At 44.7% G+C, this 72089-nt stretch overlaps 2 protein-coding genes and 1 pseudogene across 2 annotated transcripts; 1 reads left to right on the top strand and 2 right to left on the bottom strand.

Annotated features, from left to right (window-relative positions):
• Window positions 1–18382: 18382 nt before the first annotated feature.
• Window positions 18383–23783, bottom strand: LOC123104976 (E3 ubiquitin protein ligase DRIP2). Its single transcript, XM_044526931.1, has 7 exons — window positions 23404–23783; window positions 21758–21857; window positions 20120–20435; window positions 19776–20020; window positions 19627–19677; window positions 19135–19207; window positions 18383–18698 (listed from the first exon to the last, which is right to left on the bottom strand). The coding sequence occupies exons 1-7, from the start codon at window positions 23522–23524 to the stop codon at window positions 18477–18479; spliced, it is 1128 nt and encodes a 375-aa protein (XP_044382866.1). The 5' UTR covers window positions 23525–23783; the 3' UTR covers window positions 18383–18476.
• A 25298-nt stretch (window positions 23784–49081) lies between these two features.
• LOC123104975 (two-component response regulator ORR41) lies at window positions 49082–50071 on the top strand. Its single transcript, XM_044526930.1, has 4 exons — window positions 49082–49246; window positions 49363–49521; window positions 49627–49746; window positions 49867–50071. Exons 1-4 carry the CDS (start codon window positions 49193–49195, stop codon window positions 49918–49920), a joined length of 387 nt encoding a protein of 128 aa, XP_044382865.1. The 5' UTR covers window positions 49082–49192; the 3' UTR covers window positions 49921–50071.
• Window positions 50072–57956: 7885 nt separating this feature from the next.
• Window positions 57957–59268, bottom strand: LOC123104973 (BTB/POZ and MATH domain-containing protein 1-like; annotated as a pseudogene).
• Between the last annotated feature and the right edge of the window lie 12821 nt (window positions 59269–72089).

Genomic DNA, 72089 nt, shown 5'->3' with positions numbered 1-72089 from the left:
CAATGGGAAGAGGTTCTTTGTAGTAGGTTCGATCTTACGGTGCTTGATCCCAGTGACAGAAAGGGAAACGACAATTATGTATCGTTGCTACTAAGGATAAAACGATGGGGTCTATCTCTACATAGATAGATCTTGTCTACATCATGTCATCATTCTTATTGCATTACTCCGTTTCTCCATGAACTTAATACACTAGATGCATGCTGGATAGTGGTCTATATGTGGAGTAATAGTACTAGATGCAGACAGGAGTCGGTCTACAAATCTTGGATGTGATGCCTATATAATGATCATTGCCTTGATATCGTCATAATTATTTGGAGTTCTATCAATTGCCCAACAGTAATTTGTTCACCTACCGCTTTGCTATTTTTCTCGAGAGAAGCCACTAGTGAAACCTACGGCCCCCGGGTCTTCTTTCTCATATATTTTCCTTTGCGATCTACTTTTATTTGCTTTTATTTTCAGATCTATTAATCCAAAAACCCAAAAATACTTTGTTGCACTTTATTTTATTTGTGATCTATTTATTCAATCTATTATAACTTTCTCCCGTCCATGCACCGTTTCTGGCGTTGTTACCCGAAAGGGATTGACAACCCCTTTAACACGTCGGGTTGCGAGTGGTTGTTATTTGTGTGCAGGGGTTTTTTATGTTGTGTTGCCTGGTTCTCCTACTGGTTCGATAATCTTGGTTTCATATATGAGAGAAATACCTACCGCCGCTGTGCTGCATCATCCCTTCCTCTTTGGGGAAATACTGACATAGCTTCAAGCGACATTAGTGCCCAGTGCCAATTGCTGTTTTTGCTTGTTTTTTACTTCGCAGAAAATCAATACCAAACGGACTCAAAATGCAGTGAAACTTTTTGGAGATTTTTTTTGAATTAGAAAACACAATTTGGGCTAAGGAAGTACCAGAGGGGGCTCCGAGGGGAGCACAACTCACCTGGGTGCGCCGGGGGGCCTAGGCGCGCCCTGGTGGGTTGTGCCCACCTTGGCCGCCTCCCACACCGCCTCTTTGCTCTGTAAGTACCCCAATATTCCAAAAACCTTAGGGGACTCGACGAAACACAATTCCAGTCGCCGCAAGTTCCAGAAACCACAGATCCAATCTAGACACCATCACGGAAGGGTTTATCATCCTCATTGGTGCCTCTCCAATGATGCATGAGTAGTTCATTGCAGAACTACGGGTCCGTAGTTAGTAGCTAGATGGCTTCCTATCTCTCTTTTGATTCTCAATACAATGGTCTCTTGGAGATCTATTTGATGTAACTCTTTTTGCGGTGTGTTTGTTAGGATCCGATGAACGTTGAGTTTATGATAAGATTTATTTTATCCATGAAAGTTATTTGAGTTTTGATCTCTTATATGCATGATTGCTTATAGCCTCATATTTCTTCTTCGGATCTTTGGTTTAGTAAGGCCGACTAGATAGATTTTCTTGCCATGGGAAGAGGTGCTTTGTGATGGGTTCGATCTTATGATGCTCAATCCCAGTGACAGAAGGGGAAATGTGAAGGAAATATGCCCTAGAGGTAATAATAAACTTGTTATTTATATTTCATTATATCATGATAAATGTTTATTATTCATGCTAGAATTGTATTAACCGGAAACTTAGTACATGTGTGAATACATAGACAAACAGAGTGTCACTAGTTTGCCTCCACTTGACTAGCTCGTTGAATCAATGATGGTTATGTTTCCTAACCATAGACATCAGTTGTCATTTGATTAACGGGATCACATCATTAGAGAATGATGTGATTGAATTGACCCATCCGTTAGTTTAACACGATGATCGTTTAGTTTGTTGCTATTGCTTTCTCCATAACTATACATGTTCTTAAGACTATGAGATCATGCAACTCCCGAATACCGGAGGAACACTTTGTGTGCTACCAAACGTCACAACGTAACTAGGTGATTATAAAGGTGCTCTAGAGGTGTCTCGGATGGTGTTTGTTGAGTTGGCATGGATCGAGATTAGGATTTGTCACTCCGATTGTCGGAGAGGTATCTCTGGGCCCTCTCAGTAATGTACATCACTATAAGCCTTGCAAGAAATGTAGCTAATGAGTTAGTTACAGGATGTAACATTATGGTACGAGTAAAGAGACTTGCCGGTAACGAGATTGAACTAGGTATTGAGATACCAACGATCGAATCTCGAGAAAGTAACATATCGATGACAAAGGGAACAACGTATGTAGTTATGCGGTTTGACCGAGAAAGATCTTCGTAGAATATGTAGGAGCCAATATGAGCATCTAGGTTCCTCTATTGGTTATTGACCGGAGACGTGTCTCGGTCATGTCTACATAGTTCTCGAACCCTTACGGTCCGCACGCTTAACGTTCGGTGACGATCGGTAATATGAGTTTATGTGCTTTGATGTACCGAAGGTAGTTTGGAGTCCCAGATATGATCACGGACATGACAAGGAGTCTTGAAATGGTCGAGACATAAAGATCGTTGTATTGGATGACTATGTTTGGACTTCGGAAGGGTTCCGGGCAAGTTCAGACAAATACCGGGGTACCGGGGGGTTACCGGAACCCCTCGGGGAGTGTAATAGGCCTATTGGGCCTTAGTGGAGAAGAGGAGGGGCGGCCAGGGCAGGCCGCACGCCCCCTCTCCCTCTAGTCCGAATTGGACAAGGAGGGGGGCGGCGCCCCCCTTTCCTTCTTCTCTCCTCCTTCCCTCTCTCCCACTCCTACTCTTGGAAGGGTTGGAGTCCTACTCCCGGTGGGAGTAGGACTCCCCTTGGGGCGCGCCTAGGAGGGCCGGCCTCTCCTCCTCCTCCACTCCATTATATACGGGGGAAGGGGGCACCCCATAGACACACAAGTTGATCAGTTCATCTTTTAGCCGTGTGCGGTGCCCCCCTCCACCATAATCCACCTCGGTTATATTGTAGCGGTGCTTAGGCGAAGCCCTGCGTCAGTAGCTTCATCAACACCGTCATCATGCCATCATGCTGACGGAACTCTCCCTCGAAGCTCTACTAGATCGTGAGTTCATGGGACGTCACCGAGCTGAACATGTGCAGATCGCAGAGGTGTCGTACGTTCGGTACTAGGATCGGTCGATCGTGAAGACGTACGACTACATCAACCGCGTTGTCATAACGCTTCTGCTTACGGTCTACGAGGGTACATGGACGACACTATCCCCTCTCGTTGCTATGCATCACCATGATCTTGCGTGTGCGTAGGAATTTTTTTTTAAATTACTGCTTTCCCCAACAGTGGCATCTGAGCCAGGTTTATGCGTAGATGTTATATGCACGAGTAGAACACAAAGGAGTTGTGGGCGTGGGTATATACATATTGCTTGCCGTCACTGGTTGATTCTTGATTCAGCGGCATTGTTGGATGAAGCGGCCCAGACCGACATTACGCGTACGCTTACGCGAGACTGGTTCTACCGACTTGCTTCGCACACAGATGGCAAGTGGGTGTCTATTTCTCCAGCTTTAATTGAATCGGATTCAATGAACATGGTTCTTTCTGAAGATCAAAAAACAATCACTATACTGCGTTGTGGTTTTTGATGCGTAGGTAAGAATGGTTCTTGCTCAGCCCATAGCAGCCACGTCAAACTTGCAACAACAAAGTAGAGGATGTCTAACTTGTTTTTGCAGGGCATGTTGTGATGTGATATGGTCAAGACATGATGCTAAATTTTATTGTATGAGATGATCATTTTTGTAACACAGTTATCGGCAATTGGCAGGAGCCATATGGTTGTCGCTTTATTGTATGAAATCCAATCGACATGTAATTGCTTTACTTTATCACTAAGCGGTAGCGATAGTCATGGAGGCAATAGTTGGCGTGACGACAACTATGCTTCGATGGAGATCAAGGTGTCAAGCCGGTGATGATGGTGATCATGACGGTGCTTTGGAGATGGAGATCATAGGCACAAGAGGATGATGGCCATATCATATCACTTATATTGATTGCATGTGATGTTTATCCTTTATGCATCTTATTTTGCTTAGTTCTACGGTAGCATTATAAGATGATGTCTCACTAAATTTCAAGGTATAAGTGTTGTCCCTGAGTATGCACCATTGCTATAGTTCGCCGTGCCGAGACACCACGTGATGATCGGGTGTGATAAGCTCTACGTTCACATACAACGGGTGCAAGCCGGTTTTGCACACGCAGAATACTCGGGTTAAACTTGACGAGCCTAGCATATGCAGATATGGCCTCAGAACACTGGAGACCGAAAGGTCGAGCGTGAATCATATAGTAGATATGATCAACATAGTGATGCTCACCATTGAAAACTACTCCATCTCACGTGATGATCAAACATGGTTTAGTTGATATGGATCACATGATCACTTAGATGATTAGAGGGATGTCTATCTAAGTGGGAGTTATTAAGTAATTTGATTAATTGAACTTTAATTTATCATGAACTTAGTACCTGATAGTATTTTGCATGTCTATGTTGTTATAGATATATGGCCCGTGCTGTTGTTCCATTGAATTTTAATGTGTTCCTTGAGAAAGCAAAGTTGAAAGATGATGGTAGCAATTATATGGACTGGGTCTGTAACTTGAGGATTATCCTCATTGCTTCACAGAAGAATTACGTCCTGGAAGCAACGCTAGGTGCCAAACCCGCTGCAGGAGCAACGCCAGATGTTATGAATGTCTGGCAGAGCAAAGTTGATGACTACTCGATAGTTCAGTGTGCCATGCTTTATGGCTTAGAACCGGGACTTGAACGACGTTTTGAACGTCATGGAGCATATGAGATGTTCCAGGAGTTGAAGTTGATATTTCAAGCAAATGCCCGGATTGAGAGATATGAAGTCTCCAATAAGTTCTACAGCTGCAAGATGGAGGAGAATAGTTCTGTCAGTGAACATATACTCAAAATGTCTGGGTATAATAATCACTTGATTCAACTGGGAGTTAATCTTCCAGATGATAGTGTCATTGACAGAATTCTTCAATCACTGCCACCAAGCTACAAGAGCTTCGTGATGAACTATAATATGCAAGGGATGGATAATACTATTCCTGAGCTCTTCGCGATGCTAAAGGCTGCGGAGGTAGAAATCAAGAAGGAGCATCAAGTGTTGATGGTTAACAAGACCGCCAGTTTCAAGAAAAAGGGTAAAGGGAAGAAGGGAAACTTCAAGAAGAATGGCAAGCAAGTTGCTGCTCAAGTGAAGAAGCCCAAGTCTGGACCTAAGCCTGAGACTGAGTGCTTCTACTCCAAAGGGACTGGTCACTGGAAGCGGAACTGCCCCAAGTATTTGGCGGATAAGAAGGATGGCAAGGTGAACAAAGGTATACGTGATATACATGTTATTGATGTGTACCTTACTAATGCTCGAAGTAGTACCTGGGTATTTGATATTGGTTCTGTTGCTAATATTTGCAACTCGAAACAGGTACTACGGATTAAGCGAAGATTGGCTAAGGACGAGGTGACGATGCGCGTGGGAAATGGTTCCAAAGTTGATGTGATCGCGGTCGGCACGCTACCTCTACATCTACCCTCGGGATTAGTTTTAGACCTAAATAATTGTTATTTGGTGCCAGCGTTAAGCATGAAAATTATATCTGGATCTTGTTTGATGTGAGACGGTTATTCATTTAAATCTGAGAATAATGGTTGTTCTATTTATATGAGTAATATCTTTTATGGTCATGCAGCCTTGAAGAGTTGTCTATTCTTGATGAATCTCGATAGTAGTGATACACATATTCATAATATTGAAGCCAAAAGATGCAGAGTTGATAATGATAGTGCAACTTATTTGTGGCACTGCCGTTTAGGTCATATTGGTGTAAAGCGCATGAAGAAACTCCATTCTGATGGACTTTTGGAATCACTTGATTATGAATCACTTGGTACTTGCGAACCATGCCTCATGAGCAAGATGACTAAAACGCTGTTCTCCGGAACAATGGAGCAATCAACAGATCTATTGGAAATCATGCATACTGATGTATGTGGTCCAATGAATATAGAAGCTCACGGTGGGTATCGTTATTTTCTCACCTTCACAGATGATTTGAGCGGATATGGGTATATCTACTTGATGAAACATAAGTCTGAAACATTTGAAAAGTTCAAAGAATTTCAGAGTGAAGTGGAAAATCATCGTAACAAGAAAATAAAGTTTCTACGATTTGATCGTGGAGGATAATATTTGAGTTATGAGTTTGGTCTTCATTTGAAACAATGCGGAATAGTTTCACAACTCACGCCACCCGGAACACCACAACGTAATGGTGTGTCCGAACGTCGTAATCGTACTTTACTAGATATGGTGCGATCTATGATGTCTCTTACTGATTTACCGCTATCGTTTGGGGGTTATGCTTTAGAGACGGCTGCATTCACGTTAAATAGGGAACCATCTAAATCCGTTGAGACGATGCCTTATGAATTGTGGTTTGGCAAGAAACCAAAGTTGTCGTTTCTTAAAGTTTGGGGCTGCGATGCTTATGCGAAAAAGCTTCAACATGATAAGCTCGAACCCAAATTGGAGAAATGTGTCTTCATAGGATACCCAAAGGAGACTGTTGGGTACACCTTCTATCATAGATCCGAAGGCAAGACATTTGTTGCTAAGAATGGATCCTTTCTAGAGAAGGAGTTTCTCTCGAAAGAAGTGAGTGGGAGGAAAGTAGAACTTGATGAGGTAACTGTACCTTCTCCCTTATTGGAAAGCAGTTCATCACATAAGTCTGTTCCTGTGACTCCTACACCAATTAGTGAGGAAGCTAATGATGATGATCATCAAACTTCAGATCAAGTTACTACCGAACCTCGTAGGTCAACCAGAGTAAGATCCGCACCAGAGTGGTACGGTAATCCTGTTCTGGAAGTCATGTTACTTGACCATGACGAACCTACGAACTATGAGGAAGCGATGATGAGCCCGGATTCCACAAAATGGCTTGAGGCCATGAAATCTGAGATGGGATCCATGTATGAGAACAAAGTATGGACTTTGGTTGACTTGCCCGATGATCGGCAAGCCATCTAGAGTAAATGGATCTTCAAGAAGAAGACTGACGCTGACGGTAATGTTACTATCTACAAAGCTCGACTTGTTGCGAAAGGTTTTCGACAAGTTAAAGGAGTTGACTATGATGAGACCTTCTCACCTGTAGCAATGCTTAAGTCCGTCCGAATCATGTTAGCAATTGCCGCATTTTATGATTATGAAATTTGGCAAATGGATGTAAAGACTGCATTCCTGAATGGATTTCTGGAAGAAGAGTTGTATATGATGCAACCTGGAGGTTTTATCGATCCAAATGGTGCTAACAAAGTGTGCAAGCTCCAACGATCCATCTATGGACTAGTGCAAGCATCTCGGAGTTGGAATAAACGTTTTGATAGTGTGATCAAAGCATATGGTTTTATACAGACTTTTGGAGAAGCATGTATTTACAAGAAAGTGAGTGGGAGCTCTATAGCATTTCTAATATTATATGTGGATGACATATTGTTGATTGGAAATTATATAGAATTTCTGGATAGCATAAAAGGATATTCGAATAAGAGTTTTTCAATGAAAGACCTCGGTGAAGCTGCTTATATATTGGGAATCAAGATCTATAGAGATAGATCAAGATGCTTAATTGGACTTTCACAAAGCACATACCTTGATAAAGTTTTGAAGAAGTTCAAAATGGATCAAGCAAAGAAAGGGTTCTTGCTTGTGTTACAAGGTGTGAAGTTGAGTCAGACTCAATGCCCGACCACTGCAGAAGATAGAGAGAAAATGAAATGTGTTCCCTATGCTTCAGCCATAGGCTCTATCATGTATGCAATGTTGTGTACCAGACCTGATGTGTGCCTTGCTATAAATTTAGCATGGAGGTACCAAAGTAATCCAGGAGTGGATCACTGGACAGCAGTCAAGGACATCCTGAAATACCTGAAAGGGACTAAGGATATGTTTCTCGTATATGGAGGTGACAAAGAGCTCGGCGTAAATGGTTACATCGATGCAAGCTTTGAACTGATTCGGATGACTCTAAGTCACAAACCGGATACGTGTTTTTTATAAATGGTGGAGTTGTCAGTTGGTGCGGTTCCAAGAAGAGCGTCATGGCGGGATCTACGTGTGAATTGGAATACATAGCTGCTCCGGAAGCAGCAAATGAAGGAGTCTGGATGAAGGAGTTCATATCCGATCTAGGTGTCATACCTAGTGCATCGGGTCCAATGAAAATCTTTTGTGAAAATACTGGTGTAATTGCCTTTGCAAAGGAATCCAGATTTCTTAAGAAAACCAAACACATCAAGAGATGCTTCAATTCCATCCGCGATCAAGTCAAGGAGGGAGACATAGAGATTTGCAAGATACATACGGATCTGAATGTTGTAGACCTGTTGACTAAGCCTCTCTCACGAGCAAAACATGATCAGCACCAAGACTCCATGGGTGTTAGAATCATTACAATGTAATCTAGATTATTGACTCTGCAAGTGGGAGACTGAAGGAAATATGCCCTAGAGGTAATAATAAAGTTGTTATTTATATTTCCTTATATCATGATAAATGTTTATTATTCATGCTAGAATTGTATTAACCGGGAACTTAGTACATGTGTGAATACATAGACAAACAGAGTGTCACTAGTTTGCCTCTACTTGACTAGCTCGTTGAATCAATGATGGTTATGTTTCCTAACCATAGACATGAGTTGTCATTTGATTAACGGGATCACATCATTAGAGAATGATGTGATTGAATTGACCCATCCATTAGCTTAGAACGATGATCATTTAGTTTGTTGCTATTGCTTTCTCCATAACTATACATGTTCCTATGACTATGAGATCATGCAACTCCCAAATACCGGAGGAACACTTTGTGTGCTACCAAATGTCACAACGTAACTGGGTGATTATAAAGGTGTTCTAGAGGTGTCTCCGATGGTGTTTGTTGAGTTGGCATGGATCAAGATTAGGATTTGTCACTCCGATTGTCAGAGAGGTATCTCTGGGCCCTCTCGGTAATGTACATCACTATAAGCCTTGCAAGCAATGTAGCTAATGAGTTAGTTACAGGATGTAACATTACGGAACGAGTAAAGAGACTTTCCAGTAATGATATTGAACTAGGTATTGTGATACCGACGATCGAATCTCGGGCAAGTAACATACCGATGACAAGGGCACAACGTATGTTGTTATGCGGTTTGACCGATAAAGATCTTCATAGAATATGTAGGAGCCAATATGAGCATCCAGGTTCCGCTATTGGTTATTGACCGGAGACGTGTCGCGGTCATGTCTACATAGTTCTCGAACCCGTAGGGTCCGCACGCTTAACGTTCGGTGACGATCGGTAATATGAGTTTATGTGTTTTGATGTACCGAAGGTAGTTCGGAGTCCCGGATATGATCATGGACATGACGAGGAGTCTTGAAATGGTCGAGACATAATGATCAATATATTGGATGACTATGTTTGGACTTTGGAAGGGTTCTGGGCAAGTTCGGACAAATACCGGAGTACCGGGGGGTTACCGGAACCCCCCGGGGAGTGTAATGGGCCTATTGGGCCTTAGTGGAGAAGAGGAGGGGCGGCCAGGGCAGGCTGTGCGCCCCCTCCCCCTCTAGTCTGAATTGGACAAGGAGGGGGCGGCGCCCACCTTTCCTTTCCCTTCTCTCCTCCTTCCCTATCTCCTACTCCTACTCTTGGAAGGGTGGGAGTCCTACTCCCGGTGGGAGTAGGACTCCCCTTGGGGCGCGCCTAGGAGGGACGGCCTCTCCCCCTCATCCACTCGGGGAAGGGGGCACCCCATAGAAACACAAGTTGATCAGTTGATCTTTTAGCCGTGTGCGGTGCCCCCCTCCACCATAATCCACCTCGATTATATCGTAGCGGTGCTTAGGCGAAGCCCTGCGTCGGTAGCTTCATCAACACCTTCATCACGCCATCGTGCTGACGAAACTCTCCCTCTATGCTCTACTGGATCATGAGTTCGTGGGACGTCACCGAGCTGAACGTGTGTAGATCGCGGAGGTGTCGTACGTTCAGTACTAGGATCGGTTGATCGTGAAGATGTATGACTACATCAACCGCGTTGTCATAATGCTTCCGCTTACGGTCTACGAGGGTACGTGGATGACACCCTCCCCTCTCGTTGCTATGCATCACCATGATCTTGCGTGTGCATAGGAAATTTTTTGAAATTACTACGTTCCCCAACAAAATGACACGTATGTATCATTGCTATTAAGGATAACAAGATGGGGTCTATATATTCCCACATGAATAGATCTTGTCTACATCATGTCTTCATTATTATTACATTACTCCGTTTTTCCATGAACTTAATACACTAGATGCATGCTGGATAGCATTCAATACGTGGAGTAATAGTAGTAGATGCAGGCAGGAGTCGATCTACTAATCTTGGACGTGATGCCTATATAATGATCATTGCCTCGATATCGTCATAATTATTTGAAGTTCTATCAATTGCCCAACAATAATTTGTTTAGCCACCGTATGCTATTTTTCTCGAGAAAAGGCACTAGTGACATCTACGACCCCCGGGTCTCTTCTTTATCATATTTGCCTTCGAGATCTATTTTTTCGCTATTATTTTCGGATCTATTTATCCAAAATAAAATACCTTTCTGCAATTTATTGTTATTTATTTTATCTCGTGTTCCCGCGAGATCTATTTATCCAATCTATTACAGTTTTATCTATCTTTTTACCTGGGAGGGATTGACAACCCCTCTTTTACGTCAGGTTGCAAGTATTTGTTATTTGTGTGCGGGTATCGTTTACGTAGTGTTGCTTGGTTCTCCTACTTGTTTGATAACCTTGGTCTAATCACTGAGGGAAATACCTACCGTAGTTGTGTTGCATCATCCCTTCCTCTTTGGGGAAATACCGACGTAGTTCAAGCCGCAATCAAAAGGAATTTCTGGCGCCATTGCTGGGGAGACATCATCAACATCTACCAGGTTCCTAATCACAAATCTCATCTCCTTGAAATTTATATTATTATCCATTTTCCTCTCATTTTCATCTGCCCCACTTCACAAAAATTTGTCGTTTTATTCGCTCTCTTTTTCATGCGTGTTTCTCGTTGGAATTTTGTTTGCTCGGATTTGTCACCATGAGTGACTTTGGTATGGCAGAAACAGATGATGGCCTAACTCCTAAAATTGGATGATCTGGCAATCTGGATGCTAAAACTTTTCTTTTGGGGCAAGGGAATGTTATATGAAAAGGACGTAGCCAAGAATTTTTCAATTGTGTTGGAAATTTAAGTCTTGACGATGTTCCTATACTCAAAAGGACTAAATCTTATGTGGAAGCTATTTCAGCACTAGTCCTGAAACTTGAAAATAAATTTATCCGTACCCATCCTACCTTGCAAAGGTTGTTTTTTGAGTTACCCGTTATAAAGAATCCCAAGGCTAAAAAGTTGGCCACCCTTGTTCTTATGAATGAATTTGATTACATAATATGGGAAGCTAGGGAATTTTTTGATTTCTATGGTATGAATCATGAAAAACTGGTGATAGATGAGATTCTTTATAATAGTGATTATGTGATAAGGCATTTGCTTGGGGATAATCGAATCTTTGATGAGAATACTAAAAAGGAAGTCCCTATTTTAGATATAATCCAACAAGTTTTCAATGATGTCAATCAACACTATTCTTGGATTGTTGCCGGAAATCAAAGAGGATATGATGATAAGCAACTTGATGGTGCTAAAGTCTATGGGTAAGGTGTTTTATGTTGTTTTTGCAAAACCTCATGACAAAAACACCTCTAAGGAAAATGAAACTAAATATGACAACACTTAGATCTATGCATTATGCCTAGCTAGGGGCATAAAACGATAGCGCTTGTTGGGAGGCAACCCAATGAATAAATTTTATTTTTATCTTTTTCTTTCCGTTCTTGAGTGTTTGCACAATTATGCTACTGTCATTATTGTATTTTTATGTTTTAATTAGTATTTGTGCCAAGCAAAGCCTTTGGGATCATGTCGGTTGATAGTTGATTTGATCTTGTTGAAAGATAGAATCTTTTACGTCTAGTAAAACAATTTTGAAAATTCACAGAAGCGCGATAAATTCCTTATTTTTGTACACAAGATTGATATAAAAATTTCCCACATTATCCTAATTTTTTGGAATTTTTGGAGTTACGGAAGTACTCGAAGTTTTCAGATTGCTATAGACTATTCTGTTGTTAACAGATTCTGTTTTCCTTGCGTTGTGTGCTTATTTTGATGAATCTATGGCTTGTATTGGAGGATATAAGCTATAGTAAAGTTGGAATACAGTAGATATAATGCAAAAATAAAATATTAATGGGTTTGCAACAGTACTTTGATTAGTGTTTTTCTTTGTTATACTAACGGATCTCACGAAGGTTTTGTTGAGTTTTGTGTGATTAAAGTTTTCAAGTTTTGGGTGAGATCACGATGGATGAAGGAATAAGGAGTAATAAGAGCCTAAGCTTTGGGATTCCCATGGCATCCCAAGCTATTATCTAAAAGAGAAGCAAGCAACTAAGCTTGGGGATGCCCGAGTGGCATCCCCTCTTTCTTCTAACGACCATCGGTATTTTACTTGGAGCTATATTTTTATTCGTCACATATCATGAGTTTTTCTTGGAGCATAATGTATGATATGAGCCTTTGCTTGTTTTGATTTTTAGTTTAAGTCAAGTATCCTTGCTGGACACACCTATTTGAGGGAGCCAAAATTATGCTATGACTTGTTAGAATTGCTCTATGTGCTTCACATTTGAGCTATGGAATTGCTCTAGTGCTTCACTTATATCTTTTTTAGCACGGTGTTCTTTATTACTTTTCAAAAAAATGCTCTCATTATTCACTTAGATTTATTTGAGAGTTAGTAAAATTTTTTGAAGAAATTCTCTCATGCTTCACTTAAATTATTTTGAGAGAAGAAATTTTTTATGCTCATGTTCTTCACTTAGATTTGTTTTAGCTATCAAAAGCAACATATTAAAATAGTCCTAAAGTGATAGATATTCAAGAGGGATATAATAAAAACTTTCATGAAGATCATTGGACAAAATAGACTTGATTCTTTGTAATAGTTTTGCGGTATGATGATATAATATGTGAGTCATGTTGATGAGTAATTATGCTTTAGTAAGAATATTAGTGTTAAGGTTTGTGATTCCCTATGCAAGCACGAAAGTCAATAGTTATGCAATGAAGTTACATCCTACTTATGTTGCATTATTCGGTGTTAGTTATGCTTAATACTCGCGTATGAGATTTTACCTTTCTTGGTTGGATGCTTCTCAATCTTTTGCTAGCATTCAGTTGTACTAAGTAGGATTACTACTTGTGCATCCAAAATCCTTAAACCAGTTTTGACATATGAGTCAACTATACCTACCTATATGCAGTATTCTTTTGCCGTTCTAAGAAAATTTGTATGTGCCATCTCTAAACTTCAAAATAAATTTCCTTTTTGTGTGCTCGTACCGCTCATGAAATGGTAGGGGTGGCTGATATTTTTCCATGCTAGATGTGTTATTCTCAAGATGAGTATTTATTCACTTGTCATTGCACGAGAGTACGGCAAAGGTATTAGGGATGCCAAGTCCCGAAATGAAAAATGAATTTACTTTACGTTGTCAAATAATAAATTCCTTGGAAAGTGTTGGTATGGACGACACCCGTGGATTCGGTTAGCCGCGGAATGTGAAAGTATGGTGGAAAAAATAATAAACTTTATTTTCTGTTTGGGAACCTCCTATGATATATCTAGCATGGAAAGTATTGGGAACTACTCGATCATTTTCGTTGACAAGAAAAGCATGCCACCCAAAATGTTTTTATCTCTATCTTTTTTGCTTTGAGCTCTATCACCTCTACAAATCCCTACTTCCCTTTGCGAAGGGCTTTTCTATTTACTTTATGCAATTTTTATTTGAGTCTCCATCTTCTCTCATAAAGCACCAACTAAGGGGCACTATGATCGTACTTGAGCATTGGGTGTAGCTAATATGCGAGTGTGTTTCATGAATGGATCAATGATTGAGCATAATGGGCTAGGGATAACTTGCTTTAATGTTGATATTTGAAAGACATGGTTGCTTGTTGATATGCTTGGGTATTGAAATCTTCATGTCAAAACAAGACTATTGCTTTGAATCATATAAAAGTCCAAATGTCCATGCTACAAAAGAAAGAATATGTGATGAACATGTTAGGCGGCATTCCACATCAAAAATTCTGTTTTTTATCATTTACCTACTCGAGGATGAGCGGGAATTAAGCTTGGGGATGCTGATACGTCTCCAACGTATCTATAATTTTTCAATGTTCCATGCTGTTATATTATCATTCTTGGATGTTTTACAGTCATTTTATAGCAACCTTATATCATTTTTGGGGACTAACCTATTGACATAGTGCCTGGAGCCAGTTGTTGTTTTTGCTTGTTTTTTACTTCGCAGAAAATCAATACCAAACAGAGTCCAAATGCAGCGAAACTTTATGGAGTTTTTTTGGACCAGAAGACACAAGTTGGGCCAAGGAAGTACTAGAGGGGGGCTCCGAGGGGAGCACAACCCACCTGGGCGCGCCTGGGGGCCCAAACGCGCCCTGGTGGGTTGTGCCCACCTCGGCCGCCTCGCGCACCGCCTCTTTGCTCTATATTCCAAAAACCTTAGGGGAGTTGACGAAACACAATTCCAGCCACCGCAAGTTCCAGAAACCACAGATCCAATCTAGACACCATCACGAAGGGGTTCATCATCCTCATTGGTGCCTCTCTGATGATGCGTGAGTAGTTCATTGTAGACCTACGGGTCCGTAGTTAGTAGCTAGATGGCTTCCTCTCTCTCTCTCTTTTGATTCTCAATATAATGGTCTCTTGAAGATCTATTTGATGTAACTCTTTTTGCGTGTGTTTGTTGGGATTCGATGAACTTTGAGTTTATGATCAGATTTATTTTATCCATGAAAGTTATTTGAGTTTTGATATCTTATATGCATGATTGCTTATAGCCTCATATTTCTTCTTCGAATCTTTGGTTTAGTTAGGCCGACTTGATCGATTTTTCTTGCCATGGGAAGAGGTGCTTTGTGATGGGTTCGATCTTATGGTGCTCAATCTCAGTGACAGAAGGGGAAATGACACGTATGTATCGTTGCTATTAAGAATAACAAGATGGGGTCTACTCCTACATGAATAGATCTTGTCTACATCATGTCATCGTTCTTATTGCATTACTCCATTTTCCCATGAACTTAATACACTAGATGCATGCTGGATAGCGGTCGATATGTGGAGTAATGATAGTAGATGCAAGCAGGAGTCGGTCTACTAATCTTGGACGTGATGCCTATATAAAGATCATTGCCTGGCCATTGTCATAATTATTTGAAGTTCTATCAATTGCCCAACAGTAATTTGTTTACCCACTGTATGCTATTTTTCTCGAGAGAAGCCACTAGTGAAATCTACGGCCCCGGGGTCTCTTCTTGATCATATTTGCCTTCGAGATCTATTTTTATTCGCTTTTATTTTTAGATCTATTAATCCAAAATCCCAAAAATACCTTGTTGTAATTTATTGTTATTTATTTTATCTCGCGTTCCTGCGAGATCTATTTATCCAATCTACTACAATTTTATCTATCTTTTTACCTTGTTGTGATTGACGGCCCCTCTTTTACGTCGGGTTGCAAGTATTTGTTCTTTGTATGCAGGTACCGTTTTCGTAGTGTTGCGTGGTTCTCCTACTAGTTCGATAACCTTGGTCTCATCACTGAGGGAAATACCTACCGTAGATGTGCTGCATCATCCCTTCCTCTTTGGGGAAATACCGACGTAGTTCAAGCCACAATCGGCCTCCCCTTGGCCCATTAGGCCCATAGACCTCCCGGGGCCTACCGGAACCCCTTCTGGTGATCCGATGGTTACCCGGTACAACCCGAAACCTTTCCGGTGTCCAAATAGCATCGTCCTATCAATATTTACCTCCGGAGCTCCTCATCATGTACGTGATCTCATCTGGGACTCTGAACAACATTTGGTCACCAAATCATATAACACTATATTGTCAACGAATGTTAAGCGTGCAGACCCTATGGCTTCGAGAACTATGTAGACATGTCCGAGTCACTTCTTCGGTCAATAACCAATAGTGAAACCTGGATGACCATATTGGTTCCTACATATTCTACGAAGATCTTTATCAGTCGAACCTTATGACAACATACGTAATTCCCTTTGTCTATCTTATGTTACTTGCCCGAGATTCGATCGTCGGTATCTTCATACCTAGTTCAATCTTGTTACCGACAAGTCTCTTTACTCGTTCTGTAATACATCATCTCGTAACTAACTCCTTACTCACTTTGCTTGCAAGCTTCTTGTGATGTGTACTACCGAGAGGGCCCAGAGATACCTCTCCGATACACGGAGTGACAAATCCTAATCTCGATCCATGCCAACTCAACAAACACCTTCGGAGATACCTGTAGAGCATCTTTATAATCACACAGTTACGTTGTGACGTTTGATAGCACACAAGGTATTCCTCTAGTATCCGGGAGTTGCATGATCTCATAGTCGAAGGAATATGTATTTGACATTAAGAAAGCAATAGCAATAAACTGAATGATCATATGCTAAGCTAACGGATGGGTCTTGTCCATCACATAATTTTCCTAATGATGTGATACCGTTATCAAGTGACAACACATGTCTATGGTTAGGAAACCTTAACCATCTTTGATCAACGAGTTAGTCTAGTAGAGGCTTACTAGGGACATGGTACTTCGTTTATGTATCCACACATGTATTTAAGTTTCCGATCAATACAATTCTAGCATGAATAATAAATCTTTATCATGAGTAAGGAAATATAATAATAATAACTTTATTATTGCCTCTAGGGCATATTTCCATCACAAATAAAATAAAATAAAACCTTTGAGCATAAGGAAAACTAACACCATTTTCCTATTTGAAATGGGGGTCAACCATCTCCATATTGTTACCGAGAGACCAATGTCTTAAGATAAACTTGATAACCAACATTAATCCCACTAATCATGCTGTAATCAATACCAAAATACATTTAGGGTTTATATATGCAATTTCAACTTCTTGCACGACAACGCCTTTAAGAAGGAATAAAAAAAGCCTTGCGCCTCCGTCACCCCTTTCAGATGAAAATGGTCTAAGACAAAAATATTCATCCTGACTTTCGAGACCAACCATCGAAGGGAGCACATCAACAAGGAGACAAAACATTTAATGAGGTAACAACGCAAGTTTGCCGCTACTAAACTGAAATATTCAAGGTGGGGACAAGAATTTTTAGCCGCGACATGAGGCAGTGTTCCAGTTATCATCTTGAAAACGGATCTTCAGGTAGTCACGCCAGCTTGTATTCCATGATAGGACGCAACGGTATGATGATAGCTGATGTATGGGTCATCTTCCCACCATAGACCGCTGCCCTAGTCGTTAGGGGGTCGCTCTCATGTCGTTGCGTGATCTAGCCGCTACCATTCCTCACCTGCGCAGCATCCACCATGACCCAAGCGCCACTACCCTAACACCCTTTGCATGAGCAGAGACGTCCGCCGGCATGTTTGATGCCGACTGGAAGCCGTTAGGGCGCCCGTGCCCCATCAACGATAAACGTTGCTATTGCCGACAAGGGCCTCCACGTGCAACCTCTCCGTGTGCCCTAGACAACAAACATCCACCGTCATGTTTTGTTGTTGATTCAAAATAGATTGAGTTTTTCTTAAGCTACAATGGATTTAGACAAATCAACTTTAGTTTACTGCAATATTTTTTTATTTCAGAACTTTAGTTTAGTAAAGAAGTGCAACGTTCGCTTTTCTGAATAAAAAGGTGTAAGTGGCACTTTCACTGCACTGTTTCACTTGTCTGAATTGAACAAGACTTAAAATGTGTCAACGGCTTAGACATAGACATAGACGGGCCCATCAGAATGACCTGTGGAGGCAGCTGTTCAGCTCGCTCGATGTGCAGCTTTGCAGGCCACGCCCTGGCATAGACCGTTACCAGCCAAAACCACTAGACCACCACAGGACAAACCGAAGGAATCTCACCTAGAACGAGATCTTTTGACCAAATCAGGGCTACCGCGCAGCCTTGCACAGTGGGTAAGAAGCAAAATTACCACAAGAAAGAGGGGGGAGAGGAACAACTGAGGAATTCATAACTGTAAACCAAAAATGTAGCCTGCATAAACTTTTCGGATTCTTTGTCTAGCAAATCTACGGGTATGCTAACCTCTTCCTTTCGCCCCTTCTCTCTTTACACGGTCCAACAAAATTGAGAAAGATATGCAGGTATAGAGTGAGAATACTATATGTATAATATATCCTAGGTAGGCAGACTGATGGACCATTGAACGACGAGCATGAGCGGATGACGGAGACGGAGGAGCTAGGTGCTGCAATGGCAGGGGAGGGACGCTATCTTCATCGTGCAGCAAAGGGGCCTGGACCCTGGGCACCGGCGATAGCGCAGCTCCATCACAAACTCATTCGCCGGAGCACCCACCGGCCTCAGGACCTCTTCCTTCGGCTTGCAGCTCAGCCACCGCTCGAGTAGGCCGTGCAGCGTTGTCGAGGGGCACACCGACTCATCATGGCATAAGATCTCCACCTGCATTTCGCACAAGTGTATACACAAGGGGTCAAACAAAAGAGCAGGTTCACATACTCTCGGTTTGTGGGCACACAGACTCGCGCACACTCACTAACAGGAAGAGATATGATAGGATGGATCATTGAGCTGCAAAATGTTTTAGTGCCGTATTCTTTGGGAGCTTTGAACAGAAAAATGGTGCAATTAAATCCTACTATGTCACCATCCAAATCTACAAATGCAGCAGGGTGGTTCCTTTTAATGGAAATCCATGGGGACAGTGGCCCCTTCACAATTTCTGAAAAACAAAATCTAGAAATGTAGCAAAGTCCAGATTTATCGGTAAATGTAGTACATGGAAGCAAGCACCTTGATAGCAGGGCACAGACTTGAGTAGGGTTTGTGGAGTGGCAGCAATAAAAAATGGAAGTACAATGACATCTAAAAGGCCCACCTTATCGTCACTTGCTAGCTCAAGTTTTTTCATAATCAGCCTCAGGATGGAGGATACCCGCATAGTTCCATCTCTGAAACAAGAAGAAAAAATCATATTGAAGAACAGAATGTATTAAATTCTTGGAATCTACTAACATGTTATTACATCAGCGAAAACTGAATTGCTGGTAGGAATGAATGAAAAAAAGCATGCAGGATTTTCGGATGAAATATCTTCTCCACCTGTCATAAAAATTCACAAGACCACTGTTTTTCTAGGTTCTTCACCTTCATATTTTGAGATGAAGAGAAGAACTCTTGCTAATACCAGAGCAATCTATGCATCTAGTAAAAAACAATCAAAGATAACAGGAAAAGGGGCATCAGCACACTGAGCCATCTAAGCTGGGAAAATATCTCCACCAACATATGCTATGATTAAGAGGATGCTAAGTATGAGAGGCCTATATCATTGTTGACAAGGAAACTTGAAGCCTAAAGGGGAACTCACTTAATTCTGTAGAAATTCTTTTCTAGCTGAGGCAACAGTTTAGCTTCTATCCTGCAAAACAATTTTCATTTTGATGTGACAACACAAAACACATGGTCCATCAGAATCTGTATATATATATTGAATAGAGATGCTGCAAGAGGTCTTACTGGTTCGGTGAAGTGACTAGTGAAAACCAGACTTGGGTAGTTATTCCATCATGCGAGTCTGCTTCTGGGCTTTCCCTCGGAGTATGCTCTGTGGTTGTTTTATTTTTGTGACTTTCCTTGAGACAAGGACTTGGATTCTGCGATTTCTTCGCGCTTGCCACGACTAAACTCCGTAAGGGCTTCTCAAGCTCTTCCTTGTCAATCGTCCCATGATTCTTTCCATCTTCAGAAATATCTACACTGTTCTGTTTGGGATGGAAGTGTAGTTAGAATAAGAAAATGTTACAAGACAACTGGCATAAAACTTGCATATGAATTATGTGTTGATAACACTTCAATACTACCTGTTTTTTATTTGCAGATGTTGTCATCTTGGTAGATTTTAGTGCCGAGGCCTTCTCAGCCATCTGATAGCGGTCTTCAGATTTATTTGGCAATTTACCGAGAGAAAACGTCTGGGATGTGATAGTCCTTCTTGCAGCTTTGGTTCTCCGTCCTGTCAGAGTAGACTGTGTTGACATCTTTGGGGTTTCAACCAAGGAAGAAATGGACCTCTCTTTTCTCTTCGCTGGCAATGTAATAGTTGGAGCCTCAAAAGCATCTACATCTGCCTTAGGTGGAAACAAATAATTTCTGATAGCCTGAATACTTATATCAGCCCTTCAAACAAGGAACCAATCAATCATGTTAGGTAGCAGCATATAGTTGAGTACCTGAGTCGAGATTGCAGGAAAAAAAAAAGAATGATGGTGGCTGGAATTCTAAGATTTTGCTTCACCAAACAAAAATGCATATACACTGTTTAGCAAGCGTGTGTATTTCAGCCAGTGTTATTAGACAAGATAACAATGTAGCAGGCAGTCGGCACGAAGAGCTGTGATAGCTGTTACAACTTACGCAAGATTTATACAGTAGAATCCACAGGAGTGTAATTATAAGCTAGTATACTCTCACTAATAACCAGAAGGAACTATTTTTAATTCAAATGTGTATAGAGATATTAACAGTACATATACTCTTATTCCTCACAAAAATATTAAGTGCACTTTTCTGCGGTACAAGGGTCGTACATATACTCTTATTCTTCAGAAAAATGTTAAGTGCACTTTTCTACTGTTTTATATAAGGGTCCAAATGAGCTAATTGTTTCTGCAGCTATTAATAAATGGTGTGTGTGAACACCATATTTTACTGAAAGGTACGAATTTTAAAATGGAAAACACAATGGAAATGTATTTGAACTCCTATCACTTTAAGGATCAAGTTACAAGTGTCGACATGTTTGCTTGTTGGAATCGCAGATATCCTTCATGATAGTTTTATATGGATTCTAACATGAATTTTATTAGTCTGTTTTCTCCATTCTGGCCATCTGTTGCTCTATAGTCTATACATCCTTATACTGCCAAGTTCTTAAGGCTGCGTTGGGCGTCGTCGGCGAAGGGAAAACTTACAGAGACAAGGACAGGAGTGTCGGACTGTGGGGTCTGGTCAGTCGGCTGCAGTACGAAAACTGTTGGCCGCTGATGCGGGGCTTTAGTACGTGGACCCTGAGGCAAACTGCCGACTTATCCAATGATGCTCTGACACGTGCAATAGGAGGGAGAGGAGCCACAAAATTTTGTGTTGGCCCAATTATTACTGAGATGAAACAAGCTGGAGGACTTGCAGCATGAGCCATTTTGAGGCAGACGGAGAACTATAGAATTTGTTCTATTGTTACAGATGAACAGAAGATTTTGGATCATGTATTCTTACTTGATTTAGTATCCATAGAACCTCCAAATGGCTCATTTTGACATGCACTGTATGTACTATTAGTGTAAGAAGGCCTAAAAAAGTGGTAGCACCACTTCTTAAGGCTCACATGTTATTAACGCTATGCAGGTGTACTTACAGGAATTTAAAGAAAAAAGAGAACTGACAAGTTGGAAAAACAATGTTGTACAGCAGATAACCTTGGTATTTTAACAATTACTTACCTGAGTTTCTCTTCAGGAGTGATCCCAAGAGCAACGTCGCATACTGGGCAGGCTTCGATCTCCTCCTCATCTATTTTCTTCATAATACATTCCCGGCAAACTGCTTACAAAAATATGGTCACAAGAGGAACTCTACAGACAAGCATGCGAGTATCATACAGAGATTTGAAAGAACCGAATTTTATGTGCTCGACAAAGGAAAGCTACATTATGAGTAAAATACAAAGTAGCAACAATGCAATAAGAGTAGATACTTGACTTGCATCCAGATTGATAGCTTGAACAAGACTGACAACTGCGCTGTACTTGCGGTGCAGCAGTAGCTGTCAGGCTTATCAATCAAGAACGTTTGTTTAGATAATCAGAGTGATCATCCTCCTGGCATCTACATCATGTGGTGCAGCCACTTTGTCAAAAAAAAAAGTGGTGTGGCCATTTTTTTTTTTACAATGTGAAGCGCGGCTATACCAAAAACATAGATCTGAGATACTTCCCCAATACAAATAACTATATAAGACAGCACGCCACTGAATACCCGTTCTACTAACCAGAAGCATCGATAACATAACCAAACGGACAGGAGTCAAGCATTTGCTAAAGAGGTATGGTTGCTTGCTGGCTCTCACCATCCATGAGTAGCGAGCAATGCTCTCTCTGTAAGCTCGATCCCTGGATGATGGTGGAAGAAGATCAACAATTCTGACAAGACAAGTGCAAAGAGGAGCAGTGGAGGTGGCTTGTGCGACTGTAGCTGCATGGCATATTTGCTTGGAATGAGAGAAACAAGAGGATTTTTTCAGAGAACAGAATACTACGGCTGCTAATGTTTGGGAGCTAGTGAGTGTAGGATTTAGCCTCCTGATGGATGCTTTTCAAGAGTAGTTCTGCTCCTTTTTTTTGTACAGCCGAAGTGTTGTTGACACCTGCTAATGTTCGGATTTTTATTGTTTCCCTTCTGCTCTGTTTGAGCCACCCTGCACTTAATGCAACAGCAAAACACCTGCTACTTACAGTCACACGCGCACATACACACACAAAAGATTCAGCTTGGCTGCATTGTCGACTCCAGAGAACAGGGATGGCATGGCGGCTCCGGTGGGACTGGTGCGCGAGAGCACGGGCGAAGAAACCATGGCTTCGATCGGCCGCACAGTGTTTCTCCGGAGTAGCTCCGGCGCATGCGGCTACCGGAGAGGAAACGCCTGCCTCTTGGTCCAGGATGACGAAGCAGACCCAGCTCCAACGAGAACGCCGGCCAAGCAGAGCGAACGCGGCGGAAGGTGGCCGCCCGGGCCAGACCGCAGCGGCACGCAATCAGAAGCCTCGGCAATTCGCACGAGACCGGTGGCGGCTCCGGCGCTCATCTGGGATCAGGAAGTCGCGTCGAACGCCAACCTGATTACCACGCCACCACTGACAGAGAGACAGACGGAACAGGGACAGAGAAAGCAGAACATCCGACACCAAAACCAAGGAGGGCAGCGCGACGCGACGGGGGGGCATGGGGGCGTCCGCGCGCAGCGGCGCGGGACGCCGGCGCGTGCAGCGCAGACACGACGGAGAAGAGAGAGGGAGGGCGGACGGAAGAGAAAAGAAATCGTAGAGGCGGCGGGGGAGCGGGGTAGAGAGAGGGAGAGAGAACTCACAGGTATGGCCGCACTCGGTGAAGGCGCTGGCCTCCCGGAAGTAGCCGTCGCAGAGAGGGCACGTCACGCACGGGGCGAGCAGCGCCCGCCGCACGCGAGCTACCCCCGGCGCGTGCCCCATCTCCCCGCCGCCGGCAACCACCTTCGCCACCTCCTCCTCCTCGTCGTCGGCCTCCTCGTCAGAAGAGCCCGGGGCCCGGGGGAGGAGGAGAATCAGGAATACGCGGCGCGGGGCGATGGAATCGAGGGCATTGACCGGCCGGGACAACAGAGGCGCGGCGGCTGCGGCGGCGGAGCTCCGGCGAGGCACGGGGGTTTGGGGGGCCGGGGAGTACGAAGTCTTTTCCTATTGCGCCGTATAAATAGAGGAAATTGGAGTGGCAGAGGCGATTGCGTGTTGGCGGCGCCGGGTGCGCGTAGCCTATAAGGACCTATGTGCGATTTGTATTCGGAACTGTCTTCCTATTGTTTTTCCAAATTTATCTGCTCTTTTTCCTGTTCCGAACCAGGCCGTTCCAATTTTCGTTGTTCCATAATTAGTGTAGATAAGATTCATTTTGTGTGTGGGTAGGTGGCGAATTTCTTGTACAAAGCAAAGAGACCATAAAGAGGGGTAACTTGTTGTGTGTGTTTGGTTGCTCGGCTTGTTTTCGGCCTTCCTGCACGAGTCACCCTATGAAGTCTGCACAAGCTGAAACGCCGCGGTTGGGACCGAGTTCTGCAGTTCGTTTGGTAGCTCGCATGGCATCAGTGCTTATTTTCTACATGGGAGCTATGTCTCTCATATTGCGAGATGTAGCTTGGCCTCGCCTTACCTCTGGCACTGGTTGCGCGGTGGCTTTAGTGGGCCAGCCGATTAAGACGGTTTTGGGAAGATTCTTTACATGTGCTTTCTACATTGTATAAACATATTAAAAACAACTTGAACATCTTTCTACATTGTAGAAACATTTTTCTAATATTTCCTGAACATGTTTTTGAAATCCGTGAAATTTTTAAAAAAGTTCAAGAACATTTTTTCAATGTTATGAAACAAAAAAAAGCAATTACATTAACTATTTTGAGCAAATGTGCTCAACATATTTCTGAACGTGTGAACATATTTTGAATGATATAAATTAAAAAAATTGTGAACATTTTATTAAATGATAGGGACATTTTTTAAAAAACACACGAATATTTTTCAAATGTTAAGGACATTTTTTTGAATGCTATCAACATTTTTAAAATTTACATGTACATTATTTCTACATTACATGAACATTTTAAATGTGTGGTGAACACTTTTAAAAATTTGAGTAAATTAATTTCTGAAACATATATATTCGAAATATTTCAAGTTACGGGTCCCTATCTGAATGGTAGTCATGCCAGCTCTTGGTTTGTTCACATAGATAGCCGACCTCCATGGTAATTTCCCCTGTGAAGCCGGCCTCAGAAGTCGGTCTCCTGGGAAACACTTGTAAAAATTTTGAACATGAGGTCTCGGTCCCGAGAGCCGGGAAGGGGGTATACCAAGATCCGACCCAACTGCCGTCATAGGGCATTTTATTTGCCTGATGGTGCATCGAAGGGTAGATACAAGGAGGTTCTAAAGTTAAAACATTCTTCTAAAAGGTCAAGCGGTTGGATAGAAATTTTGTTGTCTATCTCCCGCTGTTGAATGGGCTTTAGAGTTTCGGCCTTTAGCGCACTTCTTGTTTTTTTAGCTAGCGTCGCCTCTGGGCTTGGATTGAGTGGGCCAGCAGAGCATTCGTTTGCATGATGAGCCAGGTGAAGTTCTCCCATGGGTCGCCAAATGTTAGAGATTATTGGATTGCAGGCCTGGAATAAAGGTCCAAAATAATTTCAATCTCAAAAGGCAGGAGACTGGAATTTCTGTTGCAACTGATCAAACGTGAAACCGTTAGGGAGGTTATATGAGAGTTTGGAAATAGCTCATCCCAATTGGTCTACCCTAATGTATAGAAATACAGGACCAGAAAAAAAATAGTAGCAGTTACCGCCTAAAATTCATCGGGACATCAGGTTGAGCCAGCAATGGTGCATCTAGGAGGGATGTGAGGTCCAATCTTCTATCTCTCAAGGGTCACCTAGGCCCATACTTGAAGCTCTCTCAAGTAGCAAGCGATCAGCCTTTTCCTTGATGGATCTAGTCCTGTGTTGGCTCCTCCTCCATGTACCTTGTACGATCCATCGATCGATCGATCAAGTTGTTTCCTATTTGGCGCTTATACCGTTGTTTACGCCAAATCCTCGATAGATTCTTTATGGGCTACCCCGTATATGGCACCAATGCGAAGCGTCCCTTTCCTAGTTTTGTGAAGCCCCGACAAGCTTCCAGCCCAAGTTTTGGCAAGTTTGTGGAAGCTTTTGTCTGGGTTTTTTTTCGAATGGTTTTCTTTGGTTTATTCTTTTTTTTCTTCTTTTTTTTCAAATGCGCGACTTCATCCAAATTCAAACACCATTATAAAAATTACAAACTTTTAAAATTTCCTGAAGTTTTTAAAAGTACATGAACATTTTCAAATTCGTAAACCGTTTTTCAAAACTTGCAAACTTCATCATATCTATGAACTTTTTTTTGAATATATCAACTTTTCTTCAAACAGATGAATGTTCTCAAATCTACAAACTTTTTTATTTATAAACTTTTAAAAAAATACATTAACTTTTTCAAAATTGATGAATTATTTCAACTTCATTTTTTTCAAAAACCATGAAATTATTTGAGTCACGAACTTTTTTCAAAGGACAACATTCCTAGAGGTTTTTTGATTTTTGTTGAACTTTTTCTGAATTTATGACTTTTTTTGCATTCGTGAACATTTCTCAACTTCATGGATTTTTTTTGAATTCATAAACATTTCTTGAGTACATGCGCTTTTCTCAAATTCATATTTTTTTCAATTTTTCATGGAAATTTTCCTGAATTCTTGGTGTTCTATTGAATTCATGACAATTTCTCGGGTTTGCAAAATTTTTACAAATTTGTGAACTTTTTTACGAATTCATGAACTTTCCTTAATTTCCTGATTTTTTTTGGAGTTTTTGCATTTTTTAGAAGTCAACGATGTGCTGTTCATCAGTCAACATTCCACCTGTCACCTGATGGAATGAACAGGCGAACGAGCGAGCGAACTATTGTTGTTGGCCAGGTCCACTCAAGAGTGCGGGCCGAACGGTTTAAGAATAAGCGTAACTGCGCTATTTATAGCACACAGATTTAGAAAAACATGATATTTCCGAAAGGAAAATGTAAAGAAAATTTGAAAGTTCACACATTTCAAAACCAATCACGAATTCAACGAACTTCACAAATTATAAAAAAGTTCACATATTTGAAAAAGTTCATCAAATTTGAAAAAAGGTTCATAAAAAAAGAAAACAGTTCATCAAAATTGAAAAATGTTTGTCGATTTTGAAAAAAATATTTATCAAATTTGAAAATGTTGGTCGATTCTGAAAAAAGTTTCCAAAATTCAAAAAAAGTTCATGGATTTTCAAAAAGGTGCAAAAATTTGAAAAAAAAGTGCATCAAATTACCAAAAAAGTGCGTCCAATTTTTTTTTAAGAAAATCATTAATTCGGAGAAAAAGTTCGCGTGTTTGCAAAGAATTTCTCAAACCAGGGAAAAGAAAAAAGAAAAAGAAAAAAGGAAAATGATTCTTTTATGGGCCGGCCCGTGTAAGGCACACGTGGAAAGCTGATTTCCTTGCTTTGGGAAGCTTCCAGAACCTTCCTTGGCCGGGTTTACGAAACTTCTGGAAGCTTCCTTTCGGGGTTTTTTTGGTGGGGGGGGGGTCTGGGAAGATTTTTGTTTCGTTTTTCTTTTGGAGTTTTTTTTGGGAAGGTTTTTGTTCGTTTGTCCTTTTTTCCCTTTTTTCCTAATGTGTGAACTCTTTCCAATTTCTAAAACTATTTCGAATTTCACAAAAAAATTGCTTTTTCAAATTCCTGGTTTTTTAAAAAATTCGTGGAACTTTCTCAAATTTGTGAACTCTTTTTTGAATACGTGAACTTTGTCAAATTTCGTGCCGGTTGCGCCCGTTAAGGTGTTATAACCACAACTAGGCACATGTACGCGCAAGGTGATCGAACCCAGAATCTCCTTGTACTTGAGAAACTGCAGTAACCACCCCGGCCACAATGCATGTTGTGATAATTTCTCCATTTTTCTTATTTTTATTTTTTTTCCTTTTATTTTATTTTCTTTTTCTTAAATTCATGAACTTTTCTCAAAATCCAAAATCGGTGAACTGCATGTTGCACTATAAATACATTTTCTCTGCACTGCATGTTCGTGGGTTGGCGAACCAGATGCGGCAATGAGGGCCAGTTGCTTGAACCGAAGCATAAAGCGTCGTATAGGAGCTCCTAGTCGCAACATAGGAGCTATATCAACTCACATCTAAGAACTGTCGTCATTCTGCCTCATTGCTTCATGTTACGTATCGAGACATGGCCACGTGCGGACGCACCAACTCCCACTGCAAACTGGCCATGGCGTGATCTTGACATACACGGCCGCAAGATCATGTGCACGTGCACAACCAGAAGCCGATCAATACCTAGCCTAGCGTGGTTAAAAAAATTAACAAGGGTAATTTTTATAAAAGGTGTTCATTTCAAACTCTTACCATGATCTATCAAAATTTGTGTCAACTTAAACAACTAGTGAAACAAGGTGCATTAGCTAGGATTTTAACTCATAATTAGGGCACACTTTGTTCAACTAGGAAATTGTTCATGTTGTGTAATTTGTGTTTATCAGTTGCATGTGTAATATGGATAAATTTCTTTTCGAAAGAAAATCACAATTGCAAGATGCTCCAAAAGACCTCATTTGGGAAGAGGAGATTTAGTATGATCTTGGCACGAGAAAATTGATATAACACTACCATCAGAATTTCATGGCTTGGAGGAATATCCTAAAGGCAATTCTCAAAGTTTTAGTTGTTGAAGGACCTTCATTCAGGCATTTATTATGTTCTACTTGAATGTGTCATTATATTATTTATCCTATAGGTTACTGAACGATGATGTCGTATAATGTATTTAGGAATTTGGAAATGCAAGACATCATTTTCAAGTAATTTCGTCTTTTGTTTTACTCATTCCATCCCAAAATAAGTGTCTCAATTTTAGTACAACTATTATACTTCCGCCGTCCTAAAATAAGTGTCTAGAAGGAATTATTTGATTTTGGGCATGAAGAGATTCTTGAGTTTCATTTCTTGTAGAAGGAAAAAATTTGTTGATGAATGTGATTTTCAACAGTACTACCGCTCATTTATTGCATCACCAAGGCCTGTTACGTTCCATGGAATAATTGAAAAGAAAATTTTCTTCATCCTAGAGCTACATTGCATTGATTACAGCTAATAGAGCAGTTGAACATCCTAAACAAACTACTAATAGCGACGGAGCGAGCAGGAGGGAGTTGGGAATCATAGTAGGAAACAAAAAAATTGTCGTATGAATAAAAAATCAGAAACACTATGATGATAGATACAAGGTTATCTGGTCGTTACCAACTCGGAGTTGGGGTAGAAGAAGAGTTGGTGAAGATTGTTCTTGAAGTCCTTCAAACTGTCCCATGAACAGCTCCCTCAAATGAAGATTGAACACACGATCTCTCTATGGGTTGCACATGTACCGAAGTAGTGGTTCGGCAGAGCTCCATCGTCCGAATGAAGAACCGCTGAGAAAACTAGAGGGAGAAGTAGTCTAGCGATGTCAACATCTAGATCAACTAGACGCGAGAGAGAAAACTAGGGACAGGGCAGCAACGAGGCAACCTCCAAGGGTTTTGTGTGTTCTAGGGGTTGCCCTGCCCCTATATTTATATAGGGTCACATCTTAAGGAGTTGCTTGGGGCAAGGTCAAGACGCCAGGGCCTTACCTCTTGGCCCAACTAAGGTGTCCTCGTATGAGGGACCCTTTGGATTTATCCGGAAGGTTGCAAAACCTTTTGGACACTAGCAGAAGTTTCCAGGACCATCTCGGAACCTCCTAGAACATTTTCGGGAGCATCCAAAATACTTCTGAAACCACCCGAAACTCTTTTGATGCCCATTCTCTCATTCTCCTTTATCTCCTACCTTTCTAAGAAATCACTAGACATTAAGTGTGTGACCTTATAGGTTTGGTAAAGTATAGACATGATCGGAACTCCTTCCGTCCAATGATCAATAACAGAACCATGGAGATCTATATTGACCGCTATACCCACAAACCAATTAGTCTAGTGAACCTATAGTTATTGTATGCTATTCTCTTTTGCTTCGCAATACTTTACAAAACCCGAGTTGATCAGGGAAACAAACACGAGAATAAGAATCTATTTTTACCGTTTATTATTTTACATGTGCACATTAGTTTTCCACTCAGCCTCGTGGTTATTGCAAACTTGAGAACCATTGTAGTTATAGCATACAAATAGGACATAAAACATTAATTATAAACTTGGAAATAAATAATAACACAACTATTATTGCCTCTAGGGCATATTTCCAACAGAGGGATTGCACACAACATGTCAATTATTACCCTGTATAGGCTTGAACTTGTTAGACATACTAGGGTTTGGAACAATGCTCAATACCCTTGGTGGGTACGGCTGTCATATATTTATAAGAGGAAATCGTACAAATACAGGTTATGTTACAACACGTATATCTACTATATACTTAGTCTAACACCCTCCCTTAATCTTAACTATGTCCTGAAACACTCAGAAGGCTAAGATTGCGTCGACATCCTTCAAAAGAAGGCAAGGGCAAGGGTTTAGTGAAAATATCAGCAAGCTGATCCTTAGAAGAAATAAACTTGATATGAAGGAGCTTTTGAGCAACACGTTCCCTCACAAAGTGATAGTCAACTTTGATGTGCTCCGTTCGGGCATGAAATACTCGATTGGATGAAAGATATGTGGCACCGATGTTATCACACCAAAGGACAGGTGGCTGAGTTGGAGAGACCTTCAACTCTCGAAGCAACGACTGCACCCACATGATCTCAGCTGTGGCATTAGCAATCTCTTTGTACTCAGCTTCAGTACTACTCCGAGACACTGTAGCTTGCTTGCGGCCTTGCCAGGCAATCAAGTTAGATCCAAAGAACACAGCATGTCCCCCCGTGGATCACCGATCATTAGGACTACCAGCCCAATCGGCATCAGAAAATGCTGAGATCGGTCCAGAAGGTGCAGGTTGAAGATGAAGACCATATGAACCCGTGTGACGAACATAGTGCAAGATGCGCTTAACGGCTGACCAGTGAGGATCACGCGGTGCATGAAGGTACTAGCACACACGGTTAACTGCAAATGATATGTCTGGTCGAGTAATGAGCAAGTACTGCAGCCCACCAACAATGTTGCGGTACTCAGTAGCATCCTCGGGAGAGAGCAAATCACAGACAAGAGATGTCAGTTTGTCTGTGGCAGACATAGGAGTCGTAGCAGTCTTGCACTGTAACATACCTACACGACGTAGGAGATCCTAGGAGTACTTCTTCTGAGTAAGAGTCAAGCCACCATCAGAATGAAGAACCTCCAGACCTAGAAAATAATGCAGTTTCCCAAGATCCTTAACATCAAACTCAACACCAAGAGAGGACACAAGCCGATCCGTAGCAGCAACAGACAAACTGACAATGATGATGTCATCAACATAGACCAGGATGTACATAGTCACCTTAGGTCGCTGGAGAATAAACAGAGACGTGTCTGCTGTAGAAGGCACAAACCCATGCGCACGAAGAGCAGCGCTAGGACGTGCATGCCACACCCGAGGGGCCTGCTTCAGACCATAAAGGGCCTTGACAAGACGACACAAATGATGTGGCTGAGCAGGATCAACAAAACCTGGCGACTGACGCATATAAACCTCTTCTTCCAGAACTCCATGGAGAAAAGCATTCTGAACATCAAGCTATCAAATCGTCCATCCTCGAGTAATAGCCAAGGAGAGAAGAACATGAATAGTAGTTGGTTTAATAACAAGACTGAACGTGTCTTCATAATCAATGCCATACCGTTGTTTGAAGCCCTTGGCAACCAGGCGTGCCTTGTACCTCTCAATGGAGCCATTAGCATGTTTATTCACCTTGAATACCCATTTAGAGTCAATGACATTGACACCCAATGGAGGTGGAACCAGACGCCAAGTGTTGTTTCTTGGAAGAGCATGGATCTCCTGCTCGATCGCAGCACGCCACTGTGGAATGCCTAGTGCTGCCTGAAAATGTCGCGGTTCAGCCGTAGGATCGGCCTCCGCATGCGCCACACAGGCTGCAAGCCACGAGACATTGCCGTCAGTGCACTTCTTTGGTTGGAAGATGCCACTCTTGCTACGTGTATGAGGACGCGGGATGACAGGCATAGGTGGAGGTAGAGCTGCCATCGTAGAGGAGCCACTGTACATCAACGCGGAGGAGGACGCGCCTGCGGGCGAGTCAATGATCGCGTCCGGTGGCATGGTCAAGGTCGACGCCAGGCCTGGAGTGGTCAGCGAAGATGGGCCAGGCATGGTCGCCGACGACGGGACGGGCGATGAAGACCCACCTGAAGAACCGGACGGTGAGGCCATCGGCCCAGGTGACAGCGCCGCGGGGTCAGCCGGCCCAGGCGATAGCGAGGCTGCTGGCCCAGGCGACGCGTGCGCCCCATCGGATCCACATGCATGGGACATGCACGCGCTATCCACGTCGGGGACAGTCGGCGTAGCAGCGGAGGCAGCCGGCATAGCGGCAACTGGCGTAGTTGAGGCTGCATCATCATCAACAAGCTCAAGTCGAGCACCTCGTCCAGTCCTTGCACCATGGTTAGGCAACAATAGAGGAGAATATGCAGCATCCACAAATTGATCAGGCAAAACTAGAAAAGAGTGCAACTCGGTAATGGGAGTATCAGTGGGTGATGTGAGCGTGGAAAAAGGGAAGACAGTCTCATCGAACACAACATCACGGGAAATGTAAACACGATTCGCCGGAATGGGGAGACACTTGTAACCTTTGTGGAGAGGACTGTACCCAAGGAACACACATTTTTTTATCGATACTCAAGTTTATGCTTATTGTACAGACGAAGATGCGGCCAACACGCACAACCGAACACTTTGAGGAAGGAGTAATCTGGAGTTTTATGAAGCAACACTTCTAGAGGAGACTTCGTGTGAAGAAGTCGTGTAGGAATTCTGTTTATCAAAAAACAAGCAGTAACAAAAGCATCGCTCTAGAACCGAAATGGGGAAGAGGCATGTGCAAGAAGTGTGAGACCAGTTTCAACTATGTGACGGTGCTTGCGCTCAGCTGCACCGTTCTGCTGATGTGTATGAGGACAAGACACATGGTGTGAGATGCCAAGCTTCTGAAAGAAGGTGTTAAGATTACGGTATTCACCCCCCAATCTGACTGAACATGGATAATTTTGTGCTTAAGCAACCGCTCAACATGTGCTTGAAATTGCATAAAGACATGAAACACATCAGATTTGCGCTTAATAAGATAAATCCAAGTAAAGCGACTGAAAGCATCGATGAAACTGACATAATAGTTGTGACCACTGATAGAAGTTTGGGCATAGCCCCACACATCTGAAAACACAAGTTCAAGAGGAGCCTTGACAACACGACTTGATACAGAAAAAGGTAACTGATGACTCTTGCCTTGTTGGCAGGAATCACACACTAGAAACTCCTTATTACTCGACTCAATGGGAAGATGATGACGATGAAGCACATGGCACACAATGGGAGTGGCAGGATGGCCAAGGCGAGAATGCCACTGCGATGATGACACCCGAACACCACTGAAAACTTGAGATACTCGTGGCACATCAAGCGCATATAAGCCATCGTGACCTCGACCACTAAGTAGAACGTCCCCCGTGTCCCGGTCCTTAAAAAATGGAAAGGGTGAAACTCAACAAACACATTGTTGTCACGAGTTAATTTAGGAACCGAGAGTAAACTACGTGTGACTGAAGGAACACGAAGGACATCAAGAAGACGCAAGGTTTTAGTGGTACGCGAAGGGAGAGATGCCTGACCAACATGTGAGATGGGCATACCTGATCCATTGGCAGTGTGGACCTGATCATGACCGGTGTAGGGCTGGCGAGTGGCCAGCTTGTCAAGCTGGCTCGTCAAGTGGTCCGTGGCACCTGTGTCCATGTACCAAGCAGGATCCACAGAATATGAAGGAGTGAACCCAGGCTCCTGTGTAGCGACAACAGCTTGCTTCTCGTTACCCTTTCCATTATTCCCAATGCCAAGGAAATCACGTTTAAAGCGCCGATGGCATTCAGACGCCAAGTGCCCCACAATACCGCAGAGCTGACACTCAATCCCACCACCACATGCCTCGCAGTGGAGCCGCTTGCGGCCAGTCGGAGGAGGAGCCGGAGCGGGCGGATGATGATCCTCAAGTGTAGGGGGTCTACCGTAGCCTTTTCGATAAGTAAGAGTGTCGAACCCAACGAGGAGCAGAAGGAAATGATAAGCAATTTTCAGTAAGGTATTCTCTGCAAGCACTAAAATTATCGATAACAGATAGTTTTGTGATAAGGTAATTTGTAACGAGTAGCAAGTAATCAAAGTAAATAAGGTCCAGCAAGATGGCCCAATCCTTTTTGTAGCAAGGGACAAGCATGGACAAACTCTTATATGAAGAAAAGCGCTCCCGAGGACACATGGGAATGATCGTCAAGCTAGTTTTCATCACGATCATATGATTCGCGTTCGGTACTTTGATAATTTGATATGTGGGTGGACCGGTACTTGGGTGCTGTCCTTACTTGGACAAGCATCCCACTTATGATTAACCCCCATTGCAAGCATCCGCAACAACAGAAGTATTAAGGTAAACCTAACCATAGCATGAAACATATGGATCCAAATCAGCCCCTTACGAAGCAACACATAAACTAGGGTTTAAGCTTCTATCACTCTAGCAACCCATCATCTACTTATTACTTCCCAATGCCTCCCTCTAGGCCCAAACAATGGTGAAGTGTCATGTAGTCGATGTTCACATGACACCACTAGAGGGATGACAACATACATCTCATCAAAATATCAAACGGATACCAAATTCACATGACTACTAGTAGAAAGACTTCTCCCATGTCCTCAGGAAGAAACGTAACTACTCACAAAGCCTATTCATGTTCATAATCAGAGGGGTATTAATATGCATAATGGATCTGAACATATGATCTTCCACCAAGTAAACCAACTCGCATCAACTACAAGGAGTAATCAACACTACTAGCAACCCACAGGTACCAATCTGAGGTTTGGATACAAAGATTGAATGCAACAGATGAACTAGGGTTTGTGATGAGATGGTGCTGGTGAAGATGCTGATGGAGATTGAGCCCCTCCCAATGAGAGGATCGTTGGTGATGACAATGGTGATGATTTCCCCCTCCCGGAGGGAAGTGTCCCCGGCAGAACAGCTCTGCCGGAGCCCTAGGTTGGTTCCGCCAAGGTTCCGCCTCGTGGCGGCGGAGTCTCGTCCCGAAAGCTTGCTTATGATTTTTTTCCTCGACGAAAGACTCCATATAGCAGAAGATGGGCATCGGAGGGCCACCAAGGGGCCCATTAGGCAGGGGGCGCGCCCAGGGGGTAGGGCGCGCCCCCCACCCTCATGGCTGGTGGGTGGCCCCCCTCCGATACTTCTTGCATTCAGTAATTTTTATATATTCTGGAAATAACTTCCGTGAAGTTTCAGGACTTTTGGAGCTGTGCAGAATAGGTCTCTAATATTTTCTCCTTTTCCAGCCTAGAATTCCAGCTGCAGGCATTCTCCCTCTTTATGTAAACCTTGTAAAATAAGAGAGAATAGGCATAAGTATTGTGACATAATGTGTAATAACAGCCCATAATGCAATAAATATCAATATAAAAGAATGATGCAAAATGTACGTATCAACTCCCCCAAGTTTAGACCTCGCTTGTCCTCAAGCGAAAGCCGAAATCAAAAAATATGTCCACATGTTTAAAGATAGAGGTGTCGATGGAAATAAAATACGGACATGAGGGCATCATGATCATTCTTAGAACAACAACAACAACAACACACACACACACACACACACACACACACACATATATATATATGTATATATATATATATATTGTCATATGATCTCTTATGCTAAAGTAACAATTCAATCACAATTTCAAGTATGAATCATAAACTTCATTGAGAACCAACAAACTCTAATCTCAGCCATTGAGGCAATTGCAATTTATCATAACATAGGAAAGAGTCAATATAAGAGCTTTTCAGCAAGTCCACATACTCAACTATCATTTAGTCTTTCACAATTGCTAACACTCATGCAATATTTATGGGTATGAAGTTTTAATCGGACACAGAGAAAGATAGGGGCTTATAATTTTGCCTCCCAATGTTTTACCTCAAGGGTAATGTCAACAATAATAGTTCATGAAGACTCACATCCAATTAGCTATATATATCAGGATCTTTCCAATATATTGTGCTTGCCCAAGGATAAAATGTAAAAAGGAAAGGTGAAGATCACCATGACTCTTATGTAAGGTAGAAGGTAAAGGTAAAAGCTAGGCCCTTCGTACAGGGAAGCAGAGGTTTTCATGCACTTTTATGGTTGGATGCACAAAATCTTAATGCAAAAGAACGTCACTTTATATTGCCACTTGTGATATGGACCTTTATTATGCAGTCCGTCGCTTTTATTTCTTCCATATCACAAGATCATATAAAGCTCATTTTCTCCGCACTAATAAGTCATACATATTTAGAGAGCAATTTTTATTGCTTGCACCAATGACAACTTACTTGAAGGATCTTACTCAATCCATAGGTAGGTATGGTGGACTCTCATGGCAAAACTAGGTTTAGGGATATTTGGAAGCACAAGTAGTATCTCTACTTGGTGCAAAGAAATTGGCTAGCATGAGAGAGAAAGGCAAGCTCAACATGTTGGATGATCCATGACAATATAATTTATCTCAGATGAAAGAAAACATAACCCATTATGTTGTCTTCCTTGTCCAACGTCACTCTTTAGCATGTCATACTTTAATGAGTGCTCACAATCATAAATGATGTCCAAGATATAGTATATTTATATGTGAACCTCTCTTTCTTTATTACTTCCTATTAATTGCAACAATGACCAAAACTATGTTTGTCGACTCTCAACAACTTTTATTCATCATACTCTTTATATGTGAAGTCATTACTCTCCATAAGATCCATATGATCTCTTTATTTCTTTTTATTTCTTCTCTTTTATTTTATTCCCTCAAGATCATAGCAAAATAATCAAGCCTTGACTCAACACTAATCTTTATTATATATAACTCACGGACTCGATTACATAGGAAGATCATAAAGCAAAAAATCACAACTAGATCATACTAAAACTTTATTCTACTAGATCAAGATATTATCAAAAGGATTGAACTAAGAAAAACAGTAAAGATAAAAGTTGTGATGGTGATACGATACCGGGGCACTCCCCCAAGCTTGGCAGTTGCCAAGGGGAGTGCCCATACCCATGTGTTTATATCTCCTTCTTTGTTGGTGAAGAAGATGATGGTTTTGTTGGTGGCATAGGCTTCTTCCTTAATTTGCGCTTGATGACATAATTTTGATCCCTCAGGTCATCAATCTCCTGCTCCAGGCTTAATATCTTTTTGCATAATTCCTGCTTGCTTTCCTGCAAGAGGCGAAAAGGGATAAACTCGATCTTAAGTTTCTTTGATCTATCAAGGGGGCTTGACTTTTTGAACTCCACATGCATGTCCCCAGGTTGAGGTAATTGGACTTCATCTTCATCTGAGCTCGTCTCCTCCTTTCCCTTAGGTTCATAGTCCTCTTCTTCTTCCGTAGTCCAACCACAATGCTCCACATCCCCATAGACCTTAGGATCTGCAAGGTAATCAGCCACATAGCTTTCTCCTTCCGAATCCTGGGACGACATGTTGCTCTAATCTGCAGCAAGACAGCTCGAAACAAAGACAAGAGATATTTGTGTGATACGGTGGTCAAAACCTTCGGGATATTATATAATGAGTTTTTACCGACCAATAGGAGTATCGTGCAAGAAAACTGAGTCCGGAGAGCACACGAGGTGCCCACGAGGCAGGGGGCGCGCCTCCCACCCTCGTGGGAGCCTCGTGTCCTTCCCGGACCGCTTCTTATTTTCCTATTTTTCTAAATATTCCAAAACGGAGAAAAATTGCCATTAGAACTGTTTTGGAGTCGGTTTACTTACCGTGCCACATACCTATTCCTTTCGGGGTCTAAAACATTCTGGAAAGTGTCCCTTATGTATTCCTCCGGGGTTATGGTTTCGATAGTATTAGTTTCAACATTTATAGGATTACTTGAGATATAATGTTTAATTCTTTGACCGTTCACCACCTTCGGATTTGTGCCTTTGAAGTTGTTGATTTTTATGGCACCGGAACGATAGACCTCCTCGATAACGTAAGGACCTTCCCATTTAGAGAGAAGTTTGCCTGCAAAAAATCTTAAACGAGAGTTGTATAGCAATACATAATCACCTACATTGAACTCACGCTTTTGTATCCTTTTATCATGCCATCTTTTAACTTTTTCTTTAAACGGCTTGGCATTTTCATAAGCCTGGGTTCTCCATTCATCAAGTGAGCTAATGTCAAATAACCTCTTCTCATCGGCAAGTTTGAAATCATAATTGAGCTATTTAATTACACAATATGCCTTATGTTCTAGTTCGAGAGGTAAGTGACATGCTTTTCCATAAACCATTTTATACGGAGACATACCCATAGGATTTTTATATGCAGTTCTATAGGCCCATAATGCATCATCAAGTTTCTTGGACCAATTCTTTCTAGATCTATTAACAGTCTTTTGCAAAATTAATTTGAGCTCTCTATTACTCAATTCTACTTGACCACTAGACTGTGGGTGATATGGAGATGCAATTGTATGATTAACATCATACTTAGCAAGCATTTTACGAAAGGCACCATGAATAAAATGTGAACCACCATCAGTCATTAAATATCTAGGGACTCCAAACCTCGGGAAAATAACTTCTTTAAGAATCTTAATAGAGGTGTTATGATCAGCACTACTAGTTGGAATAGCTTCTACCCACTTAGTAACGTAATCAACAGCAACTAAAATATGCGTATACCCATTAGAGGAAGGAAAATGTCCCATATAATCAAAGCCCCAAACATCAAATGGTTCAATAACAAGTGAATAATTCATAGGCATTTCTTGACGTCTACTAATATTACCAATTCTTTGGCATTCGTCACAAGACAAGACAAACTTACGAGCATCCTTGAAGAGAGTAGGCCAATAAAAATCGGATTGCAATATCTTATGTGCAGTTCTATCTCTAGAATGGTGTCCTCCATAAGCATCGGAGTGACACTTGCATAGGATCTGTTCCTATTCATGCTCAGGTACACAATGTCTAATAATACCATCTACTCCTTTATAAAGATGTGGGTCATCCCAAAAGTAATGTCTCAAATCATAGAAGAACCTTTTCTTTTGCTGGTATGTGAAACTATGTGGTATAAATTTAGCAACAATATAATTAGCATAATCAGCATACCATGGAGCAGTTCGAGAAGCATTTATGACATTTAATTGTTCATCAGGAAAGCTATCGTCAATAGGTAGTGGGTCATCAAGAACATTTTCTAACCTAGACAAGTTGTCTGCAACGGGGTTCTCAGCTCCCTTTCTATCGATAATATGCAAATCAAATTCTTGTAGCAGGAGAACCCATCTAATAAGTCTAGGTTTAGCATCTTTCTTTTCCACAAGGTATTTAATAGCAGCATGATCAGTGTGAATAGTTACTTTAGAATCAACAATATAAGGTCTGAACTTATCACCAGCAAATACAACTGCTAAAAATTCTTTTTCAGTAGTAGCATAATTTCTCTGGGCATTGTCTAGAGTTTTATTAGCATATTGAATAACATTTAATTTCTTATCAACTCTTTGCCCTAGAACAGCACCTACAACATAATCACTAGTATCACACATAATTTCAAAGGGTAAATTCCAATCAGGTGGCCGAACAATAGGTGCAGAAATCAATGCTTTCTTAAGTATTTCAAATGCTTCTACACAATCATCATCAAAGACAAAAGGAATATCTTTTTGTAACAGATTAGTCAGAGGCCGAGAAATTTTTGAGAAGTCCTTAATGAACCTCCTATAAAATCCGGCATTACCAAGGAAACTTCTTATACCTTTGATGTCCTTGGGACACGTCATCTTTTCGATAGCATCAATTTTAGCTTTGTCAACTTCAATACCTATTTCAGAAATTTTATGCCCCAAGGCAATACCTTCATTAACCTTAAAGTGGCATTTCTCCCAATTCAGAACAAGATTAGTTTCTTCACATCTCTGCAAAACTCGATCAAGGTTGCTCAAGCAATCATCAAAAGAGGATCCATAAACGTAGAAATCGTCCATGAAAACCTCACATATCTTTTCACAAAAGTCAGAAAATATAGCCATCATGCATCTTTGAAAGGTAGCAGGTGCATTACATAAACCAAAAGGCATACATCTATAAGCAAAAGTACCGAAAGGGCAAGTAAAAGTGGTCTTTGCTTGATCATCAGCTGACACAGGTATTTGAAAGAAGCCAGAGTAACCATCTAGAAAGCAAAATTGTGTATGTTTGGATAATCTTTCTAGCATTTGATCAATAAAAGGTAAGGGGTAATGATCATTTTTAGTAGCCTTATTTAATTTGCGGAAATCAATTACCATCCTATAACCTGTAATAATTCATTGCGGAATCAATTCATCTTTATCATTAGGAACAACAATAATACCTCCCTTCTTAGGGACACAATGGACAGGACTTACCCACTGACTATCAGCAATGGGATAAATTATACCTGCCTCAAGGAGCTTTAATATTTCCTTTCTTACCACTTCTTTCATCTTAGGATTCAGCTGTCGTTGGTGATCAATAACTGGTTTGGCGTCTTTCTCCAAATTTATGTTGTGTTGACATAAAGTGGGACTAATGCCCTTAAGATCATCAAGAGTATATCCAATAGCAGCACGGTGCTTCTTCAGAGTTTTCAATAATCTCTCTTCTTCATGCTCTGAAAGATTAGCACTAATAATAACAGGATATATCTTCTTTTCATAAACATAAGCATATTTAAGAGTATCAGGCAATGGTTTAAGCTCAAACACGGGGTCACCCTTGGGTGGAGGAGGATCCCCTAGTATTTCAACAGGCAAGTTGTTTTTCAGAATAGGTCCCTGTTTAAAGAACACTTCATCTATTTCCCTTCTTTCATTCATAAATATATCATTTTTATGGTCTAGAAAATATTGTTCTAAAGGATCATTAGGAGGCACAACAATAGAAGAAAGACCAATAATTTCATCTTTACTAGGCAATTCCTCATCACGGGGTTGTCTACGAAATTTAGAAAAATTAAACTCATGATACATATCATCCAAACCAATAGTAACAACATCCTTCTTGAAATCTATCTTAGAATTAACAGTATTCAAGAAGGGTCTACCAAATATAATGGGACAAAAGCTATCTTGAGGGGAACCAAGAACAAGGAAATCAACGGGATATTTAGCCTTCCCACACAAGACTTCAATGTCTCTAACAATCCCAATTGGTGAAATAGTATCTCTATTAGCAAGCTTAATTGTAACATCAATACCTTCTATCTCAGTTGGTGCAATATCATGCATAATTTCTTTGTATAAGGAAATAGATATTGCACTAGCACTAGAACCCATATCACACAAGCCATGATAACAATGATCTCCTATTTTAACAGAAATAACAGGCATGCCTACCACAGGTCTATGTTTATCTTTAGCACCAGGTTTAGCAATTCTAGCAGTCTCATCACAGAAAGAAATAACATGCCCATCAATATTATCAGCCAAGAGATCTTTAACAATAGCAATATTAGGTTCAACTTTAACTTGCTCAGGAGGTGTATAAGTTCTAATATTACTTTTACGAACCACAGTTGAAGCTTTAGCATGATCCTTTATTCTAACAGGGAAAGGTGGTTTCTCAACGTAAGAAGTAGAAACAATAGGATCATTATAAGTGATAGTCTTTTCTTCAACTTTAATAGGTTCAACTACTTTTACTTCAATGGGAGGATTATATGTAAACACTTCTCCTTAGGGAGATCAACATGAGTAGCAAAGGATTCACAAAAAGAAGCTACTATCTCAGAGTCAAGTCCATATTTAGTGCTAAATTTAAGGAAAACATTGGTATCCATAAAAGATTTAACACAATCAAACTTAGGTGTTATACCTGACTCCTTACCTTCATCGAGATCCCAATCTTCAGAGTTGCGTTTAATTCTCTCCAATAAATTCCATTTGAATTCAATAGTCTTCATCATAAAGGAACTAGTACAATAAGTATCAAGCATGGAGCGATTGTTGTCAGAAAGCCGAGCATAATTTTTTTGAATAATCATTTATCTTGAGAGCTCATGATTGGGGCATGAATATAACATTGACTTAAGCCTCCACCAAGCTTGAGCGATGCTTTCTCCTTCGCGAGGCCAAAAATTATATATATAATCACGATCACGATGAACAAGATGCATATGATAAAACTTCCGGTGAAATTCCAATTTCAATTGCTTATAGTCCCATGATCCCATATCATCACATAGCCTATACCATGTCAATGCATCTCCCTTCAAAGATAAAGGGAAGACCTTCTTCTTGATAACATGATCGGGCATACCTGCAAGCTTAAATAATCCACAAACTTCATCCACATAGATTAAGTGTAAGCCGGGATGCAATGTTCCATCTCCTGCAAAAGGATTAGCTAGCAGTTTCTCTATCATACCCGAAGGAATTTCAAAGTAAACATTTTCAGTAGGTTCAATAGGTTGAGGGGTAACTAATTGTGGTTCCGGACGAGGTGAAGATACCCCGAACAAACCCCTCAAAGGATTACTTTCCATAGTAACAAGTGACAGTAAATTTTAGCACACTATATAAATTTTTCCTTACCAAATTCCACCTACCAAAGGCGCTTCACTTCCCGGCAACGGCGCCAGAAAAGAATCTTGATGACCCTCAAGTGTAGGGGATCTATCGTAGCCTTTTCGATAAGTAAGAGTGTCGAACCCAACGAGGAGCAGAAGGAAATCATAAGCAGTTTTCAGTAAGGTATTATCTGCAAGCACTGAAATTATCGGTAACAGATAGTTTTGTGATAAGGTAATTTATAACGAATAGAAAGTAATAAAAGTAAATAAGGAGCAGCAAGATGGCCCAATCCTTTTTGTATCAAAGGACAAGCCCGAACAAACTCTTATATGAAGAAAAGCGCTCCCGAGGACACATGAGAATTATCTTCAAGCTAGTTTTCATCACGATCATATGATTCACGTTCGGTACTTTGATAATTTGATATGTGGGTGGACCGATGCTTGGGTGCTGTCCTTACTTGGACAAGCATCCCACTTATGATTAACCCCCATTGCAAGCATCCGCAACTACAACAGAAGTATTAAGGTAAACCTAACCATAACATGAAACATATGGATCCAAATCAGCCCCTTACGAAGCAACGCATAAACTAGGGTTTAAGCTTTTGTCACTCTAGCAACCCATTATCTACTTATTACTTCCCAATGCCTCCCACTAGGCCCAAACAATGGTGATGTGTCATGTAGTCGACGTTCACATGACACCACTAGAGGGATGACAACATACATCTCATCAAATTATCGAACGAGTACCAAATTCACATGACTACTAATAGCAAGACTTCTCCCATGTCCTCAGGAACAAACGTAACTACTCACAAAGCATATTCATGTTCATAATCAGAGGGGTATTAATATGCATAATGGATCTGAACATATGATCTTCCACCAAGTAAACCAACTAGCATCAACTACAAGGAGTAATCAACACTACTAGCAACCCACAGGTACCAATCTGAGGTTTGGATACAAAGATTGGATACAAGAGATAAACTAGGGTTTGAGATGAGATGGTGCTGGTGAAGATGTTGATGGAGATTGACCCCCTCCCGATGAGAGGATCGTTGGTGATGACGATGGTGATGATTTCCCCCTCCCGGAGGGAAGTGTCCCTGGCAGAACAGCTCTGCCGGAACCCTAGATTGGTTCCGCCTCGTGGCGGCGGAGTCTCGTCCCGAAAGCTTACTTATGATTTTTTTCCTCGACGAAAGACTCCGTATAGCAGAAGATGGGCATCGGAGGGCCACCAGGGGGCCCACTAGGCAGGGGGCGCGCCCAGGGGGGTAGGGCGCGCCCCCACCCTCGTGGCTGGTGGGTGGCCCCCCTCTGGTACTTCTTTCGTTCAGTATTTTTTATATATTCTGAAAGTAACTTCCGTGAAGTTTCAGGACTTTTGGAGCTGTGCAGAATAGGTCTCTAATATTTGCTCCTTTTCCAGCCCAGAATTCCAGCTGCCGGCATTCTCCCTCTTTATGTAAACCTTGTAAAATAAGAGAGAATAGGCATAAGTATTGTGACATAATGTGTAATAACATCCCATAATGCAATAAATATCGATATAAAAGCATGATGCAAAATGGACGTATCAGCGGACGGGGCTGGTTGCCCGTGGATGGCGGCGATTTCTGCTTGGCCCCACGGGCACCCCCGCGGTGAGCAACGTTCACAGACGGGACCTCCGTGTAGACTCCGACAGAGCGGCGAGTAGCGAGCCGCTATTCCGTGTTGAGGAGGCACGCGTAGAGGTCACGAGGCGGCATCGGCGTGTCACGTCCATTGACGTTTTCAACAAGAGTCATAGTCCTCATCAAGCCCATTGAGAATGAACGAAGTAAACTCCTCATCACGAAGAGGCTGCCCAATGGAGGACATTGTATCAGCCAAAATTTTGACCTTGTTGAAGAAGGCCGTGACGGAGAGGTCATTCTTCTTGACCTCACCCAGCTGATTACGAATGGCAGAAGAACATGCCAGCTACTGCGAGGAGAAGCTGGAGTCGAGTATGGTCCATGCATCCCTCGACGCCGCGGCAAAGACTACCATGCCGGCCACAGACGGAGTGAGCGAAGACTGAATAGCCCCCAGGATGGCTTGATTCTGAGCGATCCACCGACGATGAGCAGGGTTGGGTACCATGACGGAGCCACCATGGGACGAGGGTACTGGAACCATGGCCGGAGGGCCCGGCAACGAGCCATCAACATATCGCTCAAGGTAGTGGCTACGCATCAGCTGCAACACTTGAGCGCGCCACAGGAGGTAGTTATCAGCAGAGAGCTTCACCGTCACCAGATGAGCGAAGTGGAACGGTCCTGGATCGGCCACCGGCGCGGAGAGCTGCAGTTCAGGCGTCGGGACGACACTGTACGGAACAAGTGCATCGGCCGACGGAGGCACACGGGAGTGTTGGTGATGACTGTAGGGCTGGTGATGACCGTAGAGCACCGGAGGGGCACACCGTAAGGGAGTGCGGGAGGCGCGGCGTACGACACAGGGGCGGCGGCATAGGGCGCACCATACGACACGTACGACGCCGTTGATGGCGCGACGTACGGTGCGGGGTACGGGCCACCGTAGGGCGCCTGTACGGGAGCGCCATAGGGCCCCGAGACCAGCGGCGCGTCGGGGGACTGGGCCGGGGCAGGATGACCACCGTAGGACGCCTGCACGGAGGCGCCGTAGGAGGCCGGCGGTGGAGGCGCGTAACACGACGTGATCGGGGGGCCGGCCGCGATTGGGTGCATCGCGGGCGATCGAGGCAGCGCGGGAGGCTGTGACCACGACACAACAGATCGGGCCCAGGCGAGCGGAGGCGACGCTAGGAACGGCATTCCGTCGCCAGGGTGGAGAGAGGCGGCGCGGCGGAGACCGACGCGGCGGCAGCAGAGGAGGCGGAAGCGCTGCGCGGATCGAACGCGTCGTCTGATACCATGTTAGACATACTAGGGTTTGGAACAATGCTCAATACCCTTGGTGGGTACGGCTGTCATATATTTATAAGAGGGAACCGTACAAATACAGATTATGTTACAACACGTATATCTACTATATACTTAGTCTAACAGAACTAAGGGGCGGCATGCAAAAGCAACGATTATATGCAGGGGCGAGTACCAAAATGACCCATGGTGGAGCGCCCTCTAGGGACGAACAAAAGATGGTTATGTCTCGAGTCATTAGAGATCATGGAGACCGGGCAACAAGGAGGACACGATGCTAATGATTTCCTCCTTAGCTACTCCGTAGATCAACGCAATGGCCACTAGGGCAGAGTGAGATGCGGGGCCGGGTTCGTCCATGTTGATGATACCATCCTTATCACTGATCTTGGCATCTACGAGAGCATCAGCGAGATCCTTGGATGCAGAGGAGAGATCAAGCTTTTTTGCCTTGGCAATAACCGCATGCGCAGTCACGGATGAGTAGAAAGCCTGCTCATTTTGGAGGAGCGGCTGTTCCGATGAAGCACACACTCGTGGGTTGTTTGGATTGAGCCATTGCTCGCCCTGCCAAACGTTGGCTCGCCAATTAATTGGCGAAGGAATCCGCCACCCACGCCTTGCCAAAACTTTGGCTCAGATTTGAACTGGGGCTGCTGTGTAGGCGTGGGCGCGCCAATAATTTGGCATCCATCCAAAGGAGTGCCCAGGCTGGGTCAACGACCAATTTTTTGGCTTGGCGCATGAGGGCGTCGATCCAAACAGCCTCGTCAGCATGGGTGCCAGTGTATCAATGAAGACGGGAAGAGATGGTGGCTCATTGTCAATAGCAGGAGGTGGAGCCGCGATGAACGTGACAAGCATGTCGTGAGCCACAGGAGTAGGGAGTGCGAGGAGCGACAGTACTACCGAGCAACAGTGACACTAGATGAGAGGCTATGACAACATCGATGACCTCCACCGAGAGGGAACGAGTAGAGAGACAAGTGCACCATTGGCCATGACCGTGATCAGGGGAGAGCCGCCGAGAACGACGCAATCGGAGGAGTGTTTCATCGGGAGGGTGGAGGCCCGGGAGGGAGCTTGGGGACAACATCAAATGCGAACTTGCAAGCGATGGGCGCCGCGAGGGAGCGTGGTGCCGTGCGCCACCATGACGAGCTCTCGCATGCTAGTGTTGTCGCCCTCAAAGCAATATTGGTTAGCTGAGCAGAAATCTCCCAAGTGGGAGAAGAAGCAGTGGGCACCCTTCGGATGCCAGAGCTCGTCGAGGGTTTTTCAAGAACATGCAAAAGCGTTGCATGTCTTTTCCATTAAGAGGGGGGGGGGGGGAGGGGGGATTGTTTCAACAATTACAAGAGACGACGCACAAACGCGCAAGCCATCACCACCATCAGGGAGGTGCCCTAGTGTACTTGAAAAACATGCCTACCATTAAGGCATTAACCATAGCCTGTCCAGGTAGCCAATGGTCTAATCTCTTTCATTGTCCTTAAACAACGTGATGGGGCGGTTGTCGGCGAGCTCCGGCTGCTTTTTTTTTTTTTGAACAAAAGACGGGTCCAGAAGGACCCTGATGCTGCATTAACACTGAACATGAAGTACACAGCATTTTACAGACGGACCCAGAACTAACTGCAAATAACACACTGGTCCCTGTCTTTTACAAAGAGGACCCCAACAACCAGATAAGAAAAGCAATCGGGTCCTTGACATCTTCTGCACGGCCGTAACTTCGCCGTCGCCGGGGACATTGCCACTTGGGACAACTAAGCTTCCATGGCACCACGCCATAGACTCCGTGCAGAAGATGAGCTGCCTCCCTTTAGGCATCTTGGCCGGGAGGAAGAAGTAGAAAGGCCGCCCTTCGGCCAGCATGTACGATGACGTGATGGAGCCGGCCGGCCGCCGAACGCCGTAGCTGGCGCCAAGGCCACTCCCAAACAGCCACCGGATAAGAGCACTGACCCGATCTGGTTCTCCATCTCTTCTACTCTTCGTCTTCACCACCACGGCGACGCCACGAGCTAGAGAAATATCGGAGAGCCTCCAGAACAGGGGACCAGACGAGCTTATTGGTGGATGAGCCAGCAGCACGCCCCTCGGCAGCGACTGGCCGCCAGCCAGCCTTGCCTGAGACGCAGCCACCGTGAGCCACCAGCCGCTGCTCGTACGCGGCGGCGGCGCTCTCCACATCGGCATACAGCCATACGCCACATGGGCACTACTCGACCTCAACCTATACCTAGACTCTATATACATAGGACAACGCCATGCACCTCTCCCGTCTCCGCTCCGGCCGGCGTCGCCGTCTGAGAAGATAAGGGATCGGGCCGGGAGCGGTTGAGCTCCGGCTGCTGAAAGAAGAGCGTATTGCCCTCACGGCAGAATGTGGCCCTGTCCAACAACATGTTGCCGCTTCCGCGGTCAGGGAAGGTGAGAGCATGACGGAGCCCACGACTAGAAGAGGTGAGCTTGTACATTGAGTACAAGATAGACGTGCACAATAAGCATATACACACAACATCACCAACATAGGTCACACACTTGAACAATGTCTACACAAGATAAAAAACACAGAGCTTTGTATTCCTTTTGTTTTTATTTACTCCGCATATTAGAGTTGCTGAAGTCAAACTTTCTATAGTTTTATAGAACAGAATATAAATATTTATCATAAGAAATCTATATGATGCGCAAGTACATTCAATAATGAATCTATTGTTACTGTACATGTTAATATTTTTGTCTATAAACTTTGTCAAAGTTTACGAAGCTTGACTTTGATCAAAGCTAATACGCAGAGTAAATAAAGACGGAGGGAGTAATGACAAAGTCATCGCAGAAGCTCAATACAGCGCGCGTGTTTGTTTCAAATGAAACCAAATCAGAGAACGACACGTGCACTACCGAATCTACACGATCAGTATGCAAGTACGTCCGCGCAGCTGCCCAAGCCAATTAAGATTGAGCATATCCTCCTGCTCGACGAAACAATTCACGCTACACTGGATCGGCCCGGCAGATTAATAATTAAGCTAGCGGCTGCTTCCTTGCACGAGTCCGGGCGAGCAGCCACATAAAATAAGCAATGATCGGCCGGCGAGCCCAATCACCACTCGGTGTTCACAGATACACAGCTCGCGTGGCAACCGTGTCATGCATGTGCGCGCCCTTTGCTTGCGCCCATGGACTGGACTGCTCCTGCCAATTATTGCAGCTAGCGCGCGCCGTTCACTTGCACGTAAAGTACGCACGCACGTACGGCCGGGTCATTGTTGTTTACTTGATCAGGCAATTAGCTACGTACCTTTTATCTACGTACGCAGGCACGCACGCACGTACGGCCGGAGTACGTAGTACGTGTAGTGTTACTGTTACCGGCCAGCCGTGAGGAGGGTAGTAGCATGCGTGGGACTAGTTAACACCGGGTGCGGGCGGTAGTGGTTACGATCGTACAGATTCTTGCCGAAAAGAGGCCAGGCACCGGCAGATGGCGTGTAGATTTACAACCCATGCAACTCCGTGTAATGTAAACGTCCCGGGGATACACCGTGATCTGTCATCTGTGTGCTCTCAGCCTCAGCCCCCATCGATCCGGCCAACCATCGACCTCCCACGGCACTCGGCATATAATCACTACTCCGATCGAGTAGTGTGTTTCTCCAGGGAAGTGGGTTACTGCACACACACACACACACACACACAGAGAGAGAGAGAGAGAGAGAGAGAGAGAGAGAGAGAGAGAGAGAGAGAGAGAGAGAGAGAGAGAGAGAGAGAGAGAGAGAGAGAGAGAGAGAGACGATGGATCGGAGGAGGATCAGGGTGCTCCTGGTGGAGGACGAGGAGATCCACAGGGTACGTGATACATACTATTCTGTTCCTCAATTGATTCATGTCGCAGAGTAGGCGATCGAGTACGAGCAGTGCGTACGTGATGCTTGCTTACGTGATCATACATGTTGGAGCGGCAGGTTCTGGCAAGAGCGGTGCTGAGGGCGGCCGGCGTGGAGGCGGATGAGGCGGAGAACGGCGCCGAGGCGGTGCGGCGCGTGCGGGAGCGCGTCGGGGGCGGCGGCGCGTACGATCTCATCCTCACGGACAAGCAGATGCCGGTCATGGACGGCCACGAGGTATATACATGCACCCATGCGCGATGGCTTGTGTGTGCGTGTGGCCCGGGCCGGCTGACGAATACGTGTGGCGGCACTGCCGACCACGCGCGTGCGTGCATGCAGGCGACGAGGCAGATCCGGGCGATGGGGGTGACCACGCCCATCGTCGCCGTGTCCAGCGACAGCCTCCCGTCGGACGTCCAGGCCTTCACCGCCGCCGGCGCCGACGACTTCACGCCCAAGGTGACGATCCATCCAATCCATCGGATCAATCTTGTCTTACTCCTGATGCGCGTACCGAACGCCCATGACTCTCGCTCTGACCGTTTGCTGGTGCACGCACCCATGCTGCCATGCATGCAGCCCCTGACGAAGGAGAAGGTGGGCCACATTCTCTCCAAGTTCGGGCTTGCGTAGCGGCCATTAACTAGTACGGTACTTAGCTTGGTTCAGGACGCGAACATGCTTGATTCCTGCAGATGACGAGGCACAGGTGCCCTTTCGACGACAGAACATGAGGTGCCACACTACCTCCCCTGCTTCCCGTACGTAGATGGATTAGTGCTAGTATTAATATATTGTTTCCTCCTTGCTTCGCTGATATATATATATATATATATATATATATATATATATATATATATATATATATATATATATATATATATATATATATAAGTTTTTTGGGGCTTATTTACGGATTAATTTTTCTTTTAGCTATAATTGTGGATTAATTTTTCTAGCACAATATAATTATGGATTAGTGAATAATATCGGTTGGACATTTTCTTTTGAGAAACATGTCGTTTGGACTTGTAAAATCGAATCCTTGTATATGAGCAGCTACTGGCATTATTGGTTGGCCTATTCCGTTAACGGGCCTTCTGGCTTAGGGCCTGTTTGGATTCATGCCAATGCACGCCCGACCAAAAAGTTGGCTAACCCACGTATTTTGGCTGCTGTTTGGATCGACGCCAAAAAATTGGCTCGCCCAACTGGCCCGGCTCTCCTCCGTGCTATTTGCGCCAACGCATGGGCGAGACGCAGGCGCCGGAATGCTTCGCCAAAAAATTGGCGTGGTGACTTTGGTTGTTGATTGGTGGGCCCTGCATGCATGCAGTAGGATTTGGCGAATATTTTGGCGGTGGCCTTTGCGTGATTAATTAGCATCAAGTAAAAGAAATCTGCATGCAACGCTGCACAGAATTAGCGACTTCCAAGTGCTGAACTGCAGCACATCTCTCTCTTGTAATTGTACTAGTAAACATGCACGTGCAACGCACGTCTCAATCAAACCACATCAAAATTCATGTGGGTATACAATTTTGAATTCATACTCTGGAAATGGCCCCTTCTCTATAAACAAAAGGACAAAGTACAAACCCATCAATTATCTTTTGAGAATGCCACTGAGGTTCAAGCAGACCACAAAGAAATCATAATTGTACAAAAAAAAGTTACAAATCAATGGGAATCAATTGGATGAACAACTTCTACATAGAGAATATATGGGTGTGGCCTATTTAGTCTATTGTATAGTAAAAATGGAATCAAATTAAATATCCGATGAAGATTTCAGAAATTTTATTTTCTTGGGTGAACTTCAAAGGAACATATAAACATTGTCCAAATGAACATATGGTGTCGTCAATGCAAAGTTGGAACAAAAACCACCCTAAAAATAGCAATCTTGGAAGAACTGAATTAGCTTCCTTCTTGGATTTTGGGCTGCTTGTTATCTTCTGAGTTTGAAGGCTCGGCGGTGAAGGTAATCCCACCCATGGGAGTCATAGCGGGTACCACCTGCTAGCGGTAAGAGTCGGACAATTTTTCCTCCATTTTCAGTTTATCTCAGCATCTCCTGGAGTGGAACTATGGTGCAATGGGGGTATGCATATTGTAGTTAAAACACACACTGCTCTCCAAGTATACATAGAGAAAGCTGTAATGGAAAGTAGTATGATCTGAAGTAATTACTCATCTTTTGAAATTGTCGTAGATCGTATATATGAGAACTCAAACTGGTGGTGACACCTATTACTAAAGCCCGTAGATCTAAGGAGGGCACTTAACCTTATAAGAATATATTGCACTAATCTATGTAAGCTGGTAATCAACAAAAGCAACAGACAGCTTAAGCATAACATATGGTTTGATGAAAAATAACAGTTGATAGCATTATAATAGAGGATCAGATTATTAAATTATGGAATTTCATTTGTGTGGAAATAAACTGACCATCAAAGTTTTATATGAGTAATATGGACAATAGATGCAGATATAAAAGGAAGCCAGAAGTTGATTACATGCACCTTTATAAGAATCTGCATATGTACAACACTCCCAGAACTCAAAAAATCTAGCATGCCATTAGCCTTGAGATAATTGTAACTGCATCCCAATAGAAATACTGTTGCAACCATAGAATATTCTAGCGAGGAACTCCAAAGAATTTGGGGCTTAATTCCCAGAAGTCCATAGAATGCAGTACACCACTCCCAGAAGTCCGAAGAATTTGAGGATTAATTCCTCGGTACTACACTACCACAATCTCCCTTGTGGTGATACAACAGTTCGGAAGAAAGTTAATCGGCATAATGTACATTATATTTTGCTCACATGTCAAGTAAAATGTTCTGTACAATAGCACATTCGGCGGAAAATATAATTCTTGCAGAGAGCTTCTGTTTTACAAATGTTTAGCGGACTTAATTAGGAAGTAATGTAAACAATAACAAAAATGAAATTTGAGTCCTCCAATGCATGTCATGATATGCATGGACTTCAATAGAAGAAAGGAGAATAGTTTCATTATGATGTGTCATGTGTGCTGTAAAAGTGATGATCCTTAGCCAGATTTCCTAGGACAAAGCAAAGTACAAACACAGATAAAAGTGAAACATCAATACTCGTTCCATTCCTTCCTTATAGGAGTCACTGCATGATGTATTCTTCTGAGCACTTTGTGTATGATGCAGAGGTGGTCATGCAAAGACCAAGAAATGAATTTCGCAGAATGTTAAATCAGTTATACTACAGAAAGCCTACTGATATCGATGCACTTGGGTGTGCACTTACATGCACAAATAGTAAAGACTCCATGACTTTTGCCATACCTGGAGAAATAAATACCACAAGGATTCCATGGATTTCTGCAATTATAGAAAGAAAGATTTGTTTTGCTTCTTAAAAATGTCTAAAGGGCATTTTTCTTCTTCTTCAAGTAACTTGTAGGGAATAGCAATGACAATGCTTTTGCTGGATTAAATTTCCCCCACAAAAAACTTGTCATGTGTGTATATAGTATGTAAACTGATGCTAAATTCATGTACTGTAGGCAGATCTCAAGAAATTGTTACAAAGATTAGTCTGAATAGTGATAAACCAAAATCTGAACTTCACAAAATCACCAAAGCAAAAAGTGGCTTCCACTATTACTCCAGTATATTTCCAACCTAAATCTTAAGGGGGAGTCAGACGTTCAGTAGAATATGGTCGGTTAAAAAGCACTGCACATGCAACTGTGTTAAATTTTCCAATTAAGCTGCTATTCAAACATGTCACTCAACAAAAACAAAGCTAGGTATCAATATATTTTGGTTCCTGTCCTGTTGTCATCTATCCTTGTTCAGTTTGCAACAAAAATTTCTACAAGGAACGTAATATGAACAAGGGACATCACCAACAATTATTTCACAAGGAGATGTGTAGGATGAGTGTCAAGGAAGTGATCAGTGCTGGTACATCTAGCTTACCATGATCAAGTTACATGTATAGGCAGACCATAAGATGATCCAAGTCCACTAATATTCAATGTACTCATGTTCACCTGGTTGGCAAAACAATAAATAACTCAGCCACACAGCACAATTTCTAGAGAAAATCGAACAACATAAGTAGCTAAGCCTTGGTCTGGTGGGTTACCTCCAGGTATCTTCTCGAAGCCCTACCATTTGGGCACACAGACCGCCGTGTCGTATCTTGAGTAACTAAGGAGCTTCATGAGTAGATGGCGACTACAGCTGCCAGTACATTGGCCTCTTACAAAAACCTGGAGCCATGTCTCGTGGATCGAGAAGAGGGAGTGAACAATGGAGAGCAGCTTGTTTTCTTTCTCAACTCCTGCTTTCTTGTACATCTAAAATGTAACATGCAGATATGCAGGATGTTAGCTTCAGTATACAACAACACACTAAGTTAAGTTATCCAGTTATTACTTTGGGTAAAAGTTAATGAGCAAAACAGATAGCCCAGTGCATTCTCTGAACCAGGATTGATAAGGGCGCACGCACATGGCACGGTTGATTAGATTACAAATTAGCTAGCTCGTGATTAGATTACAGGAGGGGAACAAATCGTGCCCACGCTGATGTATTTCATGCCTCAGCAATAAGGCTAAAAGCCTGAAAAATGGTCTCTAGAATGAATCATGGTAGATGAGACTAAATTGGACCATTGTGCAATCAAAACCTCATAGAAACTAAATTGTACTACTGTGCAATCAAAACTTGAGAGACAACCAGTTACAGCTGCAAGCCAGCAATGTCAGTAGACTTTTGTTTTGCACTACACTCCTGCAGTCAAATAAGATCAAACATGTCAGACATATCAAAATTGATGTCGATGTTATCTTGGGCGGTGGTTTTAAGGAGTAAATTCAGAGCAGAAGACGCTAGAAACATTAGGAATACTAACGACACTTCACTTGGGAGCAACTGCTACAAAAAAATGTAGTACTAACAACAAATTCATTTGGAAGTGATCGATATACATGTGATTCCAGAAATGTTCCTACAACCTGTAATTATCAGAGGTTGGGAAGCGCTAAGTGGGCAGTTTCATACGGTAGCAGCCAGCCAGCTAACCAACCTGACGAACAAAATTTGGGGCAAGCCATGGTCGCAAACATACAATTCAAATGAACAGAGCTGACGGGGGAACATACCTTGATCTTGTCTGCGAAGTGGCCGAGGTCGGGGAGCCCGGGTCCTCGCCGCCGTTACCCTTGAGGCAGTCGCTGACGAGCATGGCCAAGTCCAACTCGCTCTCGTGGCTCCCGTTGTGGCTCCCGGGCCCCTCACCCCTTCTCGCGTCCGCTGCCATATCCCATAGGTCGCCCACCGGCGACCCCCTGCCCCCGCCGCCCCTAGGCGACACCCTCACCGACAGTGAAGAAAGAACCCAGATTAAGAAGCTTTAGAGAGAAATTTATGCAACAAATCAAACTGGCTGCTACTCACCTGCGAAGCACATCCAACGTGATGTCCGTTCGCCTGCCCCTCCCTCTCCGGATGTGGCGGCGCGACGTGCCTCTCCGCCTCTGCTGCCTCCGATTGGGGTGGAAGGAGACACATGGCGGACGGCGCTGCAGGCGAGGCACGTCGGCGGACGACGATGGAGGTGATCCGAACTCGGGAGGCAGCTGGGGAGGCGTGGAGAACTTGGGAAGAAGAGATTGATTTCGGGAACTGGTAGCGATCAGAATCGCGTGATTGTAGGGGACGCCGGACCAGTAGTTGGAATATTTGTCCGCTAGTGGAGTATGGTCGGTCATTGAAAATTGCTAACTCCACACAATAGACTTATTAGATCAATGATGACTTTTAGATTAAAATTTATGGCCTAATCGTGTGGTGCTGATTGGTTGGTGCGATGTCTTGGGTCTAATTACGGGGTGCACCTAAGAAAATTCTTGTTCGATTGTTTAATAGTAGTGAAGATCCGTTTTTGCTTATAGGAAAGAATAAGAAAATAAAATCTGACTTGGGCAGAATAAAGCCCAACAAACAAAGTAAAAAATTGTCTTTTCCAGCCCACCGTCCAAAGCTTGCCCTGACACACACAAAAAACAGGACAAAAACGCAGCCCACCCAGTTCGTCCCCTACATGGGCTCGTTTACAAGTCAACAGAGATGCACACATCATAAAGGAACACAGAAATCTAACGGTAAAGAGATTCGACTAAGACTTCATAAAAACTCAGTCGACTAAGTTTTAGGGCAACCGTAAAAATATAGATACATGGTTGTACTCAATTCAAAGAGGGGGCAAAAATGCCTCTAATCCATGGTCCATCCGGAAAGGAGAGAGTATCATTACCATTTGGGACTCGGGGATTAGGTGACGACTCATGCGTCCGTGGAGGCTGCATGTCTCCGGCGCATCTCCGACGGCCGAGGCTCATGTGCCTGTGGCGGCGGCAGGTGTCTCACGCGTCTCCGGCGAGGGCGGGTGCGACCGGGTGCCAGCTGGAGCAGCAGAGGCAGGCCGTGAAGGCAGCGGCTGTAAGAATAGTTGGGCACCACGGGAGCAACAGAGGTGCGGCGGCGGTGGGGTGGGCTCATAGTCTTCGTCATGTGCGACAGACTTTCCGCCCTTCTTGGCCGGCGGCTTCTCCGCGGTGGTGCAGCAGCGTAATCCTGCAGCAGGAAGTACTCGTCGTCGTCAATGGACTCCTCATCGCAACAATAAAACTCTTTTTTTCTGCAATTTGTAGAAATGAAGCTCAAAGCAAAAACCACAAAGAAGCCATCACCTGTGCTTGACATTCCATCAAACAAGTGCAGAGTAACCTCATCCAAAACATATGTATTATTTCTTCACTGCGACCACATGAACCAGCTCAATTTATTTGAGTTGTCGCCACATCTTGCGAGGAGCTCCCCACAGGCCGCAGGCCCCATGGATGAAAACGCTATGCTAGCTGCACTCAACCGCAAGATGGTCTCCACCGAGCAACGAATCATGTAGTCACTGAAGCAGGCAAACAAGTCAGAGTAGAAACAACCATAGAGTAATCACGTTATGTGTTTCCAATTCCAAATAACCCTATTTGTAGATTTAAAAAAGCAACTCTGGATTGAATCCAACAGACGAAGACTGAATCAGGCCCGACCTTTGTTTTTTCTTGCGTCTACACAGGGCGCCCGAGTACCTACATTTATGTGACCAAAACTGTTATACAACCCTGTAATCAGTTAACTAATTTAATTACATACAGGCTGCAGCTTCCTGGGTGCAGATCGGTCGTGCGGAGGTGTGGCCAATGGACATAACGCGAGGATCGTGACGGACCCGCGGCCAAAAATACGGGCTATCTGGTTCGATTAGTACCTTTGCGTTGTCTAGGGCTAGGCCATGGCGTGAAGCTCCATCCGCACCTGTACGGGCATGAATGTGAACGGCGTAGAGAGGAAACTTACTGGATTCTCTAGCTCACGGATCAGGTTGGCGGCCACGCGAGCGATGACAGAGGAGTTAGAGGAGGAGCGGCCTGCGGCGGCGGCCTGCGGCGGCGGCCTACTTGTGTCCATCAGAGAAGGAGCGGCGGGCGACGACGGCCTGCTTGTGTCCATCAGAGAAGGAGCGGCGGGCGGCGACGACCTGCTTGTGTCCATCAGAGGAGGAGCGGCGGGCGGCGGCGGCCCATGACACAAAAACGGACTCAACGCTGCTCGCGTGGCAACAATCCGCGATGGCGATGGTGATGGCGCGACCTTAAGGTGCAGTGCCGCGAGGTCGGCGTGCAGGCATGATACGGTGTTGGTGGGCGGCGTTGAGGTTAAGGGCGATGTGAGCCGATTTCAGTTTCCTCCGTTTCCGATGATAACCGTGTGATTATAGGAGATGGACGGGGGCTGGTATTTCTCCGTTGGTGGATGGATCATGGAGTGAAGCACGGCCAGTCATGAGAATTTGCTAAGTCCACACCGCAAAGGCATTAAATTAATGGTAACTGTTAGATTTAGATCTGTGAGACTAATCGTGTGGTGCTGATCGGTTTGCGCGGTGTTGTGGGCCAATTTGCTTGATGCACGTAAAAAAATTCTTGTTTGATTGTTTAATAGTAGTGTAGATTAGCGACTTTTTTCTTCACGCTCTCTCTTAGTATCAATTTTTGTGTTTTCTTAATTTTATATAACATACGCATTTAAATACTTCCAGAACCAGTATCTGAAATTTTGGGGCTATCATGGTCATAAGCCAAACAACAACATGCCAGGAAGTTGTAATGGTCACAATCCAAACACCAATAGCTTGCCAAATTTTTGGTCATACCAGAATTTTGTAGTCGCGTTTACTCCCGTTCAATTCTAGACTAAAAAAAAAATCAGTTCAATTCTGGAACCCTAATTTGTAATTCAGATATACAGAACATACAAGTATCTTTTAGCAAACAGAAACCCTGTGTAATAACATTTGGGTAAAAACTTGAACTGAGCTATATGAAGCCGAAAACAGTAATTCCCAAAACCACAACCGGCTATTTCAGCAAAACCATAGTCTATCCGAACCTGCTAAAGAGTGACAGAGGATGCCTGAACTAAAACTTCCATCTAATTAAAACACCTTGTCTTGGTTAATTAATAGTTCCAGTAACATTCTGGACAGAGTCATGCTGTTTATAATTTTCCATAAAAGACACAGTGCCCAAACAAAAAACAGAAAAAAAGACTGAGGTAGATCGCATCCTTGTGACAAATAGTATTAGATTTTGTATCCAGATTCCAGAGTTCTGAGTAACATTCTGGATAGAATTGCACCTGTCTTGAATGCATGCATCTATACCTCGTCATGTCCATGCCCTTGATTTTCTTCTCCCGAGTCAAAAAGCTACAACCTTGGACAAGAGGAGATCCTTCAGAAGACCGGGGCAGTGCTTGGTTAAAAACTCAAGGCCTTCAGACTCTATGAGTGCATTCAGATTCGCTGACGAGCTGAGGAATACCAAACATGCTTTCTTAAGCCCATGGCAGTGGTGTCGCTCCGCCAATGTCACCATGGCTGCCACGGAGCCCCTATCGATATGATTGCTCAGTTTATCTTCACAAATCACCTTCAGCCTCGCCAAATCATACCTGTCCGCTGCAACAAGCAAATGCTGAGCCATGGCATATTTTCTTCTTGCTTCATATCCGGCAACGCGTCCGTGTACATGAAAGTGAGCAGAGCACTGAACACTTGTGCCTCCATGTCATCTATGCGTATGGCATTTTTGGTGGTGCTCTCTTCCATGGAACCAAAGAACTCTGCTTTGAAAACAGGAAAGCGCGCTGCGAGCACGTACCGGTGCGCGAAGAAAGTCTCACCGCCGACTAGGAACTCGACATCGGCGCCTGCCTTGCTTGACAGGAGATCCCCTAAGTGCCGGTGCAAGTCAGACGGCGGTACCACGATGGATGGAGTCTCCAGCCCGTGGAACAAGCCAGGGACAGCGACGTCGACCTTGATAGTGAAGGAGTCGTCCTTGAGATGCTCTGATTTCTCCAATTCCTCCCTTTTGATGAACTTATCATACCCCCAGGTTTTATTCACAGCGTAGTTGTTCCTGATGGTCCGCTGGGTATAGGACGGCACAGGATTCCCATGTTGGTCGAGTAGGCTGAACTTGGCTTGCGCCTCCACGGCCCCGGCCTCCGGGACGACGGTATCATCGAATTCGAGAAAGACGGATATGTAATCGATGTCTTCCGTCTTGTTCCCGTTGGGATAGTAACGAACATGCCATGTGCGGCCTCCCAGCTGGAACGGGCTAGAGTGGATCGACTTGCCATTGGGGACCTCCTTGGTGCGCGAGTAGCTGACGATCTTGACCAAGTGGTAGCCGCACACGGCGCTAGCGACGATGGAGGAAGCGGATACGGAGGGGAGGCCGTCGCCGGCGACGTGCGCGGAGGTCGGCATGGTGTACGTACGGCGTGATCGATTCGGCCGGTCGGTGGCGACGGTGTGGGGGTGAGGGTTTTAGGGTTTTGGATGGACTCTGCTGCGGACATAGGCCGCGTATATGATGCAGACCCGGCGCCCATGCATGTACGTACGTGCCAGAAAAGGAAAAGAAGAAAATCGTTTTGGACAAGGAAACATGTGATATAGTCCACCACTTGTCGTAAAGTAACCAATGTCTTTACCCATCGCCTCCCTAGCCACGCCTCGCCCCAAATTCTTCATTCCACCCCACAGCGGCTTCATCTTGGCCGAAGAAGACCAAGGCGGCCACGGCAACTGCTGCTACTTCTATGCCGTCGTCGTCCATGGCTGTTGCTGCTGCCGATGGCGCGTCTCCTCCCCCCCCCCCCCCCCCCCCACCTCACACCCCGCCGCCAGCCGTGCAAGAGGAGCCGTCGACGCCCACGGCCACCTTCTCCTACGTGTTGGCCGAGAACTTTGAAGCTTAGTTCTTCAATGTCACTAGAATTAGCACCTTCATTGAGGAGTTTGAGAAATAATTTTTTCTGTCTTTTTCTTCTTTGGTTTTCTCTCGGTTTTTACCGGATATTTTATAGTCTTCGACTTAGTTTCCCTTACCAACTGTGCCACCCTGTATGTTTTTTCTATCTTAATTAATGAATCGGCAGAGTTCCTCCCTTGCACCGTAAAAAAGAACTAAATTTTTGGAATTGCCGCTTCAAAGAACGGTCGTCCGCGCCACTAGTTCAAAATGTGATTGTTTACTTTCTTTCGTGGGAGGTAAGTTGATCTGCAACGGCTATTTCTACGACGGCTGTGACCATTCTTCTGCCAAGTCCACAACGTTCATCCCTCTTCCTGTGCATTCGTGAGCAATCCTGTGCGAGCAAAACCACCTGAGCAGAATAGTGAGTTGTCATTCAGCATCACCAACGAAGATGTTCGTTCCTAGCATTCCAACTTGTTACTCTTGAGAAATTGGCATCATCTACACGGTTAGGTGTCGTTCGGTGAGCTCCAACGCGTGGATTCACCGAAGAACAAGTTTCTACAGGTTTGGAGAATCACCGCAAGATATACCACGGCTGTTGGGCGAGTTTTGAGGTACTCGGATAATCTGATCAAGTATAACAAGATGGTGACTAGACCCCCCTAGCGCGGCGCCGGGAGCAATATGCTCAGCCTTTCCAAACAAGACGTAGAGTTGATGCTAACAACTTGGACTTGGTTAAACAAATCATGTGTCTTCATCAACTTTACGGTTATGATTTCTCAATGCTTATGTTTCTATATTTGTATCGTTCTGAGGAATTTTGTTATGCTTATATAGGCACATAACTAGACGCGCTTATGAGGGCGGGTGCGGGGGCGACCAGAGGGGCAACCTTGGCCGCGCCGTCATCATTGGTCGGGGATCGCAGGCGGGTCAGCGGCTGGTTTTGGGCTTTGGCGGACTCCGATGAGGATGATGCGGCCGAGGATGGGGATGGGAGCGCGGCGGCCTCCCCATCGTCGCCGACCCCATCTGATCTCATCTGCGAGCTTTTCCATTCAGGCTACGACGAAGATGAAGTGACAACGATGGTCGACGCCGTCTTGCCCCCCGACAATCCGGCCAGAATCAGACTTCATGTGGGAGAGAAGAAGGAGATGATCCGCCGTGTCGTTCATCGAAGGACGGCGGCGACAGCGATCAGGCCATGGAAGGGCCCCCTGCCTAAGGTAAGTCTCCCAAACCTAACGCTTTTCGATATGATTCGTCTGGATTCGTGGATTACTGTTACGAGAAGGAAGAAAGCGAGTCGGGCAGGGCCTCGATCGGCGCCGGTGGTGACCGCGGCTTGATATGGCAACAACTAATGCTGGTGTTCATGAATTATTGCCGCATGCCGATGGATTAAAGGAAGAGAATTCCCTAGACGTGCATATTTGCATGCAAGGTGAAAGGGTATTAAATCAAGGCAAGGAGTTTGCTTCCAAAACTGATCAGACTCAGTTTGGCAAGGAGTTCACTAATTTCTGGAAAGAGTGTGGAGCCTACGTTGATGCAAGGGACCTTTGGATTTGTGATTTATTTGGTCCAATCAAAAATATAAGATGCAGAGATTTCTTGCCATTCGCACGTAAAGAAAAGATTGTCAATCGCATCAACAGACCATGCAAGATTAGAGACGTGCTTTGCTTGAGAGGATGTGGATGGGGTCCACCGTACAAGCAGATCACGTACGAGGAGATGGTGCACCTATTTTTAAAGGAATCAAGTTTAAGTCCGTATGTTAGTTTTAGAAGTAATAGACAAAGCTATCTATTGAGATGTAAAAGTCAAATACCTTTACGTTTTAGGAGAGCCCATATTTTATTTGAGTCAGAGATAGGGTCGTGTCCTTATTTTTGCAAGTCTAGACGTGGGCTGTTAATAGCCATGGTGCGGCAATGTAAAGGGGGAGGCTATATTTTGATAATAAACACGATGTGTTTTTAGGGTAAATACCCGTATCGAGTTTTGGGGGAAGCTGTCTAAAAATCTCTAAGTTTTGGAGGAAGCTTTAAAAAACCTCTGTGTTGCGATTTCTCGGTGAGGAAATTGTTTTGCGCGGGAGTACTGTCGTTGAGATTGGTTTTCTCGTGTTGAGCCGCAAGGTTCAAACCCTCTATTTCGTGTACATCGCGTGCGCGGGCGAGAGGTTGCTGCTGCTGGTGGTGGTGTGTCGTGAAAGATCGGTCCGCAACAACAGATTGAATCTCGCCATCGAGGTTCGGTCTACATCAGGTGGTATTCAGAGCAAGGTTGTTCACGACACTATGCAGAAGATGACTGGTCTATCATGGAAGCTAAGCTATGGATTTCAGTTGGAGGAGGAAGGCCGATGGGATGGACTTTTTCATACTCGTGTTGTGGTACAAGAGAGATCATGTTCTATGACAATCGACCACATGAGTTTGATAAACGCGGCAAGCATCGAGATGGTGGAGAAGTTGGAACTACCGATGACACCACGACCACAACCATACTCGTTCCGTTGGGGTCATGAAGAGCTCACTGTAACACATCAAACCAAGGTGCCGTTTTTTTTTGGGAAAATATTATTGCACGGTTTTGTGTGACGTGATTCCGACACTGATGGTTTCATGTCACTTATTGTTGGGTAAGCCATGGTACAAAGAGCACGATGTTGCCTACGATTCTCAAACACACATATATACCGTTAAGAAGGGTAAGAACTACGACCTTGTGCCCATGGGCCAGGATCGTTTTATTTCTTGGAGGAAAGAACATCTTGAGAAGATAAAAGAGCAGGAAAAAGCAAAGAAAAGGGAGGCCAAAGTTGCTGAAATTTTTACGGTCGTTGTTCAGTCTACAAATAAAAATATTGTTGAAAAGATCGACCTGAAACCGAGGCGGTTTTCGTTTCAAGGGAGAGAGGATGATATGGCCACAACTAATGCTAGTGTTCATGAATTATTGCCGCATGCCGATGGATTAAAGGAAGAGAATTCCCTAGACGTGCATATTTGCATGCAAGGTGAAAGGGTATTAAATCAAGGCAAGGAGTTTGCTTCCAAAACTGATCAGACTCAGTTTGGCAAGGAGTTCACTAATTTCTGGAAAGAGTGTGGAGCCTACGTTGATGCAAGGGACCTTTGGATTTGTGATTTATTTGGTCCAATCAAAAATATAAGATGCAGAGATTTCTTGCCACTTGCACGTAAAGAAAAGATTGTCAATCCCATCAACAGACCATGCAAGATTAGAGACGTGCTTTGCTTGACAGGATGTGGATGGGGTCCACCGTACAAGCAGATCACGTACGAGGAGATGGTGCACCTATTTTTAAAGGGATCAAGTTTAAGTCCGTATGTTAGTTTTAGAAGTAATAGACAAAGCTATCTATTGAGATGTAAAAGTCAAATACTTTTACGTTTTAGGAGAGTCCATATTTTATTTGAGTTAGAGATAGGGTCGTGTCCTTATTTTTGCAAGTCTAGACGTGGGCTGTTAATAGCCATGGTGCGGCAATGTAAAGGGGGAGGCTATATTTTGATAATAAACACAATGTGTTTTTAGGGTAAATACCCGTATTGAGTTTTGGGGGAAGCTGTCTAAAAATCCCTAAGTTTTGGAGAAAGCTTTAAAAAACCTCTGTGTTGCGATTTCTCGGTGAGGAAATTGTTTTGCGCGGGAGTACTATCGTTGAGATTGGTTTTCTCGTGTTGAGCCGCAAGGTTCAAACCCTCTATTTCGTGTACATCGCGTGCGCGGGCGAGAGGTTGCTGCTGCTGGTGGTGGTGTGTCGTGAAAGATCGGTCCGCAACAACAGATTGAATCTCGCCATCGAGGTTCGGTCTACATCAGGTGGTATTCAGAGCAAGGTTGTTCACGACACTGTGCAGAAGATGACTGGTCTATCATGGAAGCTAAGCTATGGATTTCAGTTGGAGGAGGAAGGCCGATGGAATGGACTTTTTCATACTCGTGTTGTGGTACAAGAGAGATCATGTTCTATGACAATCGACCACATGAGTTTGATAAACGCGGCAAGCATCGAGATGGTGGAGAAGTTGGAACTACCGATGACACCACGACCACAACCATACTTGTTCCGTTGGGGTCATGAAGAGCTCAGTGTAACACATCAAACCAAGGTGCCGTTTTTTTTGGGAAAATATTATTGCACGGTTTTGTGTGACGTGATTCCGACACTGATGGTTTCATGTCACTTATCGTTGGGTAAGCCATGGTACAAAGAGCACGATGTTGCCTACGATTCTCAAACACACATATATACTGTTAAGAAGGGTAAGAACTACGACCTTGTGCCCATGGGCCAGGATCGTTTTATTTCTTGGAGGAAAGAACATCTTGAGAAGGTAAAAGAGGAGGAAAAAGCAAAGAAAAGGGAGGCCAAAGTTGCTGAAATTTTTACGGTCGTTGTTCAGTCTACAAATAAAAATATTGTTGAAAAGATCGACCCGAAACCGAGGACGGTTTTCGTTTCAAGGGAGAGAGGATGATATGGCCACAACTAATGCTGGTGTTCATGAATTATTGCCGCATGCCAATGGATTAAAGGAAGAGAATTCCCTAGACGTGCATATTTGCATGCAAGGTGAAAGGGTATTAATTCAAGGCAAGGAGTTTGCTTCCAAAACTGATCAGACTCAGTTTGGCAAGGAGTTCACTAATTTCTGGAAAAAGTGTGGAGCCTACGTTGATGCAAGGGACCTTTGGATTTGTGATTTATTTGGTCCAATCAAAAATATAAGATGCAGAGATTTCTTGCCACTCGCACATAAAGAAAAGATTGTCAATCGCATCAACAGACCATGCAAGATTAGAGACGTGCTTTGCTTGAGAGGATGTGGATGGGGTCCACCGTACAAGCAGATCACGTATGAGGAGATGGTGCACCTATTTTTAAAGGGATCAAGTTTAAGTCCGTATGTTAGTTTTAGAAGTAATAGACAAAGCTATCTATTGAGATGTAAAAGTCAAATACCTTTACGTTTTAGGAGAGTCCATATTTTATTTGAGTCAGAGATAGGGTCGTGTCCTTATTTTTGCAAGTCTAGACGTGGGCTATTAATAGCCATGGTGCGGCAATGTAAAGGGGGGGGGGGGCTATATTTTGATAATAAACACGATGTATTTTTAGGGTAAATACCCGTATCGAGTTTTGGGGGAAGCTGTCTAAAAATCCCTAAGATTTGGAGGAAGCTTTAAAAAACCTCTGTGTTGCGATTTCTCGGTGAGGAAATTGTTTTGCGCGGGAGTACTGTCGTTGAGATTGGTTTTCTCGTGTTGAGCCGCAAGGTTCAAACCCTCTATTTCGTGTACATCGCGTGCGCGGGCGAGAGGTTGCTGCTGCTGGTGGTGGTGTGTCGTGAAAGATCGGGCCGCAACAATAGATTGGATCTCGCCATCGAGGTTCGGTCTACATCACGGCTGCCAAGCCGGCGAACACGGCGATACAGATTGCGGCGGCTCGTCAAGCGCGTTTGAATTCGCTCCTAGGCCGTAGTGGGCCGGTTATGTCTGAACCTTCTCTGCAATTCGTTGGGCCGGGGACAGCTGGGTATGAGGCCCAGGCTAGTCTGGGTTCTATCGATAATGAATGTGCAGTCGCATGCAACAGGTCGATCATATCGACTATGCATTCGTTCTCGCGGCGCGCTAGGGTTCTTCGGCGAGGGAAGCCCGGCTTCCGTTCCTGTGGTCTTGGCCGCGCTAAGCGTATTCCTCCCCTCGGGGCCATGACTGGCCGAGGAGCTGGAGGGCCGCCGGGGAAGAAGCCTGCTGTCCCGGCAGGGGCTAGCCGCACCGGGGATGCGCCGCCACTGGCTTCTGGCACTGCTCGTGGAGTAGGGCCGCCACCGGCTTCTGGCTCGGGTCATGGAGCAGCGGTGCTGCCCGACCCTAGACTCCCGGTGGTCATCGGGACAGCGCACACGGCTGCGGGGCGAGGAGGTGGTCACCCTGAGGCTCGGCCGCCGTCACAGGGCCCGGCCGCGGTGCCTGCTTTTGGTCGGGGCGGGACAGCTCAGGGTCCTCGGCCGCCGGCGCAAGGCCCGGCTGTGGTTGCCGTTGCGGGGCGGGGTGGTGCGCCTGGTCCGAGGCCTCCTACGCCCGGGAACCAGGTCGTGACACCAGGTTTTCAGCCTCAGGCGGCTCCGCCGCCTCACTACGTCACGAGGCCACCGCAGAAACGGCCAGGGCCAGTGCAGCCGCATGCACCGCCGCCTCAAAACGCGAGTGCTGGAGGTGCTAATGGACCGCCCCGGGGACATTGGGGTGACGATGGGTACAATGCGTATGGTGATGGTCAACACCGTGGTTCGTCGTCGACGGGTGGTGGCCGCGGATATGCTTGGCAGAGTGATGGTACTGCGGAGAGACCTTTTTTTGGTCCTCCGGGTGGTTTTGTTGAGGGGGCGTCTGGCCCTGACTATCGGCAGCGGAGTGGCTACCGTGGTCATCGTGGTGGTCGAGGTGGTTGTTTCCGTCACCGGCAGCCTCCTCCGCCTGTAGCCGTCGCACAGACGGTCGCAGCCAGGGCTGCCGAGACGCCGGAGCTGTCCGGTCAGGCTATGGATGTGGTGACGGCGCTCGCCAATGCTGAGGTACCTGGGACTGAGATCACGACATCAGCCTCGGTTGAGGCGGCAGACAGGGCTGACTCAGATAGAGCTTCCAAGTGGGCGCGCAAGAAGGAGAAAATATTGTGCTATCGCTGTGGAGAGAAGGGCCACTTTATTGCTGAATGCATGGCTGAACTTTGTGATATTTGTGGCAAGCTGGCACATGATACGGGGGAATGCCCGATTTTGCATGATCAGGTGCCGTCTCTTATGATTTATGAAGTGTACTGTGCTGAGTTGATATTCTTTGAGTCTCCTAGTACGAGGGAGGTACCAGAGGAGGCCCAGAAAAGACCGTGGGAACAGATGAAGTCCTTCTCAAAAATGTACAGCGACACCCTTGGTCATTCAGCAATTCACGGACAAGTACATACCTGTTCCATCCTGTGCGACTCTTTCCTGCTACTGTTTCTCTTTTCTTTGAGAAGGATTGTCCCCCCCCCCCCCCCTCCGCCGAACACATTGAGCATGCCCCAACGCCGCCGCCCACCATGTTGATTTGTGGATTACAAGACAAGTGGAGCACCTTTTATTTTGTGAAGTGCTTTTGTTTCCAGTAATCTTTTGATGATATGAATGTATTCCCCGTACTTGCCTTGTGATCAGATAGTACTCATGATTGTTGTATTAGCTTTGTCTTGCTAAAGTCTTCAGGACAGTGAGCAAGGCAAACAGATGTGAATACATTTTTCTTTGTTTATAATTATTGGGCTCCTTATTCTGGAAAAGGCAAATATATGTGAATACATTCTCTTTTGTTTATAATTATTGAGCACCTTATTTTGGAAAGAGAAAAGTATTTTTTGGTCCTTCAAGTTCCCAAAAAGTAAACGAGAACTTGGTCTTCGCTTTCTTCTCCCAGGAGAAACGGCGACGGTTGCTTATCCTTGGTGAACGCCGGCAAGGCTGCAGTTTCCACCCCTCTCTGTCCGCTGCTCCGGCGGTGAATGGAGAGGGGGGGGGTGCTCTCTTTCCTCTCTTGGTCTGTTCAATTAGGTAGGGCTAGGTTTTCGTCTAGTGGCGTCGGAGCGGTGAGGACGACACCGTGTCGAATAAATTGTCTCCGGTCCTGTCTTCACCACGACGATGCTCTCCAAGGCGACGTCGATGGGCCAGTGGTCTCGTTTTCTTGCCACCCAATCGGGGCGGTGAGCTTTATTTTTTTCCTTGTGGCTGATAGTTGCTCTTTTACCAAACAACGAAGTCAATGGGGAAGAGATGGTGGTTCTGGAGCAAGAATGTTGGTCCGTGTGTGGCGGTTCTAGTGTTCTTCCCCTTCTCCGGCGGTGGGAAGCGGCAGAGCCGGATCTGGGTCATCATGGGGACAATCCCCGGCCGACATGCCACATGGTCAAGTGCCTCATTGCAAGCATCGGGCCTGTTCATCGGCTCGCAAAGCCTCGTTGGAGATGGTGGTGGCCTGGATTTGGGGCTGTTGGAGGCTTGCCACAATTTCCAATGTGAGTCACAGTGACGATGGGAGTTGGCGGCGGCTACATAATCGATTGTTTGCAGGGACTTTCAATGAACCTTTTGTTTTTAATCCTTTTATTGGGGTTCCTTTTGCATAGTTTCCAGGGCTATGGTCTTTTTCTGATCTCTTTTGTAGTTTTCGTGTATGTTTGTATTTGTACCAAGTATATTGTCCAATAATGATAGAAAGTTCTCAAAAAAGTATAGACTTGATTCCTCAAGATTTTTTTGTATACATTTGATCCCTCAAGTCTCAAAAACGGATAAGTTTAATCCTAAACCAGATTTTGAGCACGTTGACCGGGTTTGACTGCCACAAAACCGCCCGATGAATAGTAAATTGAAAAAAAAGAACTTAAAAAAATCAGAAATCTTTTGGGGTCCAGTATGCTTACATGCGCACGGTGCGACCATTTCCGTGGTCTTTTGACACTCGAGGTGCTCGTGACAAAAAATGCACGATGAATAATAATTTCAAAAAATACAAAAAAATAAGAAAAATCTGGAAATTTGTAGCATCCAATATGCTTACATGTGCAAGGTGCGACCAAACATTTGTCATGAAATGACAGCGGACGGGCTAGCAAAGAAACAAATTTTGACTATATTTTTCTGAGCAAAAATTTGTTTGTTTTTTGCCACGAGCTCCTCGAGTGTAGAAAGACCATGAAATTTTGGTCGCACCTTACGCATGTAAGCATATCAGATTGATTTTTTTTTTCAAATTTACTGTTCATTGAACGTAGATATTTTTGCTTTTTTGCCAGGAGCTCCTCAAGTGTTGAAAGACAACAAAAATTTGGTCGCACCTTGCGCATGTAAGCATATTGGACCCCAAAAAATTTCAGATTTTTTGGAGCTATTTTGAAAATATATATATCAAATTTACTGTTCATTATGCGGTTTGGTGGCGGTCAAACCCGGTGAACGTGCTCGAAATCTGGTTTATGACCAAACTTATCCGGTTTTAAGACTTGAGGGACCAAATATATACCAAATAAAGTTATGGAACCAAGTCACTTTTTGGAAACTTGAGGGACGAAATACATATTTTTCTCTCCTGGAAAAGGGATTAGCATGTCAGCACTCAAATCTCTTCTTTGCATTCCAGTGAATGAATGTGTTGCAGAAAACAAATCTGTACATGAACTTGCAGTGCCCCCCTAATAATCTAGTGTAAATTAGCTTAATCTGGCCCTTTAGGATGTTGGCAAGGAGCAAACCGAACCCACCAGGATGCCCAGTTCAGTACATAATTGTCAACCGAAACCCTCTTGACTCTCTCATGTAGGATTGACCAGGGCGTGCTCTACGCACGAACCCCACTAACCTGGCACACGTCGCCCATGTAACCTGCGCTATGCATGCGCCTGTAACACTATATATTGGTAATCAACACGATGGGAGCACACAAGGTGCCATTTACCCAATCCTCTACTTGCTCACATGGTATCAGTCGCCGGTTCCCTCCTCCGGCTGTAACCCTCCATCTTCCGCTGCCCAACCTCTGCCCGCACCTCGTCATGGCGGCTCCTTCCCCGCCGCTTCCTCCTCCTCCCCCTCCCCCTCCCCGTCCCAGCCATGCTGCCCCTGGCACTTCCCCAGTGACGCCGTCTCGCTCTCAGCCGCCGCTGATCACACCCGCTGCCCTCGCGCGCGGCGGGCCTCTCTTCCTGCCCGATCCCGCCGCGGAGGCCCCCTACGGCTCCCCTCTCGTCGGCGTCTACATCAACCAGCATGTGCCGATCGTCCTCAGCCTCAACCCTCCGAACTTCTCGCAGTGGCGGACCCTGTTTGAGGTTATGTTCCAGAAGAGCGGCGTCGTCTCTCACATAACCGGCGCGGCTCATCCCGACGATGCCGCCTGGGTTCAAGACGACGCGCACATCCTCTCCTGGCTGTACACGCGCGTGAGCCCGGAGATATTCCGCCTCGTTCATCAGCGTGGCACTACGGCCGCCGAGGTCTAGGCCGCCATCATCTCGTTGTTCATGGAGAACGCCAAGCACCAGGCGGTTTTCCTCGCCACGGAGTTCCGGCGCATCGAGCAGGGCGGGTCGTCCATCATCGACTACTTCGGCCGCCTGAAGGAGTGCGCGGATCGCCTCGCTGACCTAGGGCAGACGGTGCAGGACCGCGACCAAGTTCTTAACATGTTTCGCGGCCTCCACCCTCGTCTCCGCTACGCCATCCCCATCCTCACGATGCAGACGCCGTTCCCCTCCTTCCTTCGCTGCTGCGCCTTCCTCCTCCTGGAAGAGAGCCGGCAGTCCAGCGATGCTACCACCTCCGAGATCGCGCTCCACGTCACCCGCGCTCCCACTCCTCCGAGCACAGGCGGTGGCGGCAACCGCCGCGCTTCCGGCGCCAACAACTCCGGGCGGGGGCGCCACCATGGCAAGGGGAAGGCTGTGGACCACGGCGGGGCTTCCTCCTCCCGCCCGCCGGCGCCACCACCCACGACCACCACGCCCTGGACCGGCATGGTGCATGCCTGGCCCATGCCCTGGCGGCCGCATGCTCCCAGCGCAGGTGTGCTTGGTCCCCGGCCAGGCGCCTCCGCCCCGTTCGCCGGTGCCACCACGCACTACTACGGCGCGCCACACCCTTCCTCTGCGAGTGCTCCGATGGCGCCGTGGCATGCAGGCGCTGTGAACCACCCGCCGTTTGCCATGTCACCCAGCTCCGGTGCCGGACCCTCTACTCCAGCGTGGGATCAGTCTGCCCTAGTGCAGGCGCTCAACGACATGCATCTCCAGCAGCAGCAGCTCACGCCGCCGCTTGCAGATTGGTACCTGAATACTGGAGCCTCTACGCATATGGCCGGGTCGTCTGGTATGCTATCGTCCTCCCAACCCTACAACTCTTCTGGCATTATTGTTGGCGATGGTAGCTCGCTTGCGGTAACACATTCTGGCCGTGCCTCCATTCCCACTACCTCCACTCCCCTCTCTCTAAACGATGTCCTAGTTTCTCCACATCTTATCCGTAATCTCATCTCAGTTAAGAAACTAGCACGTGATAATCCCGTTACTGTAGAGTTTGATGACTTTAGTTTTTCTGTCAAGGATCGAAAGACGAAGCGGGTGACCCTCCGATGTAACTCTGCCGACGATGAACTCTACCCCGTGTTCGCGCCACCTCCTCACCATGCACTCGCTGCGGTCACCACAGACACCTGGCATCAACGCCTCGGGCACCCTGGCCGCGACACCCTCTCCAGCGTGCTGTGTTCCTCCTCCATCACCACCCGCGACGCACAGTCGCCTATCTGTCAAGCATGTCAACTAGGAAAGCATGTTAGATTTCCTTTCGGTAGTTCGGATCATGTGTCATATTTTCCCTTTCAACTTATGCATTGTGATGTCTGGACATCTCCTGTAATCAGTTTATCAGGCTATCAATATTACCTTGTGCTCTTAGATGATTACAGTCACTTTGCGTGGACATTTCCCCTCCGACACAAATTTGATGTTTTCCCCACACTTAAGCACTTCCATGCGTTCATCCGCTGTCAGTTCAACCTTAACCTACTAACCATACAGAGTGACAACGGGCGTGAGTTCGACAATAGCCCTGCCTGTGCCTTCTTCGCCTCCGAGGGCATCCAACTACGCATGTCCTGCCCCTACACCTCGCCTCAGAACGGGCGGGCCGAACGCGTACTTCGCACCCTCAACGACATCACCCCCGCTCTTCTCACTCACGCGTCTATGCCGTACTCGTTCTGGGTCGAGGCACTTAACACATCCACTTTCTTGCTCAACCGCCGCCCGTGCAGTGCTCGCCATAGCTACACACCTTTCTACCTCCTCTACGGTGTCCACCCTGAGTATTCCACCCTACGCGTGTTCGGCTGCCTGTGTTACCCTAACCTCACCGCCACCAGCCCTCACAAGCTCGTCCCACACTCTCATCCGTGCGTGTTTCTCGGCTACTTGGCGGACCACAAAGGGTACCGCTGTCTCAACCGTGACACCAACCGGGTTATCATCTCCCGGCATGTGGTTTTCGATGAGCGCACCTTCCCCTTCGCATCACCCCCCGCCGGCGCCTACCCACCGCCGGAAGACACACACCACCATCACCCTCCCAACACCACTCCTGCCCCACGTCGGGCCAACAAACCTATCGCTACCAACCCCAACCCCACGACCACCCAGTCTGCTGCGGTCGCTCCCCCAGCCGACGCCATGACAGCACCCTCACCAGCGCCCCCGGCTGTTGAGGAACGTAGTAATTTCAAAAAAAAATCTACGCACACGCAAGATCATGGTGATGCACAA

The sequence above is a fragment of the Triticum aestivum genome, chromosome 5A (genome assembly GCF_018294505.1).
Source record: "Triticum aestivum cultivar Chinese Spring chromosome 5A, IWGSC CS RefSeq v2.1, whole genome shotgun sequence".
Lineage (NCBI taxonomy): Eukaryota > Viridiplantae > Streptophyta > Magnoliopsida > Poales > Poaceae > Triticum > Triticum aestivum.
This window is presented reverse-complemented; position numbering and strand designations above follow the sequence as displayed.

Coding starts and splice junctions, on each gene's coding strand:
- LOC123104976 (XM_044526931.1), bottom strand. CDS start 23,524: ATGGGGCACGCGCCGGGGGTAGCTCGCGTGCGGCGGGCGCTGCTCGCC. Junction 20,436..21,757: donor ACTCCTGAAGAGAAACTCAG/GTAAGTAATTGT, acceptor CCTTGTTTGAAG/GGCTGATATAAGTATTCAGG. Junction 19,208..19,626: donor AAGAATTTCTACAGAATTAA/GTGAGTTCCCCT, acceptor TTCTTGTTTCAG/AGATGGAACTATGCGGGTAT.
- LOC123104975 (XM_044526930.1), top strand. CDS start 49,193: ATGGATCGGAGGAGGATCAGGGTGCTCCTGGTGGAGGACGAGGAGATC. Junction 49,247..49,362: donor AGGACGAGGAGATCCACAGG/GTACGTGATACA, acceptor TTGGAGCGGCAG/GTTCTGGCAAGAGCGGTGCT. Junction 49,747..49,866: donor CCGACGACTTCACGCCCAAG/GTGACGATCCAT, acceptor CCATGCATGCAG/CCCCTGACGAAGGAGAAGGT.